This window comes from Acartia tonsa, chromosome 7, assembly GCF_053477335.1.
Source record: "Acartia tonsa isolate MP-2025a chromosome 7, ASM5347733v1, whole genome shotgun sequence".
Taxonomy (NCBI): domain Eukaryota; kingdom Metazoa; phylum Arthropoda; class Copepoda; order Calanoida; family Acartiidae; genus Acartia; species Acartia tonsa.
Genome location: NC_137266.1, coordinates 45,725,844 through 45,797,932, shown reverse-complemented (window position 1 = coordinate 45,797,932; position 72,089 = coordinate 45,725,844). Strand labels below are relative to the sequence as shown.

Here is a 72,089-nt window from a genome sequence, read left to right as displayed (position 1 = left end):
AGAAGTTTTGTCTAGCCTCTAGGGGTGGCCGGAGAAGATAAAAATAGCCTAAAACCACCAAATGACATTTATAAAGGTACGCTGAAAAATACACCCCATTCGGACCAGCAATTCAGACAAAATTTATTAATACTAATAGATTTTAAGGTAGATGAAAGCATCCTCAAAATAATAATTTCAAGTCTAACTCTATTTTATTGAAAAATATAAACAAACCATCAATTTTTTTAAAAAAAACGAAGTAAAATTAAAAGAGGAAGAGAGTAAAACAAGCTAAAAAGATAGCGAAAAAAAGATAAATTGCAAGAGTGAAAAAAGAGATAAAAATAAAAGAAAAAATACCATTTATTTTATCAATACATCTTTACTATCACAAATGAAGGTGCTTTCCCATGAGGTAACTATCGAGAATTAAACCTCATTCCATTACTTTTTATAAATTGAAAATAAGGTAAGGGTACCTATTATATATGTGTTGCCCTGCAGTTTTTCAATACCCAGTTTACAGGGGCGTCCAAGCTTTTTATTTTGGGGGGTGGTAAACATTTTTTAAGGGGGGGGTAAAATGGCGCGCACAGCGCGCCGCAAATTTTTTTTACCTCCCCCAAAATGTTTACCCCAGGGGTAAAATTTGCTTGGGGGGGGGGGGGGTAATTATCTCCCCTGAAATCTGTTGGCAGGGGTAATTTTCTTTAACCCCCCCCCCCAAAAAAAAAAATGTACCCCCTCCTAAATGGTTGGGGGTGCCTATGGAACCCCCGAGGTAGGGGTAAATTTTAAATGGGGGGGTAATAACACCTTTACCCCTCCTTGGACGTCCTTTGGTACCTACACTACATGGGATGCCCTGAAGTTTTTCAATACCATATCTTAACCTAATCTGACATAAAGTAACAAACAAACAAATTAAAAACTTCCCACCTCTCATTTGCAATTTATTTCATAATTATTTCAGCGCTCAACAAGGCAAATAAGCAAAAGTTTGCCTGGAATTATTTGCCCCAATCTATCCTACAAGTGACACTTCATATATGGTTTACATATTTATATCTAAACATAGCTTTCACTGACAGAGATATGCATTTTTGTAATAGTTTCAGTCTATGCCGCATTCACTTTTACTTAAATCTTGACAATTGAAAACATACTCCCTTATTTTTATTTATTTTATCATTCAATAGCGGCTGCGCCCCTAGCATCTAGCCTACAACCATCCCGGGACTCAAAAAGAGAACTAAGTTGGTTCAGAGGTTATTGCGATCTTAAGCTTCAGGCAAAAAAATCGTACTACTTGATTTAATAGGATGAATCGAAAGTAAAGCTAGATCATAAATTATTTTACAACCTAAAACCGCAGTTGAGCTGCTTTATGGATATTTGTCATGCACTAATATAAAAAAAAATCAAAGTAAAAGGGGCAGGAGTTAAATAACAGTATGTTCATTGGTAGGGGACCCTGTGTCGACTTTTGTTTGCGTTTATCAGCCAATAGCATCGGAAATATCAACACAGCAAAGTAGTCGCTACAAAAGAGCAGAAAGCAATTTGCTAGCAGACGAAAAAGGTCCCCACCACTCGAACCTGTTAGTTGTATTGGTTATACTTTTTGATATATTATTGATTTGCAATCAAATATTATTTGATTTAAATTGAATAAAAACACTACTCAGGCTGACAAATAAATAAATAACTTTTTTTTGTAATTTGTTTATGATTCTGAAATAGACAAAGTGATCATAGTTTTCAAGAAAGTATATCGCTATCCATATGTTTTGATATCCTTTAGCCCATACCAACACCACACAGGCTGACAAATGATATATGAATAATGCAATTCTTGGCAGCCACGTCAATACTGCCATATAGCCATATTATTAATAGAGCAGCTACTCTTTAAAACTAGGACAATCCATGCGGAAATTGTTATTAATACGTGATGGTTGATTTGATATATAAGTTTTATTTAATTACTAGAAATTACATCAAATTCGGGTTCATTAACAAATTAACAAATTAATAGCAGTAAAATCTAAAATTCAAAACTTAGGTGTCAACATTTAAAAATGGTTTTAGCGCATTTTTCTTATGCTCAAATAATCAACCTTTTGCAAGAATGACTGCTAAACACTTCAAAGTGTGATATAGAGCTAAAAATGTATACAGATACTATTAGGGACATGTACTAGAACATATCAAAGTTTGAAGGTCATATCTCAACCAGGGAAGGAGTACGGGCCCCCCAAAGTCGACTACAGAAAATCCATTTTTTAAAGAAAAATGCGCTAAAACCATTTTTATATGTTGACACCTAAGTTTTGAAATTTAGATTTTACTGTACTTTTTATATAAAAACTGAAATATTTTGTTGTTGTTCTATTAATTGCCTTAAAAAACGAAGAAAATAAGCCATTAATCATTAAATTCTGATAACTATAAGTGGGGTAAAATTGCTTTCAAAAAAGTTCTCATAAAAAAAACACACTGTATTTAGTATCTTTAGTCATTACTAATCCCAATTTTTGTTTGAGTTGTGTCTTTTCCTTATCCAAAGGATTCTTATACCCACTACATTATTAAAATCTTTGTTACTTCAAGGCTGGTTTTCCAAATCAAATTTAATCATTTCATTTCATGCTAATTTGGCTGCAGTCAGACCATGACATTTAAGATCGCTGTCAACATTCCCCAAAACTAAATTTTAGGAAAGACATCCTTCCCTTTTTTCACCAAAAGACTTCACACCCCCTTTATGAATTGCTGTACACGCCAACTAAAAACAAGCATGACAATAAAAATAATTGAAAAAATGTAAAGATATAAAGCTTTTAATGTACGGACGGACAAAGTTAAAAAGCGGATGATCATTTGTTATGCAACTTTTATAAGTAATTTGAGACACCTATCTACCTAATACATCCATCTCAAAAATATTGTATTGAACAGGCAGACGGACAAAGCAAGTGATAATCTTAATGCTTGTAGGTCATCTAAAAGCAGATTCTTTTCGCGAAAAATACATATAGACTGAAATTTGAAATTATAGAGTAGCTTCGCTACTTTATAACTAACAATAAATTCACAAATAAACTTTTTCTTCTAATTTTTGCTTAATCTTGTATAAACTGATGAAAACTAACTAAAGAATATGAGCTTTGGTCATGTATACCACTATTTAATACCCCATCCCCAAACTTCCCTGCCCCCAATTATCCTATTTGGGGGCAGCAACACCCCCCTCTTACGAAAGATTTCTTGGGAAAAGGCAATTTGTATATGCGTGTTTGAGTGCCCAAACTTAGTTACCCCTTTTCTCACTTAGGCCTATTTGATGAATTTTTTCATTTTATTTCGCGGATTTTTTGAGCTAGCTTTTAAGTTTAGTTGTCTGTCAAATATTTAGATTATCTATAGTCTGTCGGTAAGGATCTTTTATTGCTAGGTTTTCTTGAAAGCTTTGGAAAAATTTTGAAAAGAAATTGGAGTACTTTTCTGGTTGATGTCCCCCTCAATTAAAAAAATAGTTAAACAATAATCAATAACAAGCTTTCCTTGAAAGTATTAATTAAGTATGCTTTGTTAGATCTCAATATAAACATAGATTCTAAGACATACACACGAACATTATATTACTTTTATATTAGGACAACATCAAAGTGAAAAAATCCGTGTAACTTCTGGTATCGGACGCTTGATTCTTACGATATTTTGGCCCAGAATTGGTTGCGACATTTGCTCACCATCACTCCGATAACTTTACCTCATAATATCGGAGACATAGTAAGGCTATGGAAGGGAGACCGAGGATAGACTAGAGGGTTTAATATGAGGGGAAAGTAGGGGTATGGTATAGGATGTTTTTCTAGGGCCCGGGATGGTTTTCTTGCAATAAGATTCTATTTGTTTGAAGGAAAAAAATTAAAAAGTATAAGGCCCATTTCATGCCTTCTAAATCGGAAAAAATGTCAACAGTAGTTACCAAAAAAAGAATATACCGACAAATTTAAATTCATACGAATAATGTCTATAAAAATATTAATTACTTTGGTAGAAAAAGACATTTTATGTAACTTATGCTTGAGTTTTTGCAAATCAAAGACTAAAAAAACCTATATCTAGAAGGCATATGAAGTAAGGGGAGGGAATAAATCGACCATCCTTTCTTAATTTTTTATAAATATTTTCTTCTAAGGGGCTATATCTCTTTTGTAGGTGTGTGGAGCCCCTCTCCCCCCTCCCTCACAAAAATAGTTTAAAGAAGTGGCATTCAAAATATTGAAAACTCCTTTAAGTAAAAAAGAATCGCACCTGCCTTAAATGGAGTGTTAATTTTTCACCTCAATATCATCATTTTAGGGAGGTGTAAACCCTTGCCAAAGTTATGTATCCTCAATTTTGCTATGAGGGTGGAATCACGCCTCTAGTTTTACATTCACCGGACTTATTAAATGATTCACTGTAAAAGAGAACCATATTAGGACAGTGGTTAGTGAGATCCTTCACTACATACAAATACATACAGAGTCATCCTGTTACCTTTATACATATAGGGATAGATAGATAGATGAGACTAATCCTTCATTAGTATGCACATGAGAAAAAATACCTAAACATTAGTTAATGGTTTTCACATACAGTGCTACTCAATAAGCTAACTGAGAGATGAAAAATCCTATTTGATCCTAAAACCTTTCTTGGTAAAGACTTTAAAGTGTGCGGGTAGTAGGATTTTAGAACATTAGTTTGTTTTATTTACAACTAGCTGGTACGCACCCAAGAGGCCTCTTGGAGCACTCAAAGGAAGGAGGGGAAGACACCCTTCTTTTTTGATTTTTGATTTTAATTAGAAAGAAAAAAATGTGTGTGTGGGTAATTTTTTTCTAGGGGTGATTGGACTGATTTTATATCATGCTATCGCGACAGTTTACAAACGTTATAGGCGTTTTAACGGTTTTAATTTTAATTGTACACAGTTTACAATATTTTTTTTATTTTCTGATTGGAATTGTATTTCTTTGAATAATATTGTCCTTGATGGTTGTTGAGATGTATTGAAAATGTAATCATTGGATTTTCTTAGTAACTAATACATACTAATAGTATATAACAAGTTCAGTGATCTAAAGGGATAAGACACTGGCCGATAAATGTATGTACATTTCCTTGGATGATACACAAAATTAACCCTTCTGTAGATTACAATTAGTGATTGCAATGTTTGAACAAATTTAAAATTTAATAAAAGTCCCTAAAGTTTTTAAGCCAACGAATAAGAAAAAGTTAATTTAAACCTTTGTGGACTAGTGCAATATTCAGCTCAAAGTCCCCTGCCTCCCTGCAACAAAGTAGAAATGTTGTTGGTTTTTTGCTCTTTAAGATCTTAGAAATAATAAAACTAAAAGATTACACCAAAGGTTAGGGAAGCCTTGTATCATTTCTATTAAAACATCCCTCCATTTTCCCTAAAAAAAAAACAATAGTTATTTTTACTGCTCCTTTAATAATAAAATGTCAAATATAGTAATAAACCTAATTTGATTAAATTGTTTAGGCATTTGGAAATTATAAATGTTAATGTTAAAAAAGGATGACAACATTCATTAGTAGCGAAGTAAAAAAGTATCAAAAATTGTAGACCTCAATAACATTGAACCTCACATTAGCTATAGAGTAAGTACTCCTTTGTAAGGGGTGTATCCAAAAGATATTTCAGAAGTACATCTTTTATAAAAAGCCAGGTAAACCTTCTTATCCAACCCCCCCCCCCCCCCCCCAAAAAAAAACCAACTTTCCTAATAACATAATAAACGGTCGATCAGACAGACTTACAAATGAAGTAAGTTGTAAAGTAGCAATGCCCAATATTCACAAAAAAAAAAGTATTTGCCTTCTATCTTGAATAGCAGACGAGAAAACTAAATGTTCAGATTGAAATAAAGTCACAACAAATATTAGTGTTATCATAGGAATCTTCATTGAAAATTTTACTAGTCTTAAAAATGAAAAGACAGAAAGACGAATAATGTAAGGTGTAGAAAAGCTTAGATATTGATAATATAAGAATGAGCCTGGAACAAAGGATAATTTTACTTATTTTATTGTTCGTTACAGACTAACATTTAGAATATTACATAATGAAATTAGTTTTATTATGTCGAGCAAAACATAAATCCTTATAATAAAGTAACAGGATGTTTGTGTGTTTGTGTGTTTGTCTGTACCGAAGGATCTCGCTAACCGCTGAACCGATCGGGTTCTCCTTAACAGGGTAGATTCTCATATGTCCTGGGAAGGTTTATAACTATTTTGGGGGAGGGTACCACCACCCTCCCTAGAGAAATTAAATTTTTTTTAAATTTCTCAATTTTAGAAAGAAAGTTCAACGAAAAACAAACATCAAACGTAAATTTTTTTACTTTTTCTTTTAAAATCTAAAATAAGAAATTGAATTATTAAATTCGACTCTCTCCTCCTCAAGTGCCCCTAGAGGCCTCTAGGGGCGTAGCCGCTAGTATTAATATATATTAAGCAAGGAAAATGATGTTATGATATAATAACTTCAACAAAACAAATTAAAGGATTAAAGTACTAAAATATCCTATTAAAGATTTTAAAAAAATAACAATATAGGTGTGAAAGTCACGTTCTGTTTTCAGATTCAATTCTGCAGGTCCTGATCCTCCAGGCCTCCAGCTAATTTTGACTACCTTATGATTGTTATTTTTCAATTATGATTTTTAAGGATGGAAACAGCTTAAAGTGCCTCAAAAAAATGACGACATACAATACAAAGTATCAATGATAGGACAGTATAAATTGTAATTGACCAATGGTAAAATTTATACTGGCCTCTCATTGGTCACTTTTATTGTGTGACGTCATTTTTTACGCAGTTTCAATATTATGGACAATAAAAATATACTTCATCCCTCTAGCACAATTAGGAGCACAAAATCTACCCCATAAAAATTCAATTCTAACGAATGTCAGAAAGAGGTATATTAATATACCTTTGGACAGTGTCTTTGCTATATCTGCGCTACTTAAACACTAGCGTGTCCTTGTTCTTTTACTCTTGTAAGGAAAAATGTTCTTCTTGTTTAAGTTGCCAAATCCAATATCCGCATATATGTCAGTTATACTGTCCAGGTGTTCTGGTAGAAAAGTTACAGGCAGCTAGTTTTCTGGCCAAGCATTAAAATTAATATGACAATATAATTCAATGGGGTTAGGTTCAAGTCAACGCAAATACAAGATTATAGACAAAGAAATAAAAAACAGGTCTCAACGCTTTTATATTACTGTAATTGATTGATTGATTAACCATAGTTTCTTAGGGTTTGGACCTAAGTAGCCATGGAATAGGCTGAGACACTTTTGTATAGCCACTAGGGCTATCAAGCTCCACGTTCAAGCAACATTATGACTTGACCCGCTATCTGATGAGAGCTACTCATTAGTACCTCGCCCTCGCTGAGTATGGCAGGTGCCCAAAATTAAGTCCCGGTAATGAATGACGCTCTTTGAAGAGGAGCTTGGGATAAGGATAGTACTGATATTATGTATGTGACTATTGAGTATCCAAACTTACTCAATATTCCCCTCTTACTCAACAAGGGGAAGTTGCGTGATTATTATTTTGAATGAGGAATTCGAGTCAACACATGAAGAATTGAACTCAAACTCTCACCACCGTAACTCAGTGTGCTACCACTGAGCCACGACGCCCCTTATATTCGGATATTACTGTAATGGTAAGAGTAGGATAAATGAATTAGTCCGTAAACAAGTGCAACGTCTGAAAGACAAGAGTTGTTCAATTAAAAGATTGGTTGCTTGTAAAATGTGCAACGTAAAGAGTTGTTACTCGTATTATCGCCCATAAAATATTATATAATTTGATTTCTTGGATTTTTTTTGCTGGAAAATATGAACATTTTATCCTGCACTGTTTTTTTCTGCAAAGGTCATATCTTAAATAAGTTGCAATTTATCTTCATCTATCTATCTATCTAACCTACATGTATCTATCTATATCATCTACGTGTATCTATCTATCTGTATCCTAGCTAGTAAAGTAGGAATTTGTGTTGATTATAGTAAAGTTTTGCAGTTATTCAACACTCTTCAAAGACAAGGGAAATGTATATGAATATAAACAATTCAAATATGCAATATGATTTCTTTGCTGATAAAAATATTTTTTTTTATGTAGAATACAATGTTAAATTTTAATTACATAATAATAGATATTTTAGTGCTTGTTTGAATGATTGTTAAAGAAAAATATTCAGGACTACCTTAGATTATAAAATTTATTTAAACTTTATAAGATTGTCGAAATTTGGATTTTCTAGTTGGTTAAAATTGTTTTTAAATGTAGGGGTGATAAAAGGATGAAAGGTTTTGAGAGTCCTTCAATCCATTATAATGGTTGATTTAGTGTCCTTTAAACAAAGGTTTTTAGAATTCTAACTCAATTCAATCAAAAAACTAAACATCATTCCTAAAGTGTGTTACCTTTTTATATGTTTCATTATTATTTGGCCACAACTTGGTCAAAAATGCTCACAAACCAGATCTTTTTGACCGAAGATACTCAAATGGTTCCTAAGATTTAGATTATCATTTTTTTACTATATTAAAAAACTTTTTGTTTTGCTTTTTGGGCTAATTATTATTGCTAACAAGTACTTAACTACATCCTGTCAACTGGAGGTTGGCAGCTGTCCTCTGAAGTGATAGAGGTCGATTTTCTTATTTTCCAAATTTTCTTTCTTTGAAAACATTAATTTCTACCCAATATTATGTTTCAGTATAATCAATGTATAAATCCATTCAAGAACAGCCAATTTAACAGAATCAAACTTTAAAAATGAGAGAAAAGTAAAAATAAGTATTTTTTCTGTTGATTTTATGGTATCTGTGCATATAAAAGGTAACACCAAAATTTGCCTTTTTTTAGTATTTTCATCAATTTTCTTTGAAATATAAAAATATCTTAAAACTGGTTGATTGGGCTTGTAAAGGAACTATTTGAGTATCCTCGGTCGAAAAAGGTATGATTTGTGAGCATTTTTGACCAAGTTGTGGCCAAATAATAATGAAACATATTAAAAGGTAACACATTTTATATTTAAACCACTTCCCTTTGGTTGCATCCCAAGAGCAGATTTTCATAAACTAATATTTACACTAATGGGAATTTCAAATCTAACTAAATTATCAATATCAAGACATAAAATAGATTTCATGAAAGGAAGATCCAACCAAGTCATACAACGATGCTGTGAGTATTGGTGCAAAAAATATGACGTAACACAAAAATTAGCCAATGAGAGTCCACTATAAATTTTACCATTGGTCAATAACGGCCTCTCATTGGCTAATTTTTTTTGTTACGTCATATTTTTTGCACCAATACTCACAGCATCCATACAACAGTTTATTCAAACCCCACTCTGTAGAACGTAATATATATTCTTGTAAAAATGAAACAAATTGAAAATTGCAATTTTTCTCATAGCACTGAAAATTTGTGTACATTTTGAAACTTTACTTTTTGGAGTACATAAGACTGTTTTTGAAGAGTAACATATAACAAAATGTCTCTTGAATTAACTTCTGGGTCATGTTTGAATTTTTTAGTGTTGTTGTATTTCCATGTGCAAAAAATAAGATCTGTTTAAAAAAAGATTTAATTTTTTTTTAATTAATCCTTTCAGATCAAAACGATTTAGCGGGTTTCGTCGTATTTTCACAGTAGATTGTTAGATTATGAGGTAAATGTTAATGATTGCACCGCAGAGTTGGAGTCCCCTGCAGTGGCTAGAAATAGGAGAAAAACTTCTGTGAAAATACGACGAAATCTTCTTCTTCAGTTTCTTTCTATAGTACATCCTCTTTATCCTAATCCATATGATCAATTAACAAGGACTGTTTCGGTATGTTTTTCTTGTATTCCCTGGCAAGTTCGAACCCATTAATCCCTGTTTCCTTACACCAAATTTCCTAGAGAATGAGTGTGTTACGCGGCATTCCTAACTATCTCCGCGCAGCGCGTGGCTTGTAAACAGACAAAAGAAACGCGCACTTTTTCTTTGATTAGTCCCACATGAGGAGCTACGTGATTGAAAATAATGTATTGCTTGAATATACATGCGCTCTGATGTGTGGAATATCTCAAATAAGCCTTCTGCTTAGTTTGACATCATAATGTGGTAAGAATTTATCTTTAATTCTTAATAATAAGTGTAGTATGGTATATTTTTACGAAGAAATTTAAAACATTAATTTTTCAACAAATAGACCATTTAACTGCTAACTTTTGACATACGAATATTTTCCTTAATTTTATTGATCATTTGAATCTAAAATTATCAATTTCTGATGCTATTTAATATGTTTCGTGCCAATTTAAAGTTTTTTAGAAATTTTATATTTTTAATTAAATTGAAATCACGCAACCTCGATCTACAAAAATAATAAACCATTAATATTATATAATTAATTTTTATATTTTTGTTTTAGATTCACTGTTTTCATGGTAATAAATACACATTTGTAAACTTCACATGTTGGTCATTCGGAGGGCTTGAGATTAAGATATCGAGAACGGCTAGGATTGCGTTCCGATACAATGAAAACAAGACAGAACAGATGCAGCTAAGAACATTCTGTGAAGTTTTGTGAATGTGTTGGTTGTGATACCTTACCACACATTATTATTATAGTCATAATCAATACAGTTAACTTTAGTGACAATTATGGGTCCTAAAAAGAATAAAGGTGAACAATTGAGTAAGCGGCTGCGTCCAGCCGTTGATGCCCTAACCAGTGAGCTAAATAGAGTGATGAAGTTGGTCAGTGATACTTCAGAACTTAATGTTAGACATCTCACTAAGGAATCAATCCTTGTCCATGACAAGTTCGAGACATTTGACAGCATCATGGTCGGTTTTAGCAAGCTTGGTTTGAGAATCCAAGAGCTTGATGAGTTTAGTGACATTTATTCTGATATAGTTACTGTGCAAAAAGACTATAGTTCTTTGAAAGATGCTCTTGATGCTATAGAAGAGCTTAGTGACATTCAAAGTGTTGTTGATGTTGTTGGTGATAATTTGCCTAACCATCAGGCTGAACTTTATGATCGATGTTTGAAGATTGTGAAAGTTATTAAAGGGCCATACTTTCCCTTGCCTGATGCAATTATAAACACTTTGTCTGCTTTGATGAAACGTCTGGCTGAGGTTAAGCTTGAACCTGTGAAGCCACCCACGACGACGGCGGGTGCCTCGACAGCATCGCCATTTGTGTCACCGTTTGGCACACCACAGTTCGTCGCCGGTTCTATGTTCACGCCAGGATATATGAATCGTGTCGACGAACGTCTTCTTCCATCTTTCGACGGCCTGGAAGCTTCCTATGTAAGTTTTAAAGACACTTTTAAAAAGCTTACTGTAGGACAAGACCCGTCGTATTTACAGTTGTTGTTAAGCAGTGAAAAGGTCTGTAAAAATAAAGAGCTGAGACTCCAGTTAATTCAGATTCAATCGCATGAATCTCAGTGGGCCTACCTTGACGCACGTTTTAAGTCCAAAACACGTCAGATGCTCTGCCTTTTCAACCAATGGGAGAGGAAGTCTAAACCGTCGGACTCCAACCAGATTGTGACTGTGTTAGCAGAGTTTGGCGGAGCAGTTAGCCAGCTGGAGCAGCTGACTAAAGATGATGAAGATGATGAGGTCACCACCAGCCAGTGGTTGACCGTGATACTTCTTGAGATGTTATCCAAGAAGTTGCCACGTGATTTTCAAGATAAGCTCAATTTATCATTGGGCTCGATGGATGTCCCAAACGTCCCAAAGCTGTTAAAGATTATTGAAGAACAGCGTGGCGCCATTTTAATGAGGTGTTCGACTGATATGGACACCCCCTCTAAGAAGAAAGGTAACCCTGCGACAGCCGCTACCGCCGTAGGTAAACCTGGTAAATCTAAGATGAAGCAGTCATGTTTTGTTAATGGCTGTGATGACATGCACTTACTTTACAAGTGCCCAAAATTTCATGACCTGTCAGTGTCAGACAGGAAGAGTATTGTGGAGAGTGCTGGATGCTGTTGGATTTGTTTGCAAAAAGGGCATAAATCTGTGGATTGCCCGAAGGCAGATGTAATAGGCGGCTGCAAAGTGGACAATTGTGGTCAGGCCCATAACAACCTTTTGCATGAGAGTGTTGATATGGCTGCCGCCGTCTATGAAGTACATACTTCCCCTGAGGCGAACCTAATGTTAATGTTACAACAATTAGACGTCGTTGACATTAATCGCCAGAAGGTCCCAGTGAACGCTATGTGGGACACTGGTTTAACTACCACAATGGTAACCCAGTCACTTGTTAATAAACTTCAGTTACCTTTTACTGGACGTTCAGCAAGAATTTCTCTAGCTGACGGTGAAGTTAAACGTCTCCCGACGGTCAAGTTATGTTTAGTTGATCGACACAAAAATTATCACATATTAGAACCTGTGGTAGTGCCTCTCATTGGTCCAAAAGAGGCGATCTGCTCCATAAATCCTGTGGAGGCAGCTGTTTTGTTTGATATGAAACCTGAAGATTTTACTTTGGTTAATGGGCAGGTTGATTTGCTCGTAGGGCACCTGCACCCATCGATGTTTCCCTACTATGAACGTTTAGTAGGAGAAACCATGCTTTACTCCAGCCTGTTTGGATCTGGATATTTTGCTGTTAGTGCTAATGGTTTAGCAAAGAGTAGGTATGTTGTCTGCTCAGATGTTCAGCCGCAGCCGACTGTTGGTGCTGCTTGTGATGCTATTATTGAACCTGTTGGTTCTGCTTTTAACGCGGCTGATGAACCTTTTGGTTCTGCTAGTGCCGCAGCCGTTGACAACATGGCTACGGCGGGTGTTGCCGTGGCTAATATTGATAATGATGTTAGTTGTGCTGCAGTTATTCCTGATGATATTGGTAACGATACTGTAGTCGTTGATAACTTTGTTACGGCGGGTGTTGAGCCGCTGAATGATTCGGTTCCAGCCGGACAAGAGCCGACGGGAGTTTCGGTTCCGGCTGGACAAGAGCCGATCAGAGTTTTGGTTCCAGCTGGACAAGAGCCGACGGGAGTTTCGGTTCCAGCTGGGCAAGAGCCAATAAGAAATTCGGTCTCGGCCGGACAAGAGCCGACAGGAGTTTCGGTTCCGGCCGGACAAAAGCTAGTAGATGATTCTAAGTTTTATGACAGCCACACTTTTATTACGTGCCCTGGTGGTGTTATGAATCAAGAATCGATTTGGTTGCTGCCAAGCTGGCCGCCCGACGCAGGGTAAGAGGCCTGCAAATGGCGGTTGGAAATATGGCGGGTGTTGCCGCCAGAAAGTCATTGAAATTTTTCAAACCACACATATCTAATCCACAACATAAACTATTTATGTGACAATGATCTTTAAAGAAAAAATATTGCAAGTTTTATGTTGAGCTTGTGAAAGGAACCTAAATCGGTTCTGTAAAGAATAAGTATTCATTATTCAACTAATTTTTATTGTTCATAACTAAGCACAAAAATTCTACAAAACTGTTTAGACTTTTAAAGCAGATTTTAAAAAGATTTTGTTTCTTTAAGTATGATTTTGAAAAGCAAAAGTTCGTGTATATTAACTACCAAATGATTTTTGCAGAATAAAAATACCTCGAAAAATGTATTTTTTATGGTTCACGTCTACTTAAAAAAATGTTATTTCTCAGATTCTCATATGAAATAATGCATTAAAGTAAAGAACACAACATGTAATATTATTATGATAATGTTTAAGATATTCCTCGTTATTATTTTAAAAGATTATCGCAAAAAATCAAGATATTTGTTTAAATTTGTAAGCAAATCAAAGATTTTCTTTCATTCCGGAGGCAGAGATTCTTAACAATTCATGTACAAAAGTTTTTTTTTGTTCACTCCGGGAGCTGGGATTCCTATTAATCCACGCGTAAAGATTTTTTTCATTCCGAGAGCAGAGTTTCGTAGTAATATACGTACCTAGCGGTTTCGGACAATTTTAAACCTTGAGAAAATACTTTAGCAATTATTTTCCTAAGTATATATATTTTTCGTTCATGTTTAAGCATTTATAATAACGAACGCGATGTATGGTATTATTAAAATATTGATTATTATTTTATCTGAATGCCACAGAATTAATTTAAGATAAACTATGCATATTTTAAATTAACTCTACCTTCATTTTTATCGTATATATTAAAATACTGCTTCAATGTATTTATTTTTTGTAAAAAGAAATTAACCATTTCTTAAGATTTATAAGTAACGCAAATTTTGATACAATTTCGTTTAAACTTTCAGATCGATGCAAGATTTTTTTCATTTGAAATGCAAACTTAAGTTTTTTATACGTTTACGCAAGTTTTTTCAATGATTTAAGTCTTTTCGGGACCAGGGATTTTTTTCGCGGAAAATTTCCTAGGTACCTGCACAGATATAAACATTTTTATCCTTGTTGGATTGAAATTTGATATGATAAGAAATTAACAAAATGAGAGTTTTACATCATTTAAATATTTCTTTATGATTTATTATAATCACATAAATAATTTAATATAACATGCATATTAAAATTATTACTATTTACCTTTGAACTGATGTACCTAAAGAGAAATTGCAGATTCAGCATTTTAAAGTTCTTTTCTTATATTGAGCTTTTGTTTTATTTTGGTAATTTAATTTGCATATTTCAATTGCAATTTTATTTTACGCAATTTTGATTCACGAAGATTTAAAATTATGAAATTTTAATTTTCCGATGTTTGATGATTTTTATGGTAATATTTATTTAGATTTAAGTATCTATTTTATTAAAACATGTTAGATTTAAGGATCTTACCTATCTTATCTTAAAAATGTTTAGATGTAAGCCCGAGTATTTTTCCGCTGGAAACAATGCTAATTATTGAGAAGTTTTTTATGAAATTCTACTTTTCTTTTCTAGCAAAAAGATTTAGTAGAAAAAATGTCATTATTTAATCTTTCTTTCTTTTGATGAAAAAAGTTTGAGTTGATTATTTAATTATCGATGCGATTTTTAGTATAAAAATCATTTACCTATTTTATTATGTAGGTGCCTAATTGAAGTTTAGGTACTATTGATTATTAATTCATGTATTCGCAATTACATGGTCTGTAATTCTAATTTTATTGAGATTATGAGGCCATGATATAATGAGATGTGTGAGTGGTAAATGTGCAATTCATGTATATTGAATGCTTTTCCCATTCCTTATTCCTATCCTTATGTGGTAGTGGACTCGGTTTGAGTTATTGTGGTATTCGCGAGTTACCCTAATTAATTTTAGGCCTTATGGCCATAACATTTTAAACTCTTGTGGTTTATGTGTTGTGAGATTGTGATTTAGTGGACACTGTCTGCACGCATATTGCAAAGATGAGGTATTGTGTTCGATTCCCAGTGAATAGACGGGTGTGTTTCGGTATGTTTTTCTTGTATTCCCTGGCAAGTTCGAACCCATTAATCCCTGTTTCCTTACACCAAATTTCCTAGAGAATGAGTGTGTTACGCGGCATTCCTAACTATCTCCGCGCGGCGCGTGGCTTGTAAACGGACAAAAGAAACGCGCACTTTTTCTTTGATTAGTCCCACATGAGGAGCTACGTGATTGAAAATAATGTATTGCTTGAATATACATGCGCTCTGATGTGTGGAATATCTCAAATAAGCCTTCTGCTTAGTTTGACATCATAATGTGGTAAGAATTTATCTTTAATTCTTAATAATAAGTGTAGTATGGTATATTTTTACGAAGAAATTTAAAACATTAATTTTTCAACAAATAGACCATTTAACTGCTAACTTTTGACATACGAATATTTTCCTTAATTTTATTGATCATTTGAATCTAAAATTATCAATTTCTGATGCTATTTAATATGTTTCGTGCCAATTTAAAGTTTTTTAGAAATTTTATATTTTTAATTAAATTGAAATCACGCAACCTCGATCTACAAAAATAATAAACCATTAATATTATGTAATTAATTTTTATATTTTTGTTTTAGATTCACTGTTTTCATGGTAATAAATACACATTTGTAAACTTCACATGTTGGTCATTCGGAGGGCTTGAGATTAAGATATCGAGAACGGCTAGGATTGCGTTCCGATACAAGGACGATGCAATAAACATACTAACATTTGAAAGTTCTTACTGTTTTAATTGATTATTTATCTTGTATCTATTTTTGTCATTCTCAAATTCGCCAATAAATACTTGCTACTCTTACCCTTGTCCTATGATTTGCCAATACAACTAATGTTTTAAAAAGACAAGAAGAAAAAGTCAAGATGCAATAAGTAAAAACGTTTTTGAAAATTTAGGAATATTTATATGATATATATAAATTACAATTGTTATGGGTTTGTAAAGTTTTTGGCATTGAAACCCAAATATTGTGCTAAAAATATAAAAGAATTAGTAGATTCATAAAATCGGTTATGCAGTTCTTAACAAATCCATGTACGTTGTTATTATGTGAGGGGTTGTAATTTCCTCTTTTCCCTTATAATAAATTCTGTTGGAAAGGGTAAAATATACAAACCCTGAAATTGGTCAGAGGGGGATCTACCTAATATTAAAATTAGTCAGTTTTTAATAATCTAGTAAAAAGATTAATAGTATAGTTGTATATACAGATAACTACCTCCCCTTTTTTCCAAGGAACTTTTTATTCTGCTAACAAAGTGTTTTATGCTACTTGGCTGTGTTCATATTCCTGACTTTATTGGTTAATCTTCAAAGACCCAATTGAGAGTCGGCACAAGGTTTTTGGGATGGGGAGGACATACAGCTATTTAACCCCTTCCCACTTTAGCAGTTTACTCTAATGTCTTGTGTTACTGTGTTCAAAGGTGCAGAGAAAATAGAAAAATATCCAAAAACCTTACTACTTTATATGATTGTTTTAAATTGTATGCTGATAGTTTAAGGGTCTAAGAAACGCTTTTCTGTGCAGAATGCAAAAGCATTGTAAACTTTTCTTTTTTAACCTTGCTATTTTAGCTGTGAGCATACATTACTACCAATAGTATTTCAACACCCGTTTCATGGCCATTGTATTCTACTAAAAAAAATAGTTTTATAATCTAAAATTTCTTATGTATTTTTGTTTTGACTAAAATAAGTAATTACAATTAGCAAAAAACTCAAGCTTCTTTTTAAAAATAATCATAAATAATTTTTCTTTGTTTAAAACTATTGAAAATTCTTTTTTATTTTACTAAAATAGAAAAAGGACTTCATTGTATTCGGATTTCTATTCATGTTTTTCCCTTTTATTTCAACGTTTAATACTATAATTCAACAATTTATTGAATTTTTATTTTTTTTAGAATTTAATTAGACAAACAACTTAAGGCAAAATAGATTATAGATTTAGTATTTTTTTTTATCTGAAGCTTAAGTTTTCAATAAATGCTGAAGTCATTGAGTTTTCCTAAATTGAGAAGCTTCAAATAGGTCCCATAGGTTTTTTTATTTCATATTTAAGCTAGCCTTGGGATGGGTTTAGTCTAATTTCTTCATCCTAGTTAAATATAGAGCATTAATTTGAATGAACCAAAATAACACTTTTAGTTGATAAATACAAAACTTTCTTTCCAAAACTCAAAGCTCTTTTTTATTTACAAATTATAATCATTACAAAACACAATTCAGTATATAATTGCGGATCTGACACAAATCTTGCTTTTACAGTAAGACTGACGAACCTAATTTCAAGAGTATCTGAACTTAAACAAGATATAGTTGATATTGTAGTATTGGTTTGTATAGATAAGAAATGTGTCGACACCATTCTTCTAAATAGCCATCATTATTTGCAACACTCAAAACACTACAACATAAAAACAAACAAAGGTACAGGTAATATGTTTCAAAATTCAGTGGGGATGAACAAACTTCGGGTATAGTCCTTTTCGTATATAACATCGCCGCTTAAGGGGCGTTTCGTAGTATTTTCACAGTGGCATTTAATAGGTTATTTTAGGTTATGTGATTGCCCAGCAGGGTTAGAGCTCCTCCCCCCTCGCAGAGTCTAGAAATAGGAGAAAAGCTACTGTGAAAATACGACGAAACGCCCCTTAACAGGTGATGTCACGAAAGGGACTATACCTCAAACTTCTTGAAGAAGAAGAAAAAGTTATTATATGCTTATTGTAGGTCAGTTAGGTTAATACAAGGTTATAATATCCCCATAGGGATATTAAGTCGTAGGAATATTGCCCTGCATGGTTAAATCCTTAAAGGAAAGAAAGATGTTTTGGCGGTCAAAATTTAATTAGAGTGGAAACAACCTATTTTACTTACCTTTTTATCTATGACTCAAATAGTCTTTATCAATACAAGATACACTAGCCATGGATAGATATAAAAAAAACTAGATAATGTTTTTAGGGTCTGTTTTATATTGATTATCCAGATAGTTGGATCTGTGCTTATGTATGTATATCTGTTACTATTTTGGAGACGGCTGTATAGGCAAAATCTGTTTTTAAGAGCTAGTATCAATACTTGGCTACTGCGATTTTGTTAGGGGAATATATGGGGAAAATCTCTATATATTTTTTTAATGAACGTTTAAAGTTGCCTCCCAAGTTGTTTTTCTTACACTTTTTATACAAACATTAAGCAAGTCGGTCAAAAATCAAAATTGTAGAAGGAAGACGTTGCCTATAAAGCTTATTATGGTCACAGTCTGATAATGCATACCCAGCAGTTCAATCATGGAGTTGATTGTCTGCTTCTACTTTCCACCTTGTTTGGAAAGAACAAAAACCATCCTAATGTGTAGAATTATCAACATTTAAAAATTAAACAAAAGATAATCTATTAAGATATTATGATATATTTAATTCATCTAAAATGAGGTAGACAGGTTTTATTTAAAAGAACATGTTAAACAGAGTCAAACGCTCTCCAGAAATCGAAAATCTTTATTTTGTTGCTTCCCTTTGATCCACCTAAACAAAACAAAAAAGAATTAGTGTTTCTTTCATACAGCAAGGATAATTTCATTCTTTACAGAACTAGCTTAGTTTTAGAAGCAGTGATGTGCAAATGTTTTTTTTAAAGTGGGTGCGTGGACTGAACTAGAAAATTTTGACACTCAACATAAACCAAATTTTAGTGGGGTGTTAGTTATATATGAGGTGTCCTTTCCCTACATAATCAACATACTAAGAAATCAACAAAGTGTCCTTAGAGAGGTAATTTGAGACTCGTAGCGCAGAAATATTTTCAATACTCACCTTCCACAAAATTTAAGGCAGTATGAATTTTGAAAAAAGAACATTTAACTAATATAAATTCTATATTTTTTAAAGGAATAAATTTAAAAGTAAAACAAAAAGAAACAGTAAACTGTTATGCAGCTTTAAGTATTACTGTCTGCTAGACTAAAATCTATAAAGTTTCTAAAATTATGTCTTTTCTTTTCAAATATATGTTTGAAAGTTTTAAAATGTTGAGATTTTGTAATAACAGAAAAGAATACACTTTAATTAATTTTACTTTTGCCTTCCTGTTCTATCATATTACATTATGTCTTTATTGTAGGATCAGAATTTTTTACTGTAAAAAAAAGAATCTCTGAAAACCTCGCTCAAGAATATAAAGCAAAGCGGGTAAAATGTAAATATTCTTTCAGCTATAAACCCTTGAAATTGCATATCGAATGAATGACAGGGTATATTTGACTTAAACATTATTGGTTAAGTTAAGAAAACTTATTCTTATCAGAGAGGGAAGGAAAATTGGGCTGTTTATCACTCTGGTTCCCAAAATTTATAATAACTTTTTTTTATTCGTTATCTCATTAACATTGGGGGTTGGTTCATATAATTAAGTGTTCAAATGTTTGAACTTCTAATCGAATCTACAGACAGATATTTTTGTTTATCTTCATTGATGATTTCCATAAATTTATCAAACAATGTCTTATTCATTTAGATCCCTGAATTCTACAAATAATTTTTTTCTTACGATAATGTTCACAGTATCGTACTACATATGATATAAATATTTCTATCCTGCCATCTATCATTCTAATTTCATTATTTTACAACGTTTTTCAGACATGGAATAAAATTATTACAAACTTTATATTTTGCTAAAATATGAGATTTTTACCTGCTTTTGGTAAAAGTATAATTACTGTGGATAAGTATTAATCATCATTGTCAAGTAATAAGAATTTTTAGCATTGCAGCTGCACTGTAAATACGACATTCAGTATGTCTGTCAGTTCTACCGAATCCAATTACCTTAATCCATTAGGGGAAATTGATACGTCTTGCCCCCCCCCCCCTCGTTTTTTATAATGTGTTTAAGAAATAAAAGTGACTTTTAATTTTAAGTCTCAAAAGAGAAATATGGATCTTCACTTTACTGGCGGCCACAGGACCCTAGAGGGTTGTCCAGGTTAAGAGTAAATATTATTTTGGCGAAATTAAAAGTACAAAAATTTGAAATTATATTAACTGGTATACAAACCATTTTTAAGTTTCAAGCATAGAGGTCTAAAAAGGAAAAAAACCTGAATAGGTACATAAAATTACCCCCTCCCCCCCAAAAAAACCTCTGAAATCCAACTTTTTACCCTCCTCAAAATAAAAAAAACTTGAACGTCCCTAGTTCCTGGTATGATTCTGCAGGTCCAGTTTATATGAATGAGTCCAAAATTGAATTAAAACATGTAGTTATGGCAAATAATTTAAACGGTATGTTCATTCAATAATATTAAAATCTTATCTGTGTAAAAGTGGGTATCTCAACATTCGAATGGAAAAGTATTTTATAATTATAATCCAACTCCCTGCAACGCTTTTATATAAGAGAATAAGATTTTCAAAGTCAAGGATATTAAAAGTACAATTCTTACATTTATCTTCTAAAGAATACTTTCTTTATTTATCGTTTAGGTAAAATAATTAGGTAATGGCAAAACAATTTTCTTTGTTTGTTCGTATGTAACGCTAATGTGATTATGTCTACTGCTATATAAGATTTCTGAAAATTCTCCTTTCAAAAAACCCTATCAGCCACGTGACGTGATAAAAATAAGGAAGATGAGAGGATAAGTGGGAAAGAAAATCCCTAAAAAAGAGATGGATAATCCCTCATTTGTATAACGTCACATGGCTGATTATTGAGACACTTTTTGAGACACAGCCATCCAGGTGATCTTATTAAACAAAATGAAACGTTACCTATGATAGCGTAATCATTAAAAGATATTATGGGCAGACAGCATATTCCAATTTTCTCAAGATCCATACTAAAATTTAAGCTAGGATGATTTTCTTTGTATTAAAATTTGACAGTTTATACTTTACAGTATCTATATAATCTATATTCCCTACATTAATTATGCAATCTATTAATATACTACAGTAACTACACAGTTTAGACTCTACAGTATCTACAGATTTTATATTCTATAGTGTCTATACAGTTTATCTTCTACAGTATCTGCTCAGTCTATACTCTACAGTATCTATACAGTCTATATTCTTCAGTATCTTCACAGACTAGACTCTACAGTATCTACACAGTCTATACTCTACAGTATCTACACAGTCTATATTCTACAGTATCTTGACAGTCTAGACTCTACAGTATCTACACAGTCTAGACTATACAGTATCTACACAGTCTATACTCTACAGTATCTACACAGTTTAGCCTCTACAATATCTACACAGTCTAGACTATACAGTATCTACGAAGTCTAGACTCTACAGTTTCTACACAGTCTATACTCTACAGGTTCTACGCAGTCTAGACTCTACAGTATTTACACAGTCTAGACTCTACAATATTTACACAGTCTATAATCTACAGTATCTACACAGTCTAGACTCTACAGTATTTACACAGTCTAGACTATACAGTATCTACACAGTCTAGACTCTACAGTATCTACACAGTCTAGACTCTACACTATCTACACATTCTAGACTCTACAATATCTGCACAGTCTAGACTCTTCAGTATTTACACAGTTTAGACTCTACAGTATCTACACAGTTTAGACTATACAGTATCTACGAAGTCTAGACTCTACAGTATCTACACAGTCTTTACTCTACAGTATCTACACAGCTTAGACTCTCTACTATCTACACAGTAATGACTCTACAGTATCTGTAAGTCTATACTTTACAGTATCTACACAGTTTAGACTATACAGTAACTACACAGTCTAAAGTTTGTTATTATTTGATTTCATTCTTACCTGAATAAAGGAGGTAGATAATCTGTATGATTTTTATTTAATTTGTTTCTAAGAATGTTACTAACATCAAACACGTCCATATTATTGTGATTATAGGCACCTTAATAAACAAAATATATTTTGGTAAAATTAATGAACAGTCATTTTGTGCTTGCTTGATTTTAGATGTGATTTTTATCTCAGATGGTTTTGGCTGCAATTGAATTCAAGGCCATTTGGTAAAAAGTTGGACTATAGTTATTAGTGCAGATCGGATGGTGGCTTAGGCTTTGATTACCAAAATTGGCGATTTTGAAGGATTACCAGTGATCAACAGGGTATTTTGTGTGAAAGTCACCATTTTATAACATTAAGAAGACGGTACAAGTTAAACCACTCTGAAAATATGCTTTACAAAATAGTTTGAAAAAAATGTAAATAATACTTATATTACCTAAAACTGCTCCATTAAAAATGAGATTTGGTCTATTTTCAGTCCTGAAATAAATGATTGATTAGAAAAATGATGAATTTCTGATTTAAAATAAATCTGTTATTAAAAGAATAACCACCCTTTCTCCATGGAGTTAATATATGAATTATTTTTATTTCTTTAAGTAAAAAAAAGTGGCTATATTATAATTTACTTACTTGAATAATGGTAAAGATGATTTATCCATTAAATTGATAACATATATAACATTATTTATTGTGGACGCAATCACTTTGTCTGTATTATAAAAGTTATTCAAAAACTTAAACGGATGCTTCTCATTTGACAATGAAATCTATTGCTAATATTATTTACAACTTTACTAAAGATGTGTAATGTGTATTACAGGGATCTAAAGGGATCTGTACACCCCCAATGAAGATGCACAAAATTACCCCTTCTGTAAATTACAAATATTGGTTAAAACGTTTGGACACCCAACTTAGTAAACCAATAAAAGTTATCAAGATTTGTAAGACAATGTTAAGAAAACGTTCATAAAACTTTGGTAACTAATGTAATAAACAACCCAATTACCCCTCCCTTCCCGTTTCTTACTGAACATATAAAAGAACAATAAATAACTTTTTTTTCCTGAGGAAATGAAAACAGCCTTAAAAATGTCTTCTTTCATTGTAATCTTTGTAAAATCTTGAATATTTGTTATATCTTCTACAGTATTTCCATTTTCATCAAAACTCTTACTTCTTTCTTTATTTAATCTAAAAATATAAATTTGTACACAGAAGAATAATGGGTATTTCATATGTTTTTTAAAGTTTGTATATAAATGTATTTGTCTTTAATTGTCTGATTCCTAATCACTGCAACAAAAAAAATATTTAACTAGTTGGTAGGTTTTGTGATTATTCATATAATATAAATCTTGTAGAACTTTTTCCAACACATATTTATCATATATTAATTTTTAAAAGCGAAGCTTTTCTATAATTTTTCCATTGATTTAGGCAAGTTAGAATTGTCCTATCGATTTCAAACTTTTCGTGATGATTCCTATAGAAGTTAGGTACGAGTTAGATTTACTTACACTTTTCATTCGTTCGACTTTTAACCATTTACAATCTGATTATTCAGTTCTGACACTTTACAAGTTTACATGTGTTAATGTTCGTTTGTTCTACCGTTTCAGAGCTTCGCTTTTATGGATGTTGTCATCCTTGTTAGTCTAAATTTTGAAGGATGCATTAAATTTAAATTTGGAAGATTTAGGTATTTGTTTTCTTATCCCCACAGATTGATATTTTGAAAAAAATATTATATATAAACAAGACTTGTTTTTATAATATAATTTTGTATCTTAAATGATTCATATGTACTTTTTTTGTATCCATAAAATTAATTTCCTTTATAATTTTCCAGCTTTTGACATAACAAAGGATACTATATGAAAAGACCATGGGCGATGAATTGATACATAAAATTATGTAGACAAAATATACTGATTTGGCAGTTTCGATACTACTATCAAGATTTTAATAAATGTACCCAAAGTTTGTAATCCAACGAATTAGAGAATGGGGTTAAGATGATTGGAGTTCAAGATGAATCTTATTTTAGTTCCGCTCTGACTTTAACAAAACACTTAAAACTTGTTTTCATATATGTAATGTAATATGTTTTCTCGTATTCATTCGAATCCGGTGGACAAGAACCGGCTCTCATCCATACGACACTTCGGCACCTCGCGGCTAAAAAAACTGGTTTTAATCCGCGGAAAGCTGTTTATAATACTTACGAGAAATAACTATTCTTATATTTTGTGTAGACCAATTAACATTCTAAATATATATGAAAGATATAGGAAAAGCTAAGATAGTTCTTCCCTTCCACCTCCTTATAGAAAATATTTATCTCTGGTATTAAAGAAGTGAAGAAAAAGTGTTAAAATTATAAATGAACATATCTAATGTATCTATCCTATCTTGAAAAGCAGTAAGGTTATTTTGCCACGATTTCAATTACTATTGAACTTTTTAGGTTCTCCTTTTCTGGCAAGCTTTACATAGGTCCTGTAATGGTTTTTGGCTATTCAATTTTTAATTTAAGGCTTTATGCTATTTTTCAGCCCCCTTTGAGGACAGAGCCTCTACATTCTAGGGACAGAGCCGCTAGTATGTGAATAATACACTAGCCAAATTAATTAGTACTGTAACACACAAAGGAAGGTTGGAAAATGCAATAGAGATTCAACTTCTGAAGGTTATAGAGTCAGTCAAACCAACTGCTTTAATGGTAACTCTGATAAATCTTGCTACTTACTATTTTTTGCGTTCATAGCCTTCAGGCCTGAATTTGATAGTTGAAATTAAAGTAAAATTTAGCTTTATGGAAAATTTAGTTTTTAAAGTTTTACTAATTTTAATTTGTTTTATAATATTAGGATTTTCATTTGTGGCATTTGTAGGTATTTACTAACTTTCTAGAGAAATTTGAAACACTACAAAAATTCCTAAAACTGGTATGATTCACAAATAAGTATTTTTAAGAATAGTAAATTAAACCCTGAAAAGTATTTAGATTGAATAATTAACACTATTACAAAAATTGAAAAATATATTCAAAGTATTCCAAAATTTTGGGGTTACATATATTAATTTTTTTGCTTGGGATAGTCTATTCTTCCGCTCATAGGTTTTAAAAATGTACAGTATCAACATGAATCTTCCCTTAGAAGACAAAAACAAAAAGTCAAACAAAGAAAATATACATACAAGTCTGTATGGAAAGCGCCGGAAAGTGTTATGTGTGACGTCATAAAAATACGTCTAGAAAGTAAGGATAAAAGGAGAAGTTGAAAAGGAAACCCCTAAAAAGGAATAGCTTTAGACGTATTTTTATGACGTCACATATGACACTTTCTGCATGATTAACCTTCTAAGATGTGTATTTCAATTATGCGCATGGTCTCTATACCTAGAATAATTTCCCTTTCTTCTCGTTCACACAAAAGCCTACACACAGATTACGTAGAATACCTTTATTTGGGCAGGCAAAATAAGATAGGTATATCATAAAATAAAATAAGATATTAGATTAAAACTCATTTTGTTAGCCACTAGTGGCCGAAAGCCCCGGGCTAACAAAATTGGTATTAAATTAATATTTTTTTGTTATTAGTGGAAAATTGTTTGTAATACGATGTTATACATCATTTTCCAGTATGACTGAGTACCGGTTCTAAATCAGCGGATATTATTTGGTTTCGAGGACATATTGGAAAACCCTATTTAGAGTTTATAAGCAATAACAAAACTTTATTGGTAGCATTGAGAGACTTTTGATACCTAAAATGGTAGTTATTGTCAAACCTTTTAGATGTTATGGTATCAATGTAAGATTTGCTATATTAGAGTCAAGTTCAATTATGTATCCTTATACTAGAGGCTTTAATAATGGTAAACATTGTGGCTATATTGAGTAGGAGACATGAATAGTTTTTAGAATGCCTGGATCCCTAAACAAGCGCAGCTCATAACAATTTCCAGTTGGGAACTCAATACTTAAGTTATACAATTAAAAGGGTTAGATTTATATTTAAATTTTTTTTTGTAAAGTAGACATAGATCTTCCGAGTAACACACATACATTAAAAATTATATGAATTTTTATATTTCTCACTGTCAGTGCAAATGTATACATTTATTTATGAGTAAAAATATGTTTATTCCTTTACCAATGATTTCTGCCCTTTCATTTATATAACTAATTACAATTTATATGTTAGAGAGAGAATGGCGCTCTGTAGAAAATAGTTTATGTAGTTATAGACTGATTAAGTCGAGAACTCAAGACCGACTACGGTAATAGAAACGGATTTTTACATATTTATGTTCTTTTAGGGATAAATTAACTAACATGAAAGATCTATAGTATAGATGTATATACAGATAACTACCTCAACCCCATTTCCAAAGACCTTTTTCGTCTGCTAGCAAATTATTTTTGGAAGTGTTAATATTTCCGACACTTTTGGCTGATATTAAAAAACCCAATTGAGAGTAGGCATTGGGATTGGGAAATACAGTTTTTTTAACTTCTAGTGTTTTACTCTGATGCTGTGTTAATATTTCCAACACTTTTGGCTGATATTCAAAGACCCAATTGAGAGTAGGCATTGGGATTTGGAAATACAGTTATTTAACTTCTAGTGTTTTACTCTGATACTGTGTGAATATTTCTGACACTTTTGGCTGATATTTAAAGATTCAATTGAAAGTTATCACAGGGTCCTCGTCCCATAAACATACAGTTATCTAACCCTTGTCCCCAAAGACGTCCAAGGGGAGAGGTAAAAGGGTGATTACCCCCCCCCCTCCAATGAATTTGGGGGTGCCGTAGACACCCCCAAACTTCTGGATTTTCAATTTTACCCCCCCCCCCCAAAAAAAAAAAAATCTCCTCTATGATGTAAGGATTACCCTCCCCAAAATGATCTTGGGGGTCCCCCAAAATTGTTATTTTCAAATTTTTACCCCCCCCCCCCCCCCAATGAAAAAGCTTGAAAGCCCCTGCCTGTCCCCTCTATTGTTCTACTTTTTGATAAGATTCCTAACATACTTATTATTAAGGCTATAAAAAGAACAAGTGATTACATGCTCTATAATAACTCTAATGTATCAAAAAAGAGAATATTTTAACATATGTATACTGAACTATACTAATGTTGTAAAAACGTTTTTGGGTTATTTACTTTTTCTTACATATATAGTATATATGGATCTTGGACAAAGTAGCCTCGGACAAAGTAGCTTCGGACAAAGTAGCTTCGGACAAAGTAGCTTCCGGACAAAGTAGCTTCCGGACAAAGTAGCTTCCGGACATTTACTTAAGAAAAGTAGCTTCCTAAACGACAAACCTCCTAATGCGACATCTTTTAAGTAAAACCCCCTAAAAACTTTTCAAGTGATATCACATTTATTAAGTGTGAGGTAAGGGTCGATATTTTTAATGCAAGGTTGTATCGGGTTCGAAACCATGCCGTTGGGTAGCCAACACAGACTTTGGGACAACTGTCGGACGGATTTTAAATTTCACCCTGTAGACAAAGTTATTCAAGAAAGAAATTTCGGTTTTGAATTTCGTCCCTGTGTGTTTTATCGCCATATTGGATTTTATTGTTCAACTTTTTTAACAGCAGTGGTGGATTTTATCTTTTAATTTGGAAGATTTTTTTATTTAATAACTTTTGAAAAATTTTAGGACGTTTTACTTTTATTTTCAATAAAAAATTAGAAGTTAATGTACATTAAACATTCATACATAGGTTAGGTTAGGTTAGGTTATAGGCAAGGGGGCCGAGCGCCCGCGGCTAGGCAGGCCAGGGGGCCGAGCGCTGCGGCCATAACCTTTATTACTATTAGAAGCTACTTTTCTTAAGTAAATGTCCGGAAGCTACTTTGTCCGGAAGCTACTTTGTCCGGAAGCTACTTTGTCCGAAGCTACTTTGTCCGAAGCTACTTTGTCCGAGGCTACTTTGTCCAAGATCCGTATATATACCTACATGTTAGATGTTATAGTGGTTTATACAGTGGATTTTATTTACACAAATCTGAAAGTTGAAAAACCTCTAATTTATATGACATCAATAAAATATGAAAAGAAAACCCAACCAATCAGACGGCCATACATTTGAACATTAACATGCTTAATATAGACATACTTACATTTGAACACTTAATATTATAGAAGCTTTACTTATATTGTCTCTCGAATCAATATTCCAAAAATAGAGATAATAAATCAATTTTGTAACTTATTTACTTATTTATTTACTTATTATTAACTTATTTATTTATTTTCTTATTTCTCTGGTTTTTAAATAATAGTAAAGAAACCTAAAAAAATCCTTCGTTTATAAGTAAATTATAATGAAGATTTATTTGCTTACCTTTGAAAATATTTGTATCAAACATGAAACTGTGGTAGGCGGCATACGGACAGGCCTTTTACAGAGTATGCTATGCTTCGCTGCTTATCAAATCACACCCCGGCGCTAATCCCAGCTTATCACCATTCTATCCAGCCCCCTCTGGGCATTGTCTACACATCATAAGTGGCGGTCAACCTGGACACCGCCGATAGTGGGAGGGGCGCTGCCCCTCTCTCCTTCATGCCCTCAGCAACCTACCCTTTTCCGGGAGATGTCTATCTTCCCCCCTTATGGAAGCCTACCACTCTACTGCTCACCTGAATGGGGCTCCGCCCCATCTCCCCCACACCCTTTCTACCTAACTTATTTATCATCTATTTTGTATATAAACGAGTAACCTTATTATAAATGCATTCAGTTCAAATATATCTCTTTAACAGTAACTACTTGTAGTTTCTTTAAGGCTAGGGGCTCTTTTGAATCGAACTCACGTTGTAGGGTTAAAACGCTTCACCCTACCACAAAACGATGTACTAAAAAAAGTATTTACCTTTGGTGATAAAAATTTTTTTCAGACCATATCAATATTTGATCTAATAAAAGTTATCTCTTGTTATGAATTTTAATTGAACAATTAATAGCAAATTTTGTTTGACTGACCAAAGTATATAGCAGCTGAACAATCAAAGAACAAAAATATTCAATTATATAAAAAAGTGATTTTAAAACTTCATGGTTAAAAATGTAAATTATTAGGTTTGATATTTCAGAAATTTTTATTAAGAAACCTTAGCTTTTTATCTTTGAGATAATATTTTCCTTTGTTAAGCGTAAAGTTTCCATAAATAACAGTAACATCTTGAACATTTATTTTAACAGGTCCATTTGATATGATCTCTGAACAAAGTGGCCATATCTTCATTGATGAATTTTCTCTAAAAAAAAAGATAAATCATAATTAAATTATAGAAAATTAACGTCTAATGCTTTGCTTTTTTAGAATAGTGATTTATTGCCTCCTATTATATGAGTTTTATTTTAATATTCACGGAATATTGTCTGTAATACGATTCCATACATGATTTTTCAGTGTGGTTGAGAAACGGTTTTAATCCAGCGGATATTGATAGGTTCCGACGCCATACTGTTAGCCCATAACGGTAAAAGAGGGGTAAATAAAATTAAAAGTTATAACTGTATTACTGTCTAAAGTTCAGTATTAAAAGAGAGAACCAATTTTTTGGCCCTCTAGCTCTCTCAGAAGCTGAGATAATATAGAAGGGGTTTACTTAGTGAGTATTACTTTACCTAAGACCCTTTATAGACAGAAATTAAGACACTGTTAACATACATTAGTTACCTTAAACAGAAATAGTTATCGGTAAGTTCAAACTCAAGAACCACTTCGGATCCATAGGTAAAAACAGGCTCAGTGTTATTGTACCTAAAATAACAGGAATCATTATGTCTGTGCAAGCCTACCAAATTTGTCAAAAAATAATATTGATATGGTTCTCTGCATAAAATAATGGACTTTTAGCAGAGCACGGCAGACGTAGATAAGCCAAGGTATAAGGTATAACCAACAAGCGAAATAAATATAAAATAATATTTGGGGGGCAAATGGAGAGGTCGTCAATTTTACGATGTGTTGCCCCCCAACGACAGCTGAAAAACACATATAGGTTATGTGATTTTTTCCCGAATTAATTTCAGTGTTGGTATAAGCTGAGAAAAGCTTCGCGTAAGTTGCTAATTTAAACCAATTTGTCGGCAGGTTTTAACAATTTTATAGAAGCATAAACACTATTTACCTACTCCATAGATTAATCATAAAGAAAGGAACTCTTGAAAACAAGTGTGTTCCATCTTCTATGGATCCAACAGACAAAACACATACATGGCTAGCCGACAATTTCACCTGGAATTAAATATAAAATCATTTTATTAGTCCTTAGGGCAATACTATTTCTTAGCTGAAATTTGATTAAACTATTTTCTACCGTTAATCAATAGATATAATATATCTAGATAGGCATTTTTGGTCAATCTTAAAAATGGACATTTTGCAGACATAAACAATTTTATATTTTTTCAAGAAATAGTGCGATGAATTTTTTTGACGATATAATTTTTATGAAGCTAACTTTATACTAAGAAATTAAAATATTCAAAACTAACTTATTATGTGGTTTGTCATGAGCTTCACATTATACGAGGAAAGAAATTGTACACATTATAATTTACCCAAGATGAGCTTTATCATAAGATTTGCGACAGTTAGAAGCGTACGAAATGAAAAAAAATATGCTCTTAAGTACTCAAATCTGTAAAATGTTTGAACAAATGACAGGTCTTGGATGTACCGTAACTATTCTCCTCTTGGCCGATTTAGACAATTTATATTCATTAAACCTTTTGAAATTGAAAATTGAGGGTAGATAAATCTATCATCAATTCTCCTATCACTGCATCCATGGATGCCCTTGACTTTACCTAATCCATAAGTTGATCCTTCATGGTTCGACTAAAAAGTGTCGCGAGAGATTGCAATACTCTTTTAACTTTGTATAGACCCACCATAAATATTTGGAATTTTTTTTGAATATTCTCCTGCCCCTTTAAATCTCCTTTGTGTAATTACAAGTTGCAGGTAATATTATTTTATCGCAACGAATTACAGTCAGATTTCCACGGAGAGTAAACTGAAAAAACTAAAAGATTACTTCCAGTTTTGTTGCCCAAAGGTCTGTGCCAACAAAACTGGTATTGATTTTATGAGTTTTATTTTATTGTTCAAAGAAAATTGTCTGTAATAAAATACCATAAATAATATTTAGTATGGCTATCCATAATTCAGCAGATATTCAGGGAGTAAGGGAGGGGACAATGGATCGAATATTCAATTTTTAGAAGTCTCAGACTTTGGGGACTGGCTTTAAGGGAATGTGCAAGAATTTAGCAGTTTCTGACTGAGTTTGGGGACTTGCGCATGAAATGCCGCTACTCGTTATGTATGTTTTAAATATTGCAGACGGGGAGAGGGGAGAAGGGAGGTGGGGGTAAGGGGCAAGGGAAATAAACAGAATAAAAAGGGGCAGTCATATTCTTGCTAGCAGCTGGCCGGGTCCAATAATCTTTTAATATAAAAATCACACCAAAAAACCTCAATATATTTCATCAAAAACAAGTTGTGATTTCACTTTACATGACGCTATGGAAATCTATTATTCAATTAACAATCCCTTTATAATTTCCTACAAATTTATTGGATTAAACTGTATTTCATGCCCTTTCTTTGATAACTCTTATATTGAATTAATTGTCCATTGTCCCCTCCCTTACTCCCTGGCAGATATTAGTTTGGAAGCCATGCTGGAAAAATTTATTTGTCTGGTAATTAAAAGGGTACTTCTAAACAATGTAGGAAATTGTGGAGTAAAATAAAGTGTACCCATATAAAATACACATATTGACATGTAAACACTGATATCACCTCTAGTAGCCAAATATCTTTGATAACTAGATGCTTAGATTGTAAATTTAGCCGGAGAAGAAAAATTTAATGCATTTCTATAAATTAATCCACTTCAGTTAAGTTTCTTATCTATTTTGTATTCACAAATCCAGACAATACCAGCGTGGGAGGGAAAGAGCATTTCAGTAAAGTATGTTGGTATCCAAGGTTTAATAATCATGTGCTCGCATTCGTGGACATAAAAACTGCAATTATATGACCTAATTTGTCCTTCTGTATCACGTCTAAAAGTGAAATAGAATTCATTTTCATGAAGGACGCAAATTTCTTACTTCTTTATATTATTGATTTCTAATATATGTATTTCTTAGTCAATGAAAGGTACTTTAGTTGTATCTTTGGTATGATAATCAACTAAAGAGGCTATTAGCCATCTGCCAATAGTATTATATATCTATACATATAATGGTGTGTAATGTCTTTTGCATAAAGCTTTTTTCATATTTTCAATTAAAGTTCTCTGAATGTATTACCATAACAAAAAATGCTTCGTTACATCATAAACATTAGAGGGCGAAGGGGTTAACTAATTGTTTTGCCTATCCTATTGACCTTGTGCCGACTCTCAATTGGGACTTTATAAATCAACCAACGGTGTCGGGAATATTAACACATCCAAGCAGCAGAAAACATTTTGCTAGCATACGAAAAAGGTCATTGGAAAAGGTGGGAGGTAGTTGTCTGTATATACATCTATACTATAGATCTGTTTCATTAACCAATCTTCATTTTTAATAATGTATTTTTATGAAACACCTTGCGTTTAAAAAACTTGGCGGAAGCTATAGCACACCATGCATGCCAATACATATAACATATTGTTATCTACTTTAAAATGTATAAGTATAGATGTATACGCCAGACAACTATCTGTATACAGTGTTAGGGACCTTTTTCGTCTGCTAGCAAATTGTTTTTTTTCTCTTTTGTAGCGACTTGACAGTGATGATATTTCCTACGCTATTGGCTTGTATTCAAAGTCGTCTCAGGGTCCCCACACAAAGTTATTTAACCCTTGCCTCCTCTATTACTTTACTTTAATATCTACTTATCTTTTTTCACTCTTTTATCCAAGATAAGTTACAAAAGCCGAAAACAAATTTGGTTTATATAAAGAAGTTGAACGAATTAAATAAATATCTTACATAAAATAGAAAGATACTCTTGTACTTCAAAACAAAATAATTGTAATAGAACTAAAATATTGAAATATATATTCCTTCCTGTATGTTTTAATCCAATGCTCTAAATGTATCTTAAATAATTGCATACAAGTAGCATACTATAAAATTTAGATGCCATCACTCTAATATTTAATTTACTCGCCTGTGAACTCATAAATCTATCACATGTGCCAGGTTTCACCACATATTCATTTATCACTTCTCCTAAAAGGTTAAAAAGAGCTTTACTAAAAAAACACCTCACATAATAAGTTATTTTGTTTATCACTAGCAGTTACGCCCCTAGAGGCTTAAAGGGGCCCTTGTGTGTGTGTTTTTTTAGGGGGGAGGGAGTCGAAATCTCTGTTGTTTTAAAATGGAAAAGTTTCGGCACCCATTTAGAAGGAAAGTGAATTTAGTTATACATCCTAGCGACACTCTAAAATAATTGTTGGTATTTATTTTCAAGTGGCCATTTATCCTAACAGGGTGGTGGTACCGTCAACCAATAGCTATAAACCTTCCTATGACCTATGATAAGCTAGACTGTAAAGGAGAACCAAATTGGCTTATCGGTCAGCAAGGTCCTTCTGGACAGACACACACACAGATCCTGTCACTTTTCTATAAGGATTTTACATAATTAAAATTTAGTTTATTATTGCATAAAAATAAAAAATGTCTGAAACCTGTATTAATATCTAGTGAAGCAGCACAGCCATTTGTATATCCAACAGCTATGCTGCTATTATCTGATAATATACTGGTTATCGACACCCTGAAAAATAAAATAATAATTTCTGTTTAATATTTTACAATAAGATGCAATAATATTAGAACAAGGATGACAACATCCAAGTAGCGAAGCACAAAAAAATCATTAATTGGATAAACTGACTAAGTAAGAAATAGAGCAGGTGTTCAATATTTATATGAAAGAAAAGAAATAGAGATAATATAAAAACTTAAAGACATATCACATATACTAGATGTACTTATGTCATAGGATATTTTATTTCAAAGTTCTGTTGTATATCGTTAATAGCATCCGAGATAATTACATTTCCTCATAGTGTTACAGAACTATTGTCTAACAAAGATAATTAAAGAGTAGCTTCGCAGATAAGAAAATAATTAACCTGCTTTGAAATTGATGTAAAGAAAAATTTCCCACACGCCATAAGTTCCGTCTGAAATAAAACAAAATGTATATTGAACTAACATTCCTATATTAACAAAAGCTTTGATGCTGTGAGTATTGGTGCAAAAAATGGGGACAAATTTTAAATTGCTTGACGGGGCTGATTATTTACGTCACAAGTGAAGGGAAAGAAAAGGGAAGGAGGAAAGAAACCCCCTAGAAAAGAGATGGGGGTATGACGTCACACGCCAAAACAATTTGAAATTTGTCCCCATTTTTTGCACCAATACTCACAGCATCAAAAGCTTTTCCAAAAAAAAAATCTCCCAAAAAAACTTTTAGATCTTCCAATTATGGCCCTCAGGGAAAGAAAGGGATTTTTATTTCTTCAAATTTTAGGGAGTGTTTATAAAGGAATAACTATTCACATATGTATATAAACCCTGAACAAACATATTATGCAAATCTGAATTTTCAAAATAGCAGCTTTATTATTCATTTAGGATGATTTTACAATATATATGAAATGTAGATGCCTCTTTTGGTTACAAAATTCCTTTGTTATTTTTTAATTAATCAGCACCAATAAAGCAAAAGATCTCAAAAACAGCATTTGGGGGAAATACTGGTGAACATATTATGCAAATCCGAAACAAAGCAAAAAAAGGGTTTTTTGGCACTTTTCTCCTCTTTTAAAGATTGATTATGATAGAATAATATTTTTTAAAGGGATTTATACATTAATTATTATGAAATATAGTATAAGGTAGAAATTAATGATTTTTCTAAATAAGAAATGTTTGAAAAAAATAAATTCGATCCCTATCACTTTAGAGGACAGCTGCTGACCCCCAGTCTTATGGATGAACCTAAATACATGTTAAAGATAAAAATTACGCTGAAAAGTATACAAAAATGTTTTTTTATGTGTTAAAAAAATTTATTTTAAAATCTTAATTTTGAGGATGATGACCTTTAAGATGCCCCTATTGGTGGAGATGGTGAGCCAAATGTTATCTAAGTACATGCCCATTAAAACAACTTGTCTATTAACCTATGTACCATTTTTTGTAGTCATAGCAGCCTCCAATGGAGCCTTCCAACAAGAAATATAACCATCTTCTAAAAACTACTGTACTCACCTTATGAATTGAAGTAAATAAAATTGCAATTCTTTTCTTTTTTAATAATGCTGGGTTGGAGGATGCTATAACTACAAAAATTGGATCATAGTTTAATATATAAGTTGTCATTTGCACTTTGATAACATTTGGCTCACCATCACTACCAATAGGGGCATCTTAAAGGTTATCATCCTCAAAATCAAAATTTTAAAATAGATTTTTTCAACACACCAAAAAACATTTTTGTATAATTTTCAGGGTAGTAGTAGAAAAATCATTAATTTCTACCTTATACTATATTTCATAATAATTAATGCATAAATCCCTTAAAAAATTATTATTTTATCATAATCAATCTTTAAAAAAGGAGAAAAGTGCCAAAAAAACTTTTTTTTTTGCTTTGTTTTGGATTTGCATAATATGTTTGTTCACCAGTATTTCCCCCAAATGCTGTTTTTGAGATCTTGTGCTTTATTGGTGCTGATTAATTAAAAAATAACAAAGGAATTTTGTAACCAAAAGAGGCATCTACATTTCATATTTATTGTAAAATCATCCTAAATGAATAATAAAGATGCTATTTTGAAAATTCAGATTTGCATAATATGTTTGTTCGGGGTTTAGTTATTAGATTAGTCTTATTTATAATTGTTGTTCTTAAACATTTAGGTCAAATATATTTTTACAATTGACCATTTCCGTTTTAATTATTCTTTAAAACATTTGCAATATTTCTTATTGTGGAAAAAAAGAAGTTGAAATAAATGTATGTATACACATCTTATTGAAAAAAATAAAAATTTTTTAAATTCTAGATTTTACAAATGCATACCTTAAAATTTCTTTTTGCTTCCTGGAGTCCCAAATATGGTGTCTAAAAAGTTTGTAATTATATTAGGTTAGGTAATAGGTTAATAGCGTTAGGTTGGGGTTAGGGTTAGAAGTTGGATGTCTATGCCTTTGTCTGTTAAAATATTAAAATTGGAAGCTTTGCAAGAATTCTTAAATTAGAAATGAACAAGGATAAAGAGATTAATTAACATCCCTTCTTAATCAATATTGGTTGATTGTAAATTTTCTTCCCAGGTATAACTTCAAAAAGACATAAATAAGTAGTAAGATAAAAAAAAATATTTTTTACCTAATAAAATTGTTCCATTTTTGAGACACTAATCTACTATGTTTCAGACTTTTTGGATCCAATCTTAATATAATTTGTTTTATATACATTTAGAGAGAATTAGAGAGTTACTTAAATTATTTTTTAGCATTTTTATTAAAGATAATCTCTTGTCGTAATTCAAATTACCAAAAGGTGCATGAAAAAACAACAAATAGATCGACGAACATACAAACTATTTTAAAAGTACCATCGTCAAAATATCTTAAAATGGATTTTGAATATAAAAAACTTTTTACTTTTATTTTCTTCATACCCAGCATTATATTTTTTACTATGTGATCCTATCTTTTTTTAGGCAAAACAGATTTTTACTGAATTCATAAAACCCTTTTTTATGAAATACTACGGAAATTTAATTCAACGCCTTATACATTAAACAAATTGATATTTTCTTACAAGTCTGATTTTGTCTAAATTTGTCATTGTTTTATCTATAATACAAAGTAGAACGATGTCTGTCTGTCTGTTTGTTTGTCTGTTTGTAACGAAGGATCTCGCTAACCGCTGAACAGATCGGGTTCTTCTTAACAGGGTAGCTTCTCATATGTCCCGGGAAGGTTTATTAATATTTTGTGGGAGGGTCGCAATCTCCCAACAGAAATTGCCCCTAGAAAAAAATTACCCCTTCACTTCCCCCCCAAAAAATTTTCAATTTCATTTTTTTTAAATTTCCCCCCCCCCCTTCCCGAAGTTTTTTTTTACTTATAAAATCATCTAAATTAAGAAAATTGGTTATCCAATTCAATTCCCCCCTCCTCAAGTGCCCCTAGAGTAATTCAAGAAGGGAGGGGATACTGGCTAAAGGTATACATCTATATAACTTTTTATTGTTGATCAAAGATACCAAACACAGAATATGACACCTGAGAATTGGATGAAAGATTTATTTTTAAACACCAATGCCCTCCTTAATCCCTAACTTTATCATCTATTAATAAAGCAACAGCAAATCGTTCATTACAAAACACGCATCTGACAAAGCAACAGTAGTTTTTAAGCTCTTTCAGTAATGTCGCTAGTTGGAACTAGATTCTAACCTTTAGACGCGAGTAATTTATTGTAATTATTGTTTCTTTGACATTTAAACAGCATTTAACTTTAAATAATTAATACCTGATAAAAATATCCGTTAAAACATGATTCAATCCTAGATTAAATAATATTTCCATTGTTAACAACACATTTTTTTTCTGAAATTAACCAATATGTATATTTAATTGACTGTTTAGAGTATTTTAGCAAATTAGATGTAATCTGCCAGCTTGCAAGTTAGTAAATACAAACAATCCATGATTTCTCTCAAAAAACCTGTAGATCACTTAAACTCAATTAAAATTAAATATAAAAGAATTTTGGGGTACAGTGTTTTACCTTTACCTAACCCTGCATGGCCAACGCTTACGTTGTACCAACCCAGCGGGGCTACCCAATATAATCTCACTTACCCTAAGTTAAAGCAATAAATAAACAAATGGTAATCTCATTCTGTGTGTGTGGGGGAGGGTGGCTTCTGTGCATAACAATGCCCTACAATTGCTTATTTTAAGGGCAGCAATCAGCCTGTGAATCAATTATATTTTGTATAATAAGAAAAGAAGATAACTGAATAAATGTCTATCACTAACTAAATAATAAACAAAACATATAAACAGTGATAGGGCAAAAGAAGAAAGAAATATATATTTTTTCATATATGGAAAAAAATATATTGATTATATCTGGTATATACTACTTCTATTATATAAGAGTAACATGATGTTTGTTTGTGTGTAGCGAAGAATTTCGCAAACTGCATAGCCAATATGTTTCTCATTTGCAGTGAATTTTCTTATAGCACAGGAAAGGTTAATAGCTATTTTTGAGAAGGGTATCTACACCCTAATAAAATAGATATTTTAGTAATTATCAATTTGAATTTAATTTACTAATCCTTATTTATATGTCCAATAGTACAAGTAATACTGTACATATGTCTTTAATTCCCTTTCATTAACCAAAATAAAAACACAGGGGATGGCAGTCGAATCCGCAGCTGTTCTTTCTGTTTAGACCCGCCAGGTTTTGGCAACCGCTACAGTTTAAGTTCTTTGAGATTTACAGCCGCCGCTAGGAAATTAACAATCTGCAGCCAAACCAACTTTTAAGCAGCAGGAAATTTGCGGCTGTCGAGCCCTAACAAAACTTGAAGAATAATAAACCAACTTTTGGTACATTTTGCTTTCTTGCATACGTGTCTTTTGTAAACTAAATTAGAACAAGGAATAGATCACTTGGGACGATTATTTCCATTAGTAAGAAATTATATTTAATTCGTCATTCACCTCAATATGAGAATCTGCTAGACATATAAATATAAAAGTATAGTTTTTGAAATGATAGTGCTTTAATTATGATTTTGCTTGATATAACGTCAAACGTTAACAGTACAATAGATATAGAGGTCTAGATGATTAATATCATAATTAAACTAATAGAAACAAAACAAATTAAACAATAGACAATGCAATGTTATTGGTTAGAAAGTGTACACATTTGGTGGGTAATTGTAGTAATTTCTTAAAATTAATTTGACTAGATATAAAAAAAGTTTTCTTCTGAAAAAAATTCTATTTAAGGTAGACGGATTATTTTGCCTTTTTATAAATCTAAGACAATAAATCTATTATTTTAGCCATTACCCATTAAAAAAGCCCTTTTCATACATACATACAAACAAAGTATAATTGTAGATTAGCTTTGATTATACAAAATTATCATGACAAGATTAATTGTCATTCAATGATTGACAAGAAATATATTTACAAATATGTACATTGTACCGCCTCATCAAATTAAAACACAATTAAATCTAAAGTAGCACAGTAAAGTATAGTTAGTTATACACTAAAATGTTGATATATATGAGTAATTTATGTCAAAGCTCTTTTTGGAGATATAATCAAAATTTTCTCAAATCTCTTTGTGCCATAAAACTACTGTGGAACGAGAGGAATGTAGATCATTTTAAGCACCGTTGTACTCTCTCTCCTTTAAAATGCAGCAAGTTACTTTATCTATAATTAAATATTTAAAAATTAAGAATCAGTATAACTAAAATATTAAGATTTAACAAACACAATATAAACATTAGTATCCGTACTGCTATACATACATATTTAAGATAGTACATGATTTAAGTATAAGTAGTACATCAAAGTGTGCATTCATTGCAGCAATATTATAATTACGAAGCTACTCTATATTATACCTTGTCTGTCCGTTAGTCTGACAGCCTGTAACGCTATGGGAACAATGTAATTTTCTCGAATGCTATTGAAGGTATATGAACATCTATACTATACTATCTGTCTGTCGTTTGGTCATGCTTCAAAAGATATTAACCTTATGGACGTTGTCATGCTTATTGATTTTTCAATCATTTTTGTAAAAAATAAGAGGTAGTGTTAGGGATGAGATTGAAGAAAAGGGGAAGGCTAAGTTTGTGCTATTGTAATAATATGCAGTCAATACATGTGCGAATTTTAGTATACAATTATTTTTATTTAGTTGGGGAACATCTTATGCTAAAACAAGGATAAGTAAATTCATAATATCAAATAGTATATGCTTAAATAAAAATACACATAAAATAAAATAATACAATAACATATTATTGTCCTTGATATTGAATGTTCCTTTAATTTAGATCAAATAATTTATTTTCTCGAATTCATTCGAATCCGGTGGATAGGAACCGGCTCCCATTCATACGAAAAAACTATGTCTAGCATCGTATTATATCCAGCTTTCTACGAATATAAAAAAAATGTACAATTATAAGAATAATACGATGCGAGAAATAACTATTATTATTTATGAAGCTATTTTCATTTTATTCTTTCTATGCTCTACTAAAGGACTTTTTTTTCTTTGTTTCTTTAACAAAAACAACTTTATTTACATCCTAAATTGAAGCACAATACTAGTTAATTTTAAACTTTTTTAATAAGACCTAAACAATATACAAAATCACGTCAAAAAGACGAATGCTTTCACTTGAAAACATCTCTAAAGACAATATTGACAGAACTAAAAACATAACATCTGACCAAAGACACAACTACAGCAGATTTTTTTTTTGAGAAAGTCATTTAAAAAAAAATTCATATTAGAATCTTTGCTTTAGTTCAGAGGTACAATGCAAAATGGGTGTGCTTGACTTATGAAAAAAAATATTTCTATTGCTTAATAGTTATTCATCTCATCGTATTATAGACAGCTTTCAGCGGATATTGAAATAAAATATTCTAAAACTTGTATTAAAACTATGATATTTAATTATTCTTTAAAAATTGTTTGTATTACGATGCTATTCATGGTTTTTCTGTTTTTTGAGAACCGGTTCTAATTCAGCGGATATCAATCGGTTTGGAAGCCTTACTGGAAAATTGTTTATCATTCTTTAAAATACAGATAATTGTTCTTGTTATCTGAATTTTGTGTTATTGTAAAAGCATTTTAAGATATGCCCAGAAAAAATGCAAAATATAGAAAACGTACTTTTATTATAATTAGTGACTTCGCCCCTATCCTTAGAGGAAGTGGGAGATTATACCTTGCATTTTTTGTTTCATTTTGGATTAAGGGGGGGGGGCGGTATTGTATCACCTTCGCGCCAAATAGCATAAAACCTGCACTAGAATATTATTAAACGATAGATTCAGTCAAGATCCTATTGCCAAATCTTTAGTGTATTACAGTTTGCTGTTCTGCTTTACCTATTTTTAGTTTGCTGCTGCTGCGCTTCTTATAAACATAGTTGTTCTAGTTTAATTTAGATCTATAAAAGTGTGTCAAAGCTGAAACATACTTTTATTTTAAGTGATAAAATGCGTAAATAGAAAAACAAGGATAACAACATCCATAAAAGCTAAGTACTGAAACGGTAGGACATACGGACATTAACATTTGTATAGTGTCAGAACTGAATAATCAGAATATAAATGTATATGAGTCGAAGCAAAATTGTAAGTAAATAATTAAAAAACTGGACATTTTATGGACATACTTACATTTTTAGGACTTGATTATAGAGTTGCTTCGCTTATAACATTATATTTTGTTGTCTCAGGAATCAATATACCCAAAATCAGATCAATGGGACGATTAGATTACATAAAAAATTGTTGTTAAAAAAGTAAAAAAATCAACATGTTTAAAATGGACGTACGGACATCCTGGTTGTGATTATAGAGTTTTCTATATCGTACTTAACTACTAAAGGAATCAGCATGCAAAGTTTGAAATCGATAGGACAATTCTAACATGCCTAAATTAACGAAAAAAGCTATACGTCACGGACTTACGGACCGACCCTAATTAGAGAAAAGCTTCGCTTTTAATAACTGGAGAAGCAGGACATGCGCAAATAGCATTGAAGCGTTTGAGAAAGACGCACGCGGTCAATGACTTCAGGAAAATGTTGTTACTTAGATCTTACACAAGATTTTGATGCGCTCTAATTAAGGGAAACTTACAGCTGGCTAATTAAAACTACCCGCTCCATTCACACCCTTTATCCCATTGCTTCCCTCCTACTGTATGAACAAACTGACCAATAAATTATATACGAGTTAGCAAGCTAATTTGACGACAATTTTTCCTATGTCAAATTATCCACGTATATTCTATATCCATTCTAACAAAGCTGCAGTTAATATAAGAGGTTTTAGAAAATAAGAAGCTGCCTTGTTTTTAGGCTGCTGAATACTGCAGCTGTTATAAAAGCCGCGCAATATAAATTAATTTTCCTGTTCATAAGTTTCCTCAAAAGCTTTATTATTAAGATATTTCTGCATTGTAAATCCAAAGAACCCGTACACTATAAATGTGTTTTTAAATAAGAGCAAAGTAAGACGACCTTTTGTCTTATTACAATATTTTGTGTAAAGTTCAATACTAGAATGGATGTAGAATATACGTGGATATTTTGACAGGGAAAATGGTGTCGTCAATATAGGTTACTAACATGGAATCTATTCATTGGTAAATTCGTTCATCTAGAAGGAGGGGAAGGGATGGGGTAAAGGGGGAGGATAAGGGGTGTAGTTATTTTAGACCCCTTCGAGTTTCACTTTTATAGAGAACATGAAAATTGGGTGTAATATCAAAGTAATAACAAATCCTTCGTTAGAAAAATAGATGTTCTTTCTAAAATTGTTTTTAAGTTTTATAAAACTCATAGTGATGCATTGTTATAAAACAGGGATGTCAACATCCATAAAAGTGAAGCTCTGAAACGCTATGTCAGACGAACATTTACTTTTGGAGTGTGTTAGTGTGGTAGGGTGAAGCATTTCAACCCTACAACGCGAGTTCGATTCAAAAGAGCCCCTAGCCTTAAGGATTCTATCAATAAGGAACTACAAGTAGTTACTGTTAAGGAGATATATTTGAACTGAAATTAACTGAATGCACATACAACAAAGTTAATAACTTATATACAAAATAGATTACAAATGGGTTAGGTAGAGAAGGGTGTGGGGGAGATGGGGGGAAGCCCCATCCAGGTGAGCAGTAGAGTGGTAGGCTCCCGTAGGGGGTAAGGTAGACGTCTCCGGGAAAAGGGTAGGTTGCTGGGGGCACAAAGTGGAGAGGGGCAGCGCCCCTCCCATTATCAGCGGTGTATAAGTTGACCGCCGTCTCTGATGTGCGCACAATGGCCAAAAATGGGCTGGGTAGAATTGTGATAAGCTGGGGATTAGCGTCTGGGTGTTATTTGGTAAACACGGAGCATCGCATACTCTGGAAAAGGCTTGTCCGTATGCCGCCTACCACATTAGAACTGAATATACAAAATATAAATAAGTTTTGACAAAATTATACGGAAATTTGTTGCAAAACTTCTTAAGTCATTTTCAGGACTTAATTATAGAGATGCTTCGCTTAAAATATTGTACCTTATTTTAATAGGAATCAGTTCTCTAAAAATCTGATCAATCTTATGATTATATCGCATAAAAAATTGTTGTTAAAACAGTTAAAAAATCAACATGTTTGAAAGTTTGAAATCGATAGGACAATTCTAACAGGCATAAATTAACCAATACAGCTATCCATTACTGACGTACGGACGGACGTACGGACCGACCCTAATCATAGAAAAGCTTTGCTTTTAAAATGAATTATTTTCCACTATTTATTTTCTCTAAGTTATAATAATAATTATATCCTAAGAAATTTTACAAAACATTTATATAGAATATTGATATGATAAATGGTACATTAAAGTTTTAAGTGTATTTTTAATACTTTGTATAAAGAGGTTATTAGGATTTTGAGTATTTTATACTACTTTATGATTAATAAATATGTAAATTTTTCAATTAAATTTTAGCAGTTATTGATGTTTTAACTAAATTAAGTAATGCTAAAAACTAACTAAATGTAATGAAATAATATAAATATAATAAAATGGTAGAAAAAGTTCTAAAAACTAGAAAGATTGAGTAGAAATATCACAGATATGTAAATTTTACTAAATAATCACGTTTTGGCCTCAAAAATAAATTCAAAGGTATGTACCGCACTTAAAGAATAGTACAAATTTCTAAATCCTAATGAGGTCCAAATTTCCTAAAATGTCTAAAAACTAAAACTTAAAATACATAAATAAAATATGGTGTAATAAAATGAAAGCAGATTTTCATTAAATTCAAGTTAATATTGTATTTTATACATCTTATTTTGATTAAATGTAGGAAATTTTATTTCTGTTAAACAGAATGATTATCATCTTATAAATATTTAAAATCTAAATCACATATAAATCAATAGTAAGGCTTTAGGTAAAAAAACTAAATTATTGTAGATAAATTGATTGAATAGTTACAAATAAATTTAAGGTTTTTCATGTCTTATATGATTGATTTGGTCCATCAATTGAATTATACAGGTGAATGAATATTTCCAGTCAATTAGCAAAAGTAGGTTACAGTTTCAATAGCCGGTATCCGGTCGGATATTGAAAATGGCCGGATATCCGGCTCAACCCTAGATAATACCAAGTAACTTAGATATGCTTCTTACAAAACTCGACACAAGGTGCAGGAAGATATTTGTGAAGGTCTGTCTCAGGCAACAACTTTTCTCGGTTTATTACATTGGCGGATAAACATTTTAGGCTGATATTCTAAAAGCATTAGTAGAAATTTATTCAAATTCTGAACAAATGATAGTTACTTAATTAAATAGTAGTTAATAATATGGATGACAATATCCATAAGCAGCGAAGCAATAAAAATCATGGATGAAAATACGGATTTTAATCAGATGTTCAGTGGTCATAAATCAAGAATAAATTTATTTGATTGGAAAAAAATCACCAAACCTTTTAGATTTGTTTTATATGTTTTATTTTTATAATTGTGTAGCATGATTGACAGACCGATGGACCAAATAATTTCAATAAGTAATCTTCATAAAAAAATCAGCTATCTATCTTTAATAGCAGCCCGTGAAAATCACAATTCTTCAATAAGGATACGATTCGACGGACATACAGACAGTCAAGTGAAATATAGAGTAGTTCAGCTACTAAAAAAAAGCCCATAGAAATCTTCATTATTATTTCACTATTACTGCATTATTTTCTATTTATTTAATTTCTACTATTTTCCTGCATGACGTTAGCCTTAATTGCATGTGTCTTCATTATATCCAGAGCTGTAATACCCCTTCAGTTGTTTGATAATCAAATATTTTTATAAATAGTTCAGGAAGATAATTGATTAAAGATCTTTTGAAATGTATTTGTTTGAAAAGAGTGAAAATGATCGAAAAACTATAAAGTAAATTATAGTAAATTCAATAATAATTTGGAAATGAAAAAGAAATATTTCCTTTTTTTACCAAATTGTATAAACGTTCCAAATAATAAGATAGTAGGATTTGTCATACGCTGCGTTCTTATAGGTCCAATTTCTTGATTTGTGATCTAGTTCTACTGTATTAATTATATTTAATTATCATGCCTAGAGTCAGGGAGGTCAACATGAGAGCCACGGGATAAGAGGGCTTTCAACACTTTCTCCTTGTAGTTGGCCTAAAAATTATGTTATATAGGTAAAGTTTCAGACCTTTTAAAAAATATTTTGAAAAAATGTAGCTGTCTATGTCATGTCAGATGTCAGTTCTTTTGGCCTACCTGTTCTATTGACGTAAGGAAATACCCTATATCCCATCTCTTCTCTAGAGGGTTTCTTTCCCCTTTCCTTTTCCCTCTACTCTGACGTCAATAGAATAGGTAGGCCAAAAGCAATGACATCTATCCCAATTTTCCTAAGGCACTAGACACGCCTCTTGAAAAAATATCCAAATATCAAGCCAATCTTTTTTTGTTTTATATAATGTTAACAATTTCAAAGAAATCTTACTTTGTAGGCTGCAACATGAAGAGGTGTTTGTTTGGACTCATTTCTGAAAAGAATATACATTTATTGAGAATCATGGATCTTAAAGGATAAGACAATGGAAGATAAGTTAATGAACATCCCTTACAACGATAAACAAAATTACCCCTTGGATTGAAATATTGGTTAAAAAATTTTGACATTATTAAATAACCTGAAACATTTTATTAAATTATCCAAAGCTAAGTTTTTAGTATATTAAAATGTCGTTATAAAATTTTGGGTACCTAAAGGGTGAGCAAAAAAAATGCGTAGATTTTAAAAATTCCAATTGCGCGGCTTGTGTTAATAGTAGAAAAATGTTACGCATACAATAAAGTTAGAGAATAGAGGGAGCAAGGGTACATGACTATATAGAACTATCGCAAAGACCTATCAACACAATCTCATTGCTCAAGAAATTTGACAGCTTAGACCGAAAAATGGCTGAGTTTTATACAGGGTTTTTCATTTTTAGAAACAATGCCATAACTACAAAATTTATCATGTATTTGTGTTTGTCCTTTAGAAATAATGCATATATCTTAAAATTAATAAAGTAAAAAAACAATTTTGGCATTGTCAAAAAATTATAAAATTGTAAAAATCTGGATAATAATTTCATTACAAGCTGTCTTGAGTACAATCATTTCGGAAAGTAGACATTATTATACAATTTTTTATAATAACAATATAAAAGTTCATGTTAACAGCATTATAGATTAAATTTGTTTTTAAAAACATATTTCTTTTTTGGGGAGGCTTTTAAATCTTAATCTTAGTACTTTATAGATAACTTTCTTCCTTACAACTTTCCTATATATTTTAACTGTCCGTAGCAATGTGAACTGAACCAGTGCGCAGGTCTGTTTATATGTTATATTTAGTAGCGAAGCTACTCTATAATTCACTTTGTCTATTCATTAGTCAGTCCAGATTTTTTTTCAATGAATTTGTAATTAAAATTATTCTTTATTTGCCTTTTATAAAAGGATTTTACATCCTGATAAATATATGTGAATTATTTCAAATTGTAGCTCATTTATAACACTATACATGCTATACTCTGCTTTTACAGCTACCAAATAAATGTAATTATTTTAAATTCCTGAAGATCATAAAAATCTGTAAATTGCTATATACAGTTTCAAATTTTATTCAATAAATCAACTGATTTTTGAAAGACATATTTGTTAAATGTTGCTACACTTGATGTAATCATCCTTGTTAGAATGTACTATAGTATTTATAACACAGTACAAATAATAATAAAACAGGCTTTGCTTACAAAACTCAAACACATCATGGAAACACATTTGAAAAGATAGCATTGATTTTAAATGATAAATATGCTCTAAATTTTTACAAAAACTAGGCAAAACATTTATTTTTTGTCGTTGATAACAATATCTTATTCTTATAGTCTTAATATTTAATCAGCCAGCCCCTTCACTGCTTGGAGGTGCATGTCGTCAGGCCAGAGGAAGCCGCGGCTTGTAGGAAATATATATATTATATTATTATTATTATTATATTTACAAATAGTTTTACACTAAAATCTTTTGATTTAATTGTTTTAACTCTTGTACATTAGGTCACGTGACTTTAATTAATAATAAAGGTCCCCCAAATCCTTATACCAAAATGTTTGGTGATTTTGATTAATTAGTAAAGTTCCTTCAAACCTTATTCCAATGACAGCTTATGAGCTTTCTAGCAGCTAAGTGAGAAAGCAAAATTTCTTCTGATAAACAACTTTCTGCAATTTCAAATCTTTGAATAGGGAAAATGGTTTCATAGCTATTTATCACTCTATATATATTACTTTAATACGCATACCATTAGAACCGATAAGAATTATATTTTTTGAAAATATAAGAACGATTCCTCTGCTACGTATAGTTAGGGAGCTACATGTTAAAATGTCCCAACTGACCTAAAACTTCACTTGCGAGTAAATTTTGGGACATTTTACCATCTAGCTCCTAGATTATTTGTAGCACAGGAACCGTTCTTATATTTCCAAAATATACAGTTCATAGCGGTTCTAACGGTATGCGTAAAATTTTTCTACCATTAACACAAGCCACGCAATTTGAATTTCAAAAATGTACGCACGTCTTTTTGCAAGAATTATTGTCTAATATTTACTAATATACTCGCAAGTCAAGTTTTAAGTCAGTTGGGACATTTTAACACGTAGCTCCCTAACTATACGTAGCAGAGGAATCGTTCTTATATTTCCAAAAACTAGACTTCTTATCGGTTCTAATGGCATGCGTAACATTTTTCTACTATTAACACAAGCCGCGCAATTTGAATTTTAAAAATCTACGCATTTTTTTTTGCTCACCCTTTATCTAATTTACAGTACACTGTCCCCTCCCTCCCTGTTTCCCTAAAAACTTAAGATGTACCTTTCATGAATATCATAACCACAATAAATGAGATAATTGACAACATTAGCATTGGGGAAGAGGTTGATTTCTTTGCTATCTGCCTCTGAGCTACCACTCCTAAAAATTGTACGGTATCAAATGCTTTGCTTTAGTCTAACTGTTGTAAATTAAATTATTTCGTATATGGTATACAAGAAACGATAATTGAGAATAGTTATTTATCGCATCGTATTATAGACAGCTTTCCATGGATATTAAAATGAAAAATCATTAGATTAAAAGCAGTTTTGTTAACAGCGAGGGCTATCAAAACTGGTTTTAATTTATATTCTATTAATCTATTATTTCTGCCTTTAGTAACATATTAGCCTTGAGATAAGGAAATTACAAGTTTATAGACGCGTGGAAAAATAATATTTTAAAATTGACTCAAATAAGACGTAAAAAGCTAAAAAAAATGATTAGTACAATAATGTATTTATGTATAAAAGTATAGATGTATAATCTAAATAACAACTGGCCAAAGTGTTGGGGACACTTATCCTCTGCAAGCAAATTGCTTCTTGTTCTTTTGGAGGGGCTCGGCTGTGTTTATATTTCCGACGCTATTAGCTGATTTTAAAGACCCAATTAAAATTCGTTACAGGGTTCCCACATAGCTTGTGCCCCCTCTATTATTTTACTTTATTTATACGGTACAATAAATTTAGTTAGTTACCTAATGGAAAGATGGGATGAAACAGCCATATGAAGCAAAGAGTCGCCGCTCGAAGAGGTCACGCCTGAAAAAAGAAGCATGTTAAAATCGTCCTTGTATGGAGATTCCTGTTATGATAAGGTATACATTTTGAAGAGTAAAAACTCTAACTATAAATGTAACCAATTTGACAAGTGATAATTCTTAGGACAAATGAAACAATCTATAACACAAAGTAGTACGATGTCTGTCTGTCTGAAGCTTAAGATCTTAGTAACCACAAAACCGATTGGGCTCTACTCTTCAGTATACAATAAAATAGTAATGTTTTTTTGTGTCAGTAGCTTAAGATTTAAGAAATATTTGAGTTTTACATTTCAGGAAAGCTTTACATCAGTCTTGAGATTGTTTTAGGCTATTTTATTTTAGATTTAAGCATTATGATTGTTGGATTTTCTTACTTAACTCCTTAAATAAGAGCCTTTAGATTATAGGTGGCCTTAAAAATGTAAATGTTATTACCTATTGTTTTAGCATGTCTAACTAATCTATACACTTCTCCTTTCTCTTCAGCGCTCTTTGCCAGACGCAGAAGTAGATAAACTATAATCAAAAATAGTATCAGTTGCTATAACAGGAATTTAGATGGTAACTCCCCCCCCCCCCCCCCCCGACCAATCCTTTATACTTGCCTAACTCCTGTTAAGGCCCTAACCCCACGGAGAATAACAGTACCCAATCTAACCTAACCTGACCTCAAGTCAATATGAGAACGAAATTCTACCTTCTACCTAACATTAAATTTATTTTCAAATATAATGGAGGGGTGTTATGTTCTCTGAGAATTTTGACGAAAAACACCGGTTAGAAAAAGAAAAGCTCGCCCCAAGCTTACATAAATTAAAGTCTTTATGTATTAGGTCAAAAGTGTCACTTTCTAGTTATAGAGCAGATTGACAAGTAACAATTTACCTAGATGAAGCCAGGAATTCAAAACCATATCCCAATTTTCTAACTGTGTCATAAACCTATAAAAATATCATAGTAAACAAGAACATTCATTTTTCTTTGGAAAGTTGACTTCATAGGTACTATCCCCCCAAAAGTTATGAACCTTTCCAGGACCTAAGAGAAGCTTTAAATGGAAAACCAACCAAAATTTAATGATCTGACTATGGTCTTTGGTATAACATGAAATTCTTACTTTGGAATAACTCTGGTTAGCTCCATGCCAAGTTTGAGTCCAGCTTTAATGCACCTTCAAAAAAATTATTCATTATATTTTAGATTATGAAAAACCTAAAATTCAGGGACCATAAAAGAGGGGGGAGGGGGTGGAGTGATCGAAGACTCCATGTGACATTTTAGTTTAATAGTTAATTGAGAATTTTGGTTGGCATAAAATATCAAAAGAATAAAAGACTCCTTTAAAAGTTGAAAGCGAGACTTGACAATATTTTTGCGTCGTAAAACAATTTCTATACACTTTAGGTAATTAATCTAATTAAAATATATAATCATATAAAAAATTACTTACTTTGTAGTATTAGCAACATCTTTGAATTCTAATTCCCGTTGATTTTGATTGTCTTCCTAAACATTTATTTTTAATCTTACATTATGTTATATCTTAAGTAGGACGATTAATTTTGTATCGAATATTAGGCAAACTATTGTAAATGAATCACTGAATATGATAGTTAGGCTACTACAAAAAAAAACTAACAGAAGAACACAAGCGCCTTGTAAAGAAACTTTGCTAACATTACAGTTTAAAAATGGATGTTTGTTAAAATTAGAATTTATAAACATAATGCACAATGTTCAACAATGTCATACTTCAAAAGTTATGCTTTACGGTTGAAATATAAATTTCATATGTTTGTACTCTTTGTAATGATCTCCCCCCCCCCCCTAATAAGGTACTCCATTAATTCTTATCCCAAGGGCGAAAAAATAAACTATTAATGGTAACAATAAAAAATCCTCCAAAATAAACTTTTTTTCAAATGAGCTATTTTACTCTAAAAACATATATACGTATATCATGTAACGCTATTCTGATCATTATGTAAAGCATAATTTGATTAACACACAAAACTTAAAAATAATTCTTTCAGATTGACGTGAAATACTAAATAGTATGTCAAAGTTATTTGAACTTACTAATGACAAAATAATACTCCATACAACTAAATTATGCCGTAACATTTATTTTTAAAGCTTTTACCTTAAGAAAATGGTCGTGCAATTAAAAGGTTGAATGTCTGTAATATTCTTTATTTTCTTTTTATAAATCTAACCTTTATAAACATATTAATGTACAGTTGAATTACTGCCCTAAAAATAGAATTGAAATAAATGTATTATTACATTCTTAAGGTGAATTTTAGAATTAAAAGAACCAACAAAAAATATATGGTCTCACTTGAAAAGTTCACAAAAAATAAGATGTTTATACTTTATGTGCCTAATGACGTCATACAATACAAATGACCAATGATAGGCCGATACACTGACTAAATTACCAATGACAGTCCAGTATACATTTAATTTTTAATTTGACCAATGAGGGCCAATTTGATGTCATTTCTAAGGCACTATAAATAAAGAGCTTCAAAACTAATTAATGATTTGTATAAAGTTGCTACTTACCTAATAGTAAATGCTGTATCACTGCTAAGAAGAGTTTCTTTCTGAATTTTCAGTTCTAAGGCGTAGTTCCATAATACTGAATATAAATACACATCCAATGTTTTGTTCAAGTCTTACTAACAAAAAAATATAAATCTAATAGTATATGGGCGAAAAGGTTTTTTTTCATATTTGTTAGTATCTAAATATTTATTTATCTTATGTTAAGGTTATTATCATCGTAATTACTCATTAAATAGACAAAATCCAAGTCTGTCTGTTAACTTCTATTAGAACAAATCAGCATAGATGGGTCATTTGTATAATTATAAATGTAAATTGCTAAAATCATACTCGTTTTTGATTACTATTTAGCAGACAATGCCCTTAACCACTTAGCATTAAAGACATTGCAAGGGTTTTTATGTTATCATACTTATGGACATACTTGTATTTGCTTTGCCTATGAATTAATAATTATTTATATATCTAGTAATAAGATTAAGCATATTATATCATGATAATCTTAATGGAAAAGAACATTCAACATAAATAATAACATCAATTACAGAAGTTTATAATAATATTTGTTGTTTTATCTCTAACTATATCTCTTTAACTATATTAATTTTTTTCTATCTATTTATAGTGTATGTTTTGCTATGTATATGTATGACTTTACATATTTAAAAAAAATATGTCCTAAAAAATCCTCTTAATATTTATTTTAAAAATCTATTAAACTTTGAACTTTATGATTTTATTGTCAGTATCAACTGAACAACTAAATAATGTCCCTCCCAAACACAGTGTATTACTTATAAAATTTGTAAAATTTTAAATAATATATATATATATACCTATCTATCTACAAATCTATCTATACATCTATCTATGTATACCTATACAGTCTTTAAATTCTCCATTATCAGCATGACCAGCCCCAGCGTACATATAACGGAATATTGTGTCTTTGTGGTCGCTTCCTGTAAAAAAAAAATAATTCATAAAAATTAATTTTACTTTTCCCACCTTACAATAATTACATTTACAGAAATTAACAAAAAAGCTATTTTGTACAGGGATTGTCATATTAAAGTAATATAACAAAACAAATAGGTTATTCATTTCTCAAATCTAAAGAAATAGAGCGTTTGTTCGGTTCAGAGATTTTAAGCAACAATCACAGTCAACTATTTTGTAGATTGATTACCCTAAAATAATATAAAATTTAATTATTTACCTAATATTCTTTCGGTAATAACCAAAGCTTGTAGTTTTAACTAAAATATAAAAATATTCTTTATTTAGGACAAACATAAAAATTATTATTGTATAAAATAGTAATCTTCTTGGTTAATCTTAATCTTATTTTTTTATAAAACACATTCTTAAGAAAAGTAATTTAACCTCCAAATAGTGATAATTTTTTTAACCTAGTAAAAGTGTCTGACTCTGATTATGACGTAAAAAAAATTAGCCAATGAGAGGCCACTATAAATTTTACCATTGGTCAATTACTGTGTATACTGGCCTCTCATTGGCTAATTTTTTTACGTCATAATCAGAGTCATACACTTTTACTAGGTTCTATTTTTTTCAAAAAAGTTTGAACTTTCTTTGTTTGAACTAACAAATAAATATCATATGAAAGATCTCCAAAGTTTTCAAGCCTAATATTGAAAATTAATGTCAATAACTGGACAACGAAAAGTACCTGATGTACATCAGTAGAAAATACATCTAGCTCGCCACGAGTACAAAACTCTTGTACTCTAAGTACAGGGTGGAATCCTAAATCATGAGATTTTCAAAAATATTTGAACGGTATGGTAGAGTCCTCCTACCAATAAAAAAAGTCTATGAATGTGATACTTCATGATATATCAAATACTATTAGAGTACAACACTAGAGGGAGAAAGTGTTAAAAAACTGTATCTCCCCATCGCAACAACCTTTCTATTGGGTCATTGAAAATCAACCAATGGTGTCGCTTATTTTAACACAGCCAAGTAGCAGAAAATAATTTAGAAGAAGACGAAAGAGGTCTTTGAAAAACGAAGGGAGGTAGTTGTCTGTACATAAATTTGTACTATAGATCTGTTCAAATACCTATTAGTTATTTATTAAATACAAATTCAGTTGGTCTTAAATTTCTATTAAATCTTTAAAATAAGTAAAAATTAGCTACCTAAGTAATGTTTTGGTACAGGAACATCACCATTATTTCTTATATCAGCAGCTTTCCTAAATAAATAAGAAGTTTTTTTAGATAACTATATAAATCTAAACTCATAATATTCTATCTTTTGATCTGCGAAAATGTTTTGATTACATAAAAGCTTACATGATACATAAAGTAAAAAGTACAGATAAAGTTTTAAAAAAACAGACAAAAAAGTACAAGAAAATAACTAACTCTTTTTGTTACTTGCAAAGCTTCTATTCAACTGTACTTTGTAGTTTTTTCTGTCTTAAGGTCAAGAATATATATTCTGCTTGTGCCTGATTGTAGAAGAAAAATAAAATATTACAGAAATTAGGATATATATGTATAAATATTGTTCTATCTTGCCTCTTTAGTGATATATCAAAAACTATATAAAAATATTTTAGGGTAACTCTTAATACAAATAAATATCACGGAACTACAGGGTTAGTTGTCTGATGGTTGTTAAAAGCTGACCTCCATAGAAAGATGGCAGTACCCATATCCTGCATGTCCAACAAGAATGTAGCCCCCAGAAGCTCGAACATGTTGCACACTTTTGGCAGAATCTAAATAAAACAAGAATGATCACTTACAATATGGAGAAGCATATAAAAATCACAAAAAGTACAGTTTTTTCTTCATAATATACACTAATTTTTGGGTTGATTAGTAACTTTAAAATTATATGAATAGGACTATTTTTAAAAAATTATAATCAATTACATTATAGGGCTAAATATTATAGTATTTCTTATTCTAGCCTAATAGTAAAGGTTTCCTAAGTTTTTAGTTTTTCATATTCTAGCCTAGTAGTTAGGGTTTCCTAAGTAATACATATTTTATATCTATTTAAGTCTAAGGAAACTATAACTCCTACGATAGACTAGGAAACTTTTTTATGATTTGTTTATTGCATGGTATAAATTAAGTTCTTTGGGTGTGATTTTTTCATAAATTCTACATGAAAAAACGCATAAGCGACCGACAAACAAACAAATAAAACTTGTAGATACGCTTTGCTACTTTAAGATACGCTTACCATTACCGTGCTAGTATTTATCTTTTCAATAAGATAATTAAATACGAGTAGGGCTCCTTTTATGCACGCTGTTTGGAAGGCGTCGTCCCCATACTTGGTTACTTTCCATGGGTCTGCTCCATATTCTAGATAGATAGATAGATAGATAGACAATCAATAATACATAGTAGTACGATGTCTGTCTGTCTGTCTGTCTGTCTGTCCGTCCGTCCGTCTGAAGCTTAAGATCTCGGTAACCACTGAACCGATCGGATTCTACTCTTGAGGGTATATACCTATTGGTCCTGTGGTGGTTTTAAGCTATTTTCTTGGGGGTAGGGACACCCCTAACCCCCCCAAAAACAAAAAAATCACCCCCTTATTTTTTATTTTGCTCTGATACAGGGTGCCGCAGGCTGCCAAAAATATTTTTTATTCCAGCATTTATTTTGAATGAAAGAATAGCAACATTCTCTCACTAAAAACAATAAATATTAATTTTTTTATCACCTCTTGGGGCAAAGCCCCTAGAGGCTAGGGGCGAAGCCGCTAGTGTTATTTAAAATAACATCCATAAGCGCAAAAAAAGTTATAGATGGACTTATGGACCTAGACACTTATTGTCTTTTGATCATATTCATGATCGATAGACAGACGGACAAAGTAAGTTGGAAAAGGGAATCCACACAACAATTTCCAGCCGTCTATCTTGAAGAGACATCTAGAAATTTCACTTATTCTCTCTCTTACAGACGGAAATTTATGCAGATAATAAGATATTACCCATTAATATTTTAACAGTCTCAAGTCTCCCCTCCTGTACAGCGTAGTGTAAAGCTGTTTTTCTTTGGACGTCATCTAAAAAATATAAAAGGTTGCCTTACTGCTTTAATTATCAGGTTAGGTTAGGTTATATTGGGTACTGTACCACTATATGTATAGACCCAGCAGGAGTTATGAATAAATACCCACCCCCTTAAAGAAAAGCATTCCTTTATGTTTGAAATTCAAAATCAAACATAATGTCCTAAGAATTAAAAAAGGGGGAATGACATGATATTCAAATAAAATTAAATTAAGAATTGTTTTAACTGAAAAAAAGAAGCTCTTTATAGTACTTATAAAAAAAATGACGTCATACAATACTAATTACCAATGATAGGCCAAAACACAGACTAAATCACCAATAACAGGCCAGTTTAAATTTTAATTGAATAATGTCAGGACAGTATGCCGTCATTTTTTATAGGCACTATTTAAAAGTTTATTAACATGTGAGCCATGCCAAGCGAGTCTACTCTACACAAACAATTACTCACCTGCGTCCACAAAAGCGCCATGTTCAAGGAGATATCTACATAAGGGGGGAGATTGAACACTGTTTATCAGGCATGTTCCTAAAACAAATATAAATATAACAGATCTATAGTGTAGATTAATATACAGATAACTACCTCCCTTCCTTTTTCAAAGACCTCATTCGTCAGCTACCAAATTATTTCCTGATACTTGGCTGTGTTAATACACACCACACCATTAACCCCAATTGAAAGTGGGCACAAGAACAGTGCAATGGGGAGATACAGTTATTTAACCCTTTCCCTCGCTTGTGTTTGACTCTAATATAAAAATAGTTAATTAGTAAGGAAGCTAAAACAAACCGATAAGACTAAATAGTTTTAAAGGCTTACATTTGAAGTTAAAAAACCTTATTCTGCTAAATACTAAAGTAGGCATGCAGATAATCAAATTATATATTATTTTTATTAACTCACAAAACAATGCTCCGGAAAAAGGTCTCTTGCTTTATCTCTATAATAATTAGTTGTTATTAAAATTAAGATAATCCAGCTCCACTAGCTAAGCTTCAATTATTAAATCTTATTGGCGCCTTTTTATTATTTGCTTACCTCCATAATGATTAGGTTTCTGAATGTCAGCCCCCGCCTCCACTAGTGCCCTGATTATTTCCATATGACTAAATAGAAAACATCATGATTATAAAAAAACATTATAGTTTCTATTATTTAGTTTAGGGTAAGTCCAATTGTATAGGATAGTGACCCACTTTGTAATTTCATGGCCCTCTTTAAATGAAGGGATCTTAAGGAATATGACAATGGACGATAATATGATGAAAACCAAGACCCAATTACGATGAACAAAATAACCCCTTCTGGTGATTAAATAATTGATGTATTACAGTATCGACACTAAATGTCCAAATCAAGTGAACAAATGAGAGATTGTGTTGATTTAATAGGTGTCTAGTGAGTACCCATATAATTTGCAGTTAAATTACCCCTCTCTTTATGATAAAATGTTATAAGATAAAAGTATTAATGGGAAGAGTCCCTTTCGTAACATCGCCACAAAAGGGGCAATTCGTCGTATTTTTAAAATGGCTTTTTATAGGTTATTTTAGGTTAAGTTAGGTTATATTGGGTTAGGTGATTGCCCCACAGGGTTAGGTAATTGGCCCCGCAGGGTTAGAGCCCCCCGCAGGGGCTAGAAATAAGAGAAAAGCTATTGTGACAAATACGGAGAATCGCCCCTTAAGGTGCGATGTTACGAAATGGACCATACCCGTATTAATAATTGACGTTTTACTGTAAAAAAGATATTCTAATTTTTCTCCTGTCGATAATTTCCTATTCGAGTACATTTTAACTACATTCCTTGTAATCTACCAACAAAATTTTACCTGGTTTGTAGACCAGGGCGTACAATATAGCAGGCAGAACGCAGTGGGGTTGAACCTGAACCAATATATCATGTTTAGTGATTTATTAACAATCTAATATCTCAGGAATACGTGTTTGTAGAGCCCAATCAAGTACTAAAGTTTGAAGTCTAAGAATAACACTGTCAATTACACTTACATACAAGCAATTTTATAAATAAAAGAAATATTTACAATGCAATATATTATACTAGCGGCTTCGCCCCTAGCCTCTAGGGGCTTTTTCCCAAAAAGGTTTGATCAACCTAATTTTTCATATTTTATATTTATATTTTTTTTTTTTTGGGGGGGGGGTATTTTTCATTTTTTGGGGGGGTTGGGGGTGTCCCACCCCCCAGGAAAATAGCTTAAAACCATCACAGGACCAGTAGGTATATTCCCTAAAGAGTAGAGCCCAATCGGTTCAGTGGTTACTGATATCTTAAGCTTCAGACGGACAGACAGACATCGTTCTACTTTGTATTATAGATAAGATACATATTTTATGTATTCATTAAAGTTTTTTCCTTCTTTTTCAATAAAAATTACAAAAGAAATAATTATTGACATGTTTTTTGCATTTGGCATATGTAAATAGTTCTGATAATGCATATTTTATTGAGATAGCGAAGCTACTCTACCCTTACGTATGTCTGTCCGTCTGTACTTCTGTCCGTAAGACATACTTTGAAGGATTTTCTCGGCTCCTATGTAAGATAGACGGCTAAAATTTCTTGTCAACTATTACATCATTATGACGCACATTTTATCAATCATCTTTTGGTTTCTTTGATTTATAAATATCTTCTTAATATGTTTCTTTGTTTTTCTGTTTGTTTTGTACACATATCTTAGTATTTTTGTGCTTCGCTACTTATGGATGTTGTCATCCTTGTAAATAAAAATATTATAAGTTCAGCTTAAACTTACTTGGGGAAGGTCCATCCGTACGTTAATAATACACAAATACATCCTATTACTAAGGGAAAAGAAGAAGAATTAAAGTTGACCTGTATCCGAAACAGAATTAACGTCAGCGTTGTACTTCAGCAAAACTTTCACCACACTAAAAATATTTTTAGAAAATCAAGAAGTATATTTAAACTTTACAATATAATAAACAAGAATGAAAACATTATAAAAACATAGTTTACAAATTAACAAATTAATGTTTTCTTTTAAATTAGAATCTTTAATCTTTCGAAAATAAAATTTGTCAAATTTTAAAATATTATTTATAGGCAGGAGTGAATTTTCTATAATATCAAGGAGAAAAAAAATCAAAATAAGGAAATGTTCTACATTTTTACCATTTAATTTCAGAAAAGAAATATTCATAGAAGGTTGAGGGGAAAGACATTCATCTAGGTTGGAAAATATACAAGAATACATTTTTTTTTGTATGTCATTTATTTGATTTAAAAATAAAATGTTTTAACGAAAAGAAAACCTGTGCATAAATTAAACAGGATCATGAATGAAAACAAGTTAGCGGGTGTCGTCGAATTTTCATCATAGCTTTAAATTTTATTATTTGTTAGTTTAGGTTAGGGAAATGTTAATGATTACCCCGCTGGGTTAGACCTCCCCCCTCCCCAGTGGCTAGATATAAAAGAAAAGCTACTATGAAAATTCGACTACACCCGCTACTTCGTTTTCTTTCCATGTTTCATTAAAATGAAATCAATGAATTACCTAAGTCTTCCTGAAACTGCAGCACACCAAAGCGGAGTCACACTATGGCTAACTCCCTCCTCCGCTACCTAAAAACATAAAATTTTTCAAAACTTTATTTTGAAGAAATCAGATTTAATTTTCATAATGTACAACTACTTTTTTAAGGGATTACATATCTGTAAATATCAAAGAATCTAACACAAGGCAATAAAAAATATTCCTAGAAATGGGTTTACGAGCCTTAACATATCTTCATAAAATTCTTAGCCATTGATTGGTATTTTAAAAAATTTATATAATTATATTTCATTTTCATGCCAGACAGACATGTTGTTACTTTATACACTCTAAAAGCATAATCATTAATAATAATTTTACCTCGTATAGACCTTTCTGTTCCATATCTGCGTTACACCTAAATTTAATAATTTACTTAACTTTAGACTCTTATGCATTTTATACTTTAAGCTAGTAATCCCCTCCAAAGAGAAAGCTCCCCTCCCCATCAAAAAAACTAAAACTTTGATTTTCAAATTAATTCATTCATTAAACGATTACATTTTTTTAGAATCATCCTTAATTTATAAATATGCATATTAAACACAGTTTACATAATCTAACCTAAAAAAGGACGTCTTATGCTTTATTTCATATTACCTAGGAATGCTATTTTATGTCTATTATTTTTTTCCTTCAATAATGCAGCTGCACAATGGTAGCCAGCCCAGGGAGTAAGGGAGGGGACAATGGGCAATTAATTCAATATAAGAGTTATTAAAGAAAGGGCATGAAATCCAGTTTAATCCAATAAATTTGTAGGAAATTATAAAGGGATTGTTAATTGAATAATAGATTTCCATAGCGTCATGTAAAGTGAAATCACAACTTGTTTTTGATGAAATATATTGAGGTTTTTTGGTGTGATTTTTATATTAAAAGATTATTGGACCCGGCCAGCTGCTAGCAAGAATATGACTGCCCCTTTTTATACTGTTTATTTCCCTTGCCCCTTGCCCCCACCTCCCTTCTCCCTTCTCACCGTCTGCTACATTCCAAACTAACACAACGAGTGTTTATTTCCCTTGCACCCACTTCCCTTATCCCTTCTCCCCGTCTGCAATATTCAAAACATACATAACGAGTAGCGGCATTTCATGCGCAAGTCCCCAAACTCAGTCAGAAACTGCTAAATTCTCTCACATTCCCTTTAAGCCAGTCCCCAAAGTCTGAGACTCCTAAAAATTGAATATTCGATCCATTGTCCCCTCCCTTACTCCCTGTAGCCAGCCAGATCGTAAATATAGAATAGCCTTTAACTCTAAGATTGTATGATTAAAACTTTTAATATCGGGAAGCCGCGCCTCAGCCGCGCATAAGCCTCAGTTTTAAACCTGCTTGTGAGCAGAAAAAGAAATTTCAGAAAGAAGGATTATCTGCTAAAGAGCAGTTTTATACATCCAGCTGAATTTTATAGTGATAGAATGAAGATTTCACTGAGGCTTACACGCGGCTTACGCGCGGCTTCCGAACCCTGATTAAAAGTTTTATTTATGTTTAATTACCTGGTAATAAGATATTCAGCAACTTCAGCTGATCCATTTTTACAGGCCAGGAACAATGGTGCACATCCATCCAGGGTTTTACTAAAATCAAATTATATGTGTGTGTAGGTCAATTGAGATCTTATAAATGGCTAGACAAATCACTAAACAATTTTCAGTGTTGGTCTAATTATTATTTTCAAAGGGATTCTTCACCCTTTCTAAAATAAATGCTAAGGGATAACCGCTCCCCCTAAAACAGCCCCATTTGGACAGTAAGAAATCCAAACATTTTATATGATAGAAAAAAATAAGCAAATCAATTACATTTTTGATTAAAAATAATAGGAGCACAAAGCCATAGTGAAAAATTTATCAAGCTCTAAGAGGTGTTACAGATACGTTTAATGAAAAACGAATCTCTATACTTTTAGAGTAGCTTCGCTAACGAGTGCTTATTTTATATATTACCTAACAACGTCAATTCTATCTTCTTTCTCAAATTCTTCAATCTTTCTCCTAAAAAAATGTTCATGTACTTTTTTTAGTACTTTTTTTCCCAAACAATCAAAAAAAACCGCTAAAATCATTGATATTGGTTATGTCAAATAGATATAATTTTAAATATCAAATTTACTATTGCATTTAAAGGAGGAGATATTATCCTATTTATAGTTTGGTTTAGTTTGAGCTGTAAGAATACAATCAAACGCTTTGTTTAAATCAAGATGTATAAAATAGTAATACTAACCTAATATTATCAGATAATCTTGACCCAGGGGCGGATAGCTGACACTCCTGCCATTTATAAACATTCAATACATCCAAACGTGTAAATTAAAGAGTTGCCACTCAATTTGTAAGTTTTGTGTCATTCATTTTGAGATTTTTCGTGTTTTGTGTAGTAAATTTGAATTGAATTTTTATACATACTAAGTCGTCTGATGAAATAATAAAATAAATACAGTATATTAACAAACATAAAAGCATGGATTTGTGATTTCATTAAGATCTTCTAAATGGCTGAAACAATAGCTTTTCAATTAAGGAGAAGAATTTATTTGTTTTGTTTTTTGGATCAATCGCATGTTATTGAAGGAACAAATGTATTATATTTATAGGTATCGCAACTTCTATCTAATTAGAGTATGTCTGTATGAAGTGTTTATTGCATTAAAGTGTTTTCCTGGACAAGAGATGTGAACACATTCTGTTTGAGGCCAGATTTATCTGTATAACCTATAATAAATTAAAACAAAATTATTTAATTTGAGAGAAAAAAATAATTTTGGTATTTCAGCTATTTTGGGGGTTTTGTCTCAATGAGAGTATTACCGACCTTTTCATGGTACATGCAAAAGAAACAAAAAAATGACATGAAACTTACATAAATCTATAAAAGATTATTATATACAGCCAACTACCTCCCTTTCTTTTTCAATGACCATTTTCGTTTACTTCTAAATTATTTTCTGCTACTTGGCTGTGTTAATATAAGCGACACCATTGGTTGATATTGAATGACCCAATAGAAAGATTGCACAAGGTTGATGCGATGGGGAGATACAGTCACTTAACCCTTTATCCCTCTAGTGTTTAAATCTAATACTAGATATTAGAACTATATAGAAAACAACAACAATTGTGTCCATAAGTAGCTCAGTAATTAATATGATTTTTAAAAATTTCATAAAAAACTGTAACACAAAAAAAAATTTATAAAGAATTTTTATATTAGTGCTTCATATGTGTATGTGTTAGCATTATGAAATAACAAACAGACATAACAACTAACACAAACTGCTTAAAGAGTAGCTTCCTAATAAAACACCACTTAAATTTACATTGCAATGTGATTACAAAACGCATTAACACATGAACTTTTTACATACTTTTTTCCCCAAATAAAAAGTGACCCACATAACTAATATTGCTTTTTTGCGGTTTTGCAGTTTGTAAATTTATTTGATTGTATAACAATTTATTTGTATTGTAGCGTGAAGCGTGATTTTAATTGATACAAAAGAGACAATAAAACCAGTAGTGGTATTTCATTTTAAAAAGAACTATTTAAATCCAACTGCTATACAAAATTTTGTTATTTTAAATTTGTTTAGGGATGATTACACAACATTTTAGATTTTCTTTTGCTCATTCAAATTTTATTCAAGAAGTATTCAAATTTTCTTCAATTATGCTTTTCAACTTTTAAAAAATAAGTATCTTCAAGACTTACATTTAGAAATGTAATTTCCCAAAATCAATCGGAAATTTTATGAAGCATCCCTAAAATCAAGACTGAAATGCGGGATCTTAAGATACAGCTAGAACACTGCTATATATAATAGGATTACTTATTGTTTGATAATAAAATAAAAATAATAATTTTTGTTTTCTTCATTTTTATCTACCGTTTGTAACCGTTTGCGGTCTTGTAAAAAATGTATTCTTTGTGTTTGGATGTGTTGTAATGAAAGATCTCTCTAACAGTTTGACCGATATGACTCTCCTTTAAAGCGAAACCAGTAGTTCCTGGGAGAGTTTTTAACTTTTAGCAGTTACCCTCACTCTCAAAAGAGAAATTAGAACGTAAAAATAAGTTAAAACATACATGTTTTATAAATGCGTTATATAAACAATGTGATTTAAAGAAAAAAAATGTATTAGGTGTTAATGAACAGTTATGTAAGAAAATTCAAATAGTTACGCATTTTAAAGTATTTGAATTGGAATTTTTAAATGCTTTTTCGACTCAAAAATATGACGCATCTAAAAGTTTCATGATTAAGACGATTTTAGAATGTAAAAAAATATGTATATTGAATACGTTCATCCCCCCATAAAATGTCTGTCTGTCTGTTCCAAAAATATATTGCTAACTACTGGACCTATATGGTTTTCTTTGAAGACGAAGAAAGTCCAACAAAAAGTCAGCATGTTACGTCATAAAAACGAGGGATTTTTTAGGGGTTTTCTTTTCCACTCCTCATCCCTTATTTTTATGACGTCATTGAGGGACTTTCTTCGTTTCCTTTTCCTTTATAGAGAAGGTGGTAATAGGTCCAGCCACTAAATTTGTCTATATTGGGTTAGGGTCTCTTTCGCAAAATTACAATATAAAAAATATGATGGATAGTTGAACCACCGACTTCATTCTTTTTTGAGGCCTCTAGATGCATCTAGGGGCGCAGCTTCTAGCTAAATATTCAAATACATATTGTGAATATGTATCAAATATAGTGGATTTGTATATGCTATTTTAAACAAACTATTATATAAATAAATTCTATAAAAATTCAGTTGGTAATTTTTTTCCTTTACATTGAAAATATAACTTATTCAAGGAATTTATATTAAAAAAGTAAACATATTAGCTTTTAAATATATACAAGAATTAAAATATTTAAAAGTAAATTTTACCTGTGATTCTCATTTTGATAATTTTGTTTTAACTTTTACTTCTTCTTTTAATAAAATCTTTAATATGTTATTCTTATTTTAAAATAACTTTGTAATCATTTTATTAATTCACAGAGAACTTTAATTTTTTTGTTTTATTGTTCTTTTAACTTTAATAAAGCTTTTGATTCGATTCGGTCAGATGATTATGAGTAACTGATTTTACCGGGTGCGTGCGCTATTTCTCATTTAGCGCGAAAATGCGTTTTTAAAACACACTTTTAGTGCCCCACTTCCCTATTGTAGGGAAAGGGCTAGTTAACTCAAGGCTAACCCGCGCAGCTACTACCTCAAAGAGGCGCGTTTAGCCTTCCACTTGACTGTATATCACAGTGTAACCTTCCCCAACGGGATCACAAGTGAAAGTGAGATGAAATCAGCTGTTTTTTTGTTGTTGCTGCGTTGAATAAAGAAAATGCGCTGATTTCCCGGGTTTTACGCTCCAAAACTGTCACCCCACACCGCATGTTCTGTTTGTTAGAGAAGATCAACACAGTTTTCGGCGCCCCCAATTCCGAACCCCCCCTCCCCTCCCCCTGTTACGAATTACTTTTAAACTCTTTTTTTTTGTGTGTGAAAAAGAGAAAGTGGGATATGTACTCTTCCTTATTTATTTCAATATTAGATTTAGGAATAATAGACTAATATTTTTCCCTTTACCAAAGTACATATTTTTAAAACTCACTAAAGATTGATTGAAGTTTAAACTAAAAGGACGATTCTTCCAAAGAAAATGAATTGTATAGAAAAATATTGGAATAAATGATAACATAATGAAAAAAACATGACAAGCATGGGCAAACAAAAAATACAGAATATTCCTTTACTATTATAAAAAGCATACAAGATAAAATCAATCTTATTAGACGTTCACTCAAAGCCCAAAAATAATGGACTTAAAAGTGTATTAAACTGTATATAAGACATTTGCGAATATATTGATACCATTAATTTGCCTCTTAGATAGAAAAAAGTATGTGTTTTTAATATTTTTCTCTTGCTTCAAATCAAATTTCAAATTTGAGTCACCAAAAATGCTAAACTAATTTTTGCTCTAGAAGAATCAATTTTTGGAGTTAGAAAGTGCTTAATACCTCATTTTAATCGCCTGGCATTGCTTTATAATATACAGATAATGACTTGGTTGTTTATAGAACAGCTGATTAAAAAATCGAGGTTTTGTGATAAACCCACTTTTGTTGTTGCTTCATAAATGATATTTTTTTCCCCAATTTTTTTGGCTGTAAAGAAGCTTTATATATTCATATAACATCCACCTAAATTTGACTTTTGGTATTATCACCAGAGGGAATTGAATTTTGGAAAGAAAATATCAACTTATATTTTACACTGCTATGCAAAAAAATTTATATTATAAAAAAGAGAATTATTTAACGCTTCTATAGGTATGTTTATCATTTTTCTAGGCTAAATATAACTATAATTACACCATTTTAAAGTTAGACATCATAACATATTAACACAATTATTGAATCGGTCTGTATTATTAAGCTGGCAACCCTTAAAACAGCTGCATTTCATTATCCTCATTTCATTTATTGATGGAGTACATATGTTTCTCTATAAAAATAGATCATGAGTTCCAATTAAGATGTATAAAATAAGAGTTAAAAAAAATATATATATATATGTCAATGCAATTTGAATCCTTTTTAAAGACTAAATAAGAAAGAAGTGTTTGAAAATTGTGCCCCCTGCGGGTTTTTTTACTGCTTATATCCTCTTGGGGTTTGGGGGAATTAGCATCTTTCTATAAAAAGGGGGAGGTGTTTAAAGAGAATTTTTAAAGAGAAAAAAATAGGTCATATTTTATCATTTGCAGTTTTACAAATTAATACATATTATATAAAGCTTTTTTGTCTGTAGCTTAAGATTTCGGTAAAGTATAAGGCTATTTTAGTAATTTCCTTACTCCTTTAGTTACAGAGCTTATAGATGCTTGGAGCGCAGCTGCTAGTAAACAAACAAAGTAAAACGATTCCTGAATAATTGATTTACAATTTTAAAAAGCAAAACATTTTTACAATTAGGATGTGTATATCCACGCCATGGTTAGCTCTTATTGTTAATTCAGGCGTGTTAGAATTAATCTTAAATGTTGGAAGATGATTTTTGTAGCAGTAAGGTACTTAGCAACTTTATAATCATTACTTTATGTAAAGGGATGTCCCGTTGGGGGGGGGGGGGGGTAGGGGGTTAAGGGTTATTAATTAATTTGGGGCAACCCCATAATTTTTAAATTTTAAATTTTTAATCTTCCCCTATAATTCAAAATATTTGTCATTCCATTCATCTGTATGTCTGTCCATTGGTATGTCTGTCTGTCTGAGACAGAAAGGGGAAAACGAGATTTTCTCGGCTTCTATAAAAGACAGAAGGCTGAAATTTTCATGGATTGAATATTCTCTCTCTCTATGAATACTCCATATTTTCATCAAGTTTCATTAGGATTTGCCAAAAAACTGGGGTGGGCTATATCGATTTCTACATTTCAAGTTTTCATGATTTTCTCTACTCCTATTCAAGATAGATGGTTGAAATTCAGGGATTGAATACTTTCATATTTTGCATAATTTTATCAAGTTTTATTGAGATTTACTTATTGGGGTTCTACCTCAAACATAGGAGTCCCAAATGTCGGAGTGGACAAATGCAGGAGTCCCAAACATCGGAGTGGACAAACCTAAGAATGGGACAAACATCAGAGTGGACAAACATCAAGGTGGACAAACGTTGGAGTGGAAAACATTGGAGTGGACATTGCTTAAATAAAACCTAGGAGTGTCTACTATTTTAATAATATTACAATTTTGAAATTTTTTATACCCCTGTCTACAAAATAATGACTATGGCTGCAGCGCTCAGCCCCCTAGCCTATATCCTAACCTAACTTAACTAAGAAAAGTAACGGGACGAAGGTATAAAAAAAATTCAAAATTGAAAAAAAAGTTTGGGACTCCTGTGTTTGTCCACTCCGACGTTTGTCCCAAAAATCCAGTGTTTGTCCACTCCAACGTTTGTCCCAAAAATCTTGCGTTTGTTCCACTCTGACGTTTGGGACTCATGCATTTGTCCCTCCAATGTTTTTCCACTCCTACATTTGACATGGAACCGATTATTGGTTGGGGTGCTAGTTTGATTCCTAGATTTGTAAGTTTTAAGGATTTTCTTTACTCCTATTAAAAAAAATTTAAAAGGCTGGGTTTATACCCCCCATAATATATTAAGGGGGGTGATTACCCCCATCCCTAAAATATTACCCTTTTACAAGCACCTCCCCCTGGATACTCCTGCACTCCCCATTGTAGTGACTAGGCCAACTTTATGGTCATTGGTTTCAGGAAGCCCATTCAATTATAAAAAGTTCACATTATAAGAGCACTCTTATAGCATCCTCTCTATTAGCATTACATGTGTAATGCATTATAGACAGACATATAGATATTGTGAGGGATCCTACACTTTATAACACCTTATTTTGCATGGTAAAAATTGTTCCAATAGTTCTTGATATTGATATTTTATTTAAAAATTACAATAACTTGAATATAATGATGTTTAAAAAATGCTGAAATTATAGTTATATTTAGACTAGAAAAATGATTAACATACCTATAGAAGCATTAAATAATTCTCTTTTTAATTATAAAAATATTTTTTAGAAACAAGAACGAGAACAATGCATAGCAATGTAAAGTAGAAATTGATATTTTTTTCAAAATTCCAAAACTATCCAGGGTCCTATAAGAAGCATCCATAAAACACAGAACTCAATTGGTACTGTAATTGTCAAAATTTTAACCCTTAACGGTCGGGGGGGGGGGCGTTGAACGCCCCCCCATCCGGTTTTTTCTATCTCATTTTCTGTGTGTGAAAGATAAAGAGCCCAAACTGCTTGACTTTTTAAGTATGGGTATGAGACATAACAGAGAGTTGAAATTTTTTGAATATCTCCATCCTGGCGGGCACAGGATGCCAGCAAACCAAAGCATTTTATCTTACCAAAATACTAAAATATCCTCTAGTAGTACATCCTCATATTAAATACAGGTGTTCAAGTCAATTTTAGGTTCCAGGTATGATCCTGCAGGTCCTGATCCTCCAGGTCTCCAGAAATCTTTAAAAGGCTCCTGTGGCCGCAATTTTTGGCTTAGAGACTTCAAATTTCAAACTTAAGCTTTTCTTATATGTCTACATAACGTATTAAAATTTCATAAAGATCCGCCGCCGTTTTCCCGCCGACCGCCGACTGCGGCAGCTGGCAGCTGCAAAGTACAGCTGCGGCCGCTGAAATTTATATTTTGATATTTCAAATATAAAATTTACATAAAGATAAACATTTTCTGGAAAAAAAATTTTATTCTAGCTTCAAAAATAAAAAAATTACAGCCGTTTGAAATTTTTAAGTAAAAAAGGACCTAAAAACAAAGGTTGTTAAATAAAAGGGTGAAGGAAGCGAAAATTGACCTTGACTTACTTTAGGTCGGAAATTCATCATAACACAGGGGACTTGCACAAAATTTTTTAGCCCTCTAGCTCTAATAGGAACTGAGATAATAGGGGGGGGCGTTGAACGCCCCCCCCCCCAAGTGATTAAGGTGCGGCAAGGGGCCCGACTGTAAGGGGTTAAGCTGAAGACAAAAAAGATTACTACTTTATATAATTTGATAATGAAATGCAGCTGTTTTAAGAGTTGCCAGCTTAATAATACAGACCGATTCAATAATTGTGTTAATATGTTATGATGTCTAACTTTAAAATGGTGTAATCATAGTTATATTAAGCCTAGAAAAATGATAATCATTCCTATAGAAGCGTTAAATAATTCTCTTTTTAATCATATAAATTTTTTTAGAAACAAGAACAAGAACAATGCATAGCAGTGTAAAATATAAATTGATATTTTTTTTCCAAAATTCAATTCCCTCTGGTGATGTTATAAATAAAATACCAAAAGTCAAATTTAGGTGGATGTTATATGAATATATAAAGCTTCTTTACAGCCCAAAAAATTTGGAAAAAAAATATCATTTATGGAGCAACAACAAAAGTGGGTTTATCACAAAACCTTGATTTTTAAGTCAGCTGTTCCATAAATAACCAAGTCATTACCTGTATATTATAAAGCAATGCCAGGCGATTAAAATGAGGTATTAAGCACTTTCTAACTCCAAAAATTGATTCTTCTAGAGCAAAAATTAGTTTAGCATGTTTGGTGACTCAAATTTGAAATTTGATTTGTAGCAAGAGAAAAATATTTAAAAAACATACTTTTTTCTATCTAAGAGGCAAATTAATGGTATCAATATATTTGCAAATGTCTTATATACAGTTTAATACACTTTTAAGTCCATTATTTTTGGGCTTGAGTGAACGTCTAATAAGATTGATTTTATCTCATACAGACAATTGGTAGGCCCGTTAAAAAATGATTTGCAAAAAAAACTATTTCCAGTATGGCTTCAAAACCAATTAATATTCGCTAGTTTATGACCGGTCTACAGCCATACTAAAAAATCATGTATAGCATCGCATCTACGAAAATTAAATTAATAATAATATTTTAATATCTGCTGAACGCGATGCAATAAGTAACAATTATTTGAAAAAATAAAAATTTTTGGTTAGTCGTTCGATTAGACAGACCCTTCCATAGAGAAATCATGGAAATAAAAATACAATGAGCAATCTAGTCATGTTAACTCAATTATCGCGAGTGTCGGAGCAAAAGAGAGGTATCGCAAAAAATTAAGTAGGACAAAGGAGGCTGTAAATATATAAATATATCTATCTATACATATTCTATATAAGTATATAGATATTATATATATTTGTATGAAGCGACAAAAAAAGTATGATAAAGAAAAAGTATGTTTGTGTGTCTGTTTTTCAGAGTTCTGCTTTTTTATGAGTGCAGCTACTCTATATATACACTTTAGCATTGTATTTTTTCACTAATTACTTCGCCCCAAGTCTCTACGGTAGGGCAGAGAAGTTTGCCTAAATTCAACTCAAGACATTTATAATGCTTCCGTGAAGAACCCTTTAGTTTCAGACAAAAAAACATTACTACTTTATATTGATGAACATCCTTTTATTGGGGGGGGGGGGGGGGGTGATATCAAAATGGGATAATTACACTCTACTAATATTTCAGGTACATTTTTGGGGGTTAGTGTGTGGCTGTTACCTTAATAAAGTTACAACAGGAAAAACAAGGATGACAACAATCATAAAAGCGAAGCTCAGAAACGGTATGACAGACGAATTTGTAGAGTCTATGAACTAAATATACAAAATAATAATGTATAAGTTTTGACAAAATAATGCGTAAATTTGTTCCAAAATTTCTTAAATACAGAATTCTGTTTAAAAACATACTGACATTTTTAAGACTTAATTATTATAGAGATGCTTCGCTCTTAATAATGTAAATTATTGTAATTGGAATTATTAATCCAAAAATCAGATCAATCAGATGATTTATAACATAAAAAATTGTTATTAAAAAAGTAAGAAAAACAACATGTTTAAAAAGGACGAACGGACATTCTGGAAACGATTATAGAGTTGCTACGCTTTCTATATCGTACCTAACATGAATCTTTCTGTATCTATCTTTCTCTCTATCTTTCTTTCTATCTTTATCTCTTTGATACGTTCTCAATTTACATTATTATCTTATTTACAAAAAGATTCGAATTATTTATCTAATCCTCTCACCTATATTTTCTCTCTCTTTATCTCTATTCTCTCTCCCTCTCTGTATATCACTCTCCTCTCTCTCTACCTCTTCTCTCTCTCTCTCTCTCTCTCTCTCTCTCTCTCTCTCTCTCTCTCTCTCTCTCTCTCTCTCTCTCTCTCCTCTCTCTCCCTCTTTATCTCTCTCTATTTCTCTCTCCCTTAATCTCTATAATATCTCCCTTTACTCTCTATTTCTCCTTCTCACATAGATATAAACAGATATTTTTTTGTTTTGCTATTCATGGATCTAATGATTCTTGTTTTTTCTCTTTAAACATTTCTCTAATAATTATATAATCATATATGTAATAATGGATATAGAATACATGGATAAATTGACAGGGGAAAGTTTGTCGTCATTTTCGGTTGCTAGGTGATAATATGGATTTTATTTATTGGTCAGTTGGTTCATCCAGTAGGATGTGAGGGGATTGGGTAAAGGGGTAGGATGGAGAGAATAGTTATTTTGTATTACTTTATTGGAGTACATGAAAAAGCTGGTGCAACATCCAAGAAACAATACATCGATTATCATATATGTAACTGCTCTATATAAAATGACATACATATTTTTACTCTTAGTATAAAAAAAACGCACATAAAACCAATGATAAAAGTACGTTGCGAGTCTGCGACGAATGTACTTTTTTAATATCAATGCTTTAAAAAAAGGAAAGAAATTTCTTTTTAAT

General features: G+C 31.6%; 3 protein-coding genes and 1 long non-coding RNA gene across 5 annotated transcripts; all 4 read right to left on the bottom strand.

The window, feature by feature from the left end:
* Positions 1-18,927: 18,927 nt before the first annotated feature.
* On the bottom strand, positions 18,928-23,083 carry LOC145324339 (uncharacterized). Its single transcript, XM_080166950.1, has 5 exons — positions 22,964-23,083; positions 22,767-22,810; positions 22,334-22,433; positions 21,306-21,373; positions 18,928-19,058 (listed from the first exon to the last, which is right to left on the bottom strand). Exons 1-5 carry the CDS (start codon positions 22,990-22,992, stop codon positions 18,994-18,996), a joined length of 306 nt encoding a protein of 101 aa, XP_080023076.1. The 5' UTR covers positions 22,993-23,083; the 3' UTR covers positions 18,928-18,993.
* A 6,431-nt stretch (positions 23,084-29,514) lies between these two features.
* Positions 29,515-30,620, bottom strand: LOC145324338 (uncharacterized). The gene is made up of 3 exons (XR_013881249.1): positions 30,510-30,620; positions 30,056-30,139; positions 29,515-29,630 (listed from the first exon to the last, which is right to left on the bottom strand). It is a non-coding gene; the product is annotated as an uncharacterized LOC145324338 (long non-coding RNA).
* Positions 30,621-32,451: 1,831 nt separating this feature from the next.
* Positions 32,452-38,030, bottom strand: LOC145324573 (uncharacterized). The gene is made up of 7 exons (XM_080167155.1): positions 37,958-38,030; positions 36,803-36,865; positions 36,494-36,535; positions 34,536-34,586; positions 34,086-34,174; positions 33,560-33,621; positions 32,452-32,457 (listed from the first exon to the last, which is right to left on the bottom strand). Exons 1-7 carry the CDS (start codon positions 38,011-38,013, stop codon positions 32,452-32,454), a joined length of 369 nt encoding a protein of 122 aa, XP_080023281.1. The 5' UTR covers positions 38,014-38,030.
* A 5,977-nt stretch (positions 38,031-44,007) lies between these two features.
* LOC145323856 (protein fem-1 homolog A-like) lies at positions 44,008-64,792 on the bottom strand. 2 transcript variants are annotated; one of them, XM_080166438.1, is made up of 30 exons: positions 64,594-64,792; positions 62,363-62,412; positions 61,925-61,974; positions 61,645-61,692; positions 61,195-61,275; positions 60,011-60,047; positions 59,651-59,718; positions 58,966-59,021; positions 57,938-57,992; positions 57,144-57,211; positions 56,553-56,630; positions 56,017-56,091; positions 55,255-55,379; positions 54,690-54,781; positions 54,195-54,250; positions 53,720-53,796; positions 53,246-53,285; positions 52,905-52,988; positions 52,024-52,099; positions 51,672-51,708; positions 50,906-50,961; positions 50,573-50,626; positions 50,341-50,396; positions 49,891-49,971; positions 49,390-49,453; positions 48,690-48,788; positions 46,258-46,300; positions 45,856-45,926; positions 45,503-45,558; positions 44,008-45,016 (listed from the first exon to the last, which is right to left on the bottom strand). In XM_080166438.1, exons 1-30 carry the CDS (start codon positions 64,604-64,606, stop codon positions 44,895-44,897), a joined length of 1,968 nt encoding a protein of 655 aa, XP_080022564.1. In that variant the 5' UTR covers positions 64,607-64,792; the 3' UTR covers positions 44,008-44,894. The 2 variants fall into 2 exon arrangements, with proteins under 2 accessions (XP_080022564.1, XP_080022565.1); XM_080166439.1 differs by having other exon boundaries at positions 55,261-55,379.
* Between the last annotated feature and the right edge of the window lie 7,297 nt (positions 64,793-72,089).

Excerpts from the sequence above, each read along its gene's own strand:
- LOC145324339 (XM_080166950.1), bottom strand. The coding sequence starts at position 22,992 with ATGGATAAATCATCTTTACCATTATTCAA. Across the intron at positions 22,811-22,963 it reads TCATCTTTACCATTATTCAA|GACTGAAAATAGACCAAATC; the intron begins GTAAGTAAATTA and ends CATTTATTTCAG. Across the intron at positions 22,434-22,766 it reads TTTTAATGGAGCAGTTTTAG|GTGCCTATAATCACAATAAT; the intron begins GTAATATAAGTA and ends TTGTTTATTAAG.
- LOC145324573 (XM_080167155.1), bottom strand. The coding sequence starts at position 38,013 with ATGGAAATATTATTTAATCTAGGATTGAATCATGTTTTAACGGATATT. Across the intron at positions 36,536-36,802 it reads AAATGGAACAATTTTATTAG|ACACCATATTTGGGACTCCA; the intron begins GTAAAAAATATT and ends CAAACTTTTTAG. Across the intron at positions 34,587-36,493 it reads AAGCAAAAAGAAATTTTAAG|ACGGAACTTATGGCGTGTGG; the intron begins GTATGCATTTGT and ends GTTTTATTTCAG.
- LOC145323856 (XM_080166438.1), bottom strand. Across the intron at positions 61,975-62,362 it reads ATGTGTTCACATCTCTTGTC|CAGGAGTGTCAGCTATCCGC; the intron begins CAGGAAAACACT and ends GTTTATAAATGG. Across the intron at positions 54,782-55,254 it reads TAAATACTAGCACGGTAATG|ATTCTGCCAAAAGTGTGCAA; the intron begins GTAAGCGTATCT and ends TGTTTTATTTAG.